General features: G+C 35.4%; 4 protein-coding genes and 1 long non-coding RNA gene across 6 annotated transcripts; 3 read left to right on the top strand and 2 right to left on the bottom strand.

The window, feature by feature from the left end:
* Positions 1–4838: 4838 nt before the first annotated feature.
* Positions 4839–5978, top strand: LOC136808467 (uncharacterized). Its single transcript, XR_010846892.1, has 3 exons — positions 4839–4949; positions 5482–5682; positions 5839–5978. It is a non-coding gene; the product is annotated as an uncharacterized lncRNA (long non-coding RNA).
* An 11178-nt stretch (positions 5979–17156) lies between these two features.
* On the top strand, positions 17157–38436 carry LOC136808459 (ubiquilin-1-like). 2 transcript variants are annotated; one of them, XM_067064992.1, is made up of 16 exons: positions 17157–17289; positions 27347–27449; positions 28099–28148; positions 28339–28374; positions 28653–28785; positions 29488–29633; positions 29791–29841; positions 30665–30742; positions 31842–31953; positions 32206–32335; positions 33471–33678; positions 34588–34638; positions 35091–35123; positions 35417–35559; positions 36149–36537; positions 37191–38436. In XM_067064992.1, the coding sequence occupies exons 1-16, from the start codon at positions 17191–17193 to the stop codon at positions 37250–37252; spliced, it is 1824 nt and encodes a 607-aa protein (XP_066921093.1). In that variant the 5' UTR covers positions 17157–17190; the 3' UTR covers positions 37253–38436. The 2 variants fall into 2 exon arrangements, with proteins under 2 accessions (XP_066921093.1, XP_066921094.1); XM_067064993.1 differs by lacking the exon at positions 34588–34638 and having other exon boundaries at positions 37191–37345.
* Positions 38437–40852: 2416 nt separating this feature from the next.
* Positions 40853–42697, top strand: LOC136808460 (rhodopsin, GQ-coupled-like). Its single transcript, XM_067064994.1, has 2 exons — positions 40853–40927; positions 41767–42697. The coding sequence occupies exon 2, from the start codon at positions 41791–41793 to the stop codon at positions 42619–42621; it is 831 nt and encodes a 276-aa protein (XP_066921095.1). The 5' UTR covers positions 40853–40927; positions 41767–41790; the 3' UTR covers positions 42622–42697.
* A 1533-nt stretch (positions 42698–44230) lies between these two features.
* On the bottom strand, positions 44231–46595 carry LOC136808462 (double-stranded RNA-specific adenosine deaminase-like). Its single transcript, XM_067064996.1, has 3 exons — positions 46010–46595; positions 45944–45954; positions 44231–45538 (listed from the first exon to the last, which is right to left on the bottom strand). The coding sequence occupies exons 1-3, from the start codon at positions 46499–46501 to the stop codon at positions 44323–44325; spliced, it is 1719 nt and encodes a 572-aa protein (XP_066921097.1). The 5' UTR covers positions 46502–46595; the 3' UTR covers positions 44231–44322.
* Positions 46596–46614: 19 nt separating this feature from the next.
* On the bottom strand, positions 46615–49688 carry LOC136808461 (uncharacterized). Its single transcript, XM_067064995.1, has 3 exons — positions 49327–49688; positions 47318–47502; positions 46615–46704 (listed from the first exon to the last, which is right to left on the bottom strand). Exons 1-3 carry the CDS (start codon positions 49649–49651, stop codon positions 46699–46701), a joined length of 516 nt encoding a protein of 171 aa, XP_066921096.1. The 5' UTR covers positions 49652–49688; the 3' UTR covers positions 46615–46698.
* Positions 49689–58374: the final 8686 nt, after the last annotated feature.

Below are 58374 nucleotides of genomic sequence, written 5' to 3'. Positions count from 1 at the left end.
GTTTCACACTGGCTTTCCGATGTTTTAGGCCTTTTAGAGGTAAGGATTCATATGCTAAGTTTTGGGCATAAACAAAAGCAATCCTTTCTTTCGTGTAAAAATAACCTAGTTCTTTAGAAAAAAAATCTAATGAAGCAAATCCAAAATTTGGCTAAAAGTTTTTCTTTTAAAAACTCTTGGAGTCTTACATTTTGAGGATTACAATTTCGCTGTGTAAATATCAGAATAAATTTCACGAAAAACCCCATTTTTTAGGCACTTTTTGGCCCAAATTTGCCAAAAAACTTTTTATCGAAAATTGGGCTCCATCAGATTTTAAACAATACCATTTTACATCATTGTGCAAAAAATCAGAAAAAAATACCAAGTCAAATTTCCCTGAAAAAACGGCTTCAGTCACTTTTCTAAAACATTTTTTCCGAAAAAAACTGCTTGTGCCACTTTTTAAAGTGTATAACAACTGTTATCGGCGATCCAAAAAATATCTGCAATCTGATTGGTTAAAAAAAGAGGACAATATATCTTATATTTTACATGTACAAAGTATAAATTAACGAAAATATGTTGTTGGATTGTAGCAGTACAGCAATCTAACGTTACTTTGCTACAAAAGTGCCCTGCGCTTTTTTCCAACACAAAAAGTGCATTTTTTTGGGTCACCGATAAACCAGTTATCAGACATTTTCTCGTACAATATGGAAATATTTCACTCGTTCCGGATTTTCCGTATATTGTACAGAAAAATCTCGGAACTCGTAAAATATTTCTCATATTGTACTCGCAACTTTCCGATAACTATTATTACACATTCCTTAATATTCAAAATATTTTTCTCCTTTTTGTTTTTAATATCGCTCACTGCCACGGATGGCTCTGGGGATGAATCAACCGATCACTTCAGTATTTCAAATCATCAAGAACACTTCAGTAATTCATAATTCTTTATTGTAGAATTAATTATATGACCATATGACTGATTTTATTTAGGTTGCGCCCTATTATCCTTCCGCTTGATTTGTAATACCCCGCTCCCGCTAAAAATAAAAAACACCCTATTTTCCGCCGTCCGCCACAAACAAGACGCAGTTTACAATGGGTAAACAACAAAAATGTTGAGCCATTTAGGAGAAATTAAGATTCTACGTTTCAATTTTAGAAGAAATATTTTTGATCAAACTACTTTCTCCTAACATTGAATATTTGTATTATGGATTATTTTGGTTTTGTTGTTTGACATTATATTTATGAGATATCTGCAAAAATTTGAAAGTGATATGGAATGATTTGTATTTTGAAGCAATACCTCATATTTCTATAGCAATACATTACTTCGTTCGTGCTATTTTAAACAATTTCAAAATGAAACTCGGCCTATTCTCCCTAATTTCCCTCAATGTCATATCATTACTATTACATATTCGGCATTATGGGAAAAAATTCATGTTATAGAAGTTTCTTAAGAATAATTAAGAATTTAATAGCAAAAATGACGCTATGAACTTTAGCATAACCTCCTTCATAAAAAGTGCTGTTACTACTGTTTTAATGGGTAATTAACCTTTTTGTTTCGAAGTTTTTTCAAACTGTCCGCAGGAGTGAACTGTTTTAAATTTTTCGGAAAAATTTTCTAAATTAATGAATAAAAAGTTATGGCTGTTTTTCTGTGAAAAGTCGGGATGAAAAATTGGTCAAAAAGCACTAATTTCAAGATTTTGAGACGAATAAGCTTTTCGAAAATTTTTTTGAAAATTTGTTTTTAGTTCGGTAAAAAGATACACCATCTACCGCAAAAAAATTTTCAAAATATTTTTTCTTCGCCGAAAATAAGCTCTTCAAAGTTGAAATACTCCTCTTCGCAGAAGTCTTCATTTTCTTCTTTATCAAATTTTTTCATTGCGATTCTTAAATTTTCAGACTCAAGAATCATTGGCCTAACAGAAAATATAGTATAACATGTCAAAGTTTTGTTAGCTACATAAAGTAGAAATTTATATTTTGTACATGGCAAATATCCAATATTCACTATGGTCAGAACCTTAATATGACAACGCTCGGCCCCCATACAGATGGTAATGACATGCCAAAATCAGTGAAACGACTTTTGTTCAAAAATACTTGATATGTAAAATTCATACGCCGTGATACGCCGTCCCTCTCAGGGTAAGACATTTTTCAAAAATCGAAGAAATCTTTTGAAAACGTCTCTCTAAGAGACACCTTTTGACTAAAAATTGTCTCTCTAAGGGTCAGTTTTTATGTCCCGTCCACACATACCCCTCATCCGCCATTTTTAGTACCCTGGTCTAGGTTAAATTTGCCATAAATAGCAATTCATCATATCGATTCTTAAAGTTTGAAATATCTAAAAATTTCTGGAAAAAGAACTAAAAAAAATCTGAAGAATAATGATGAAAATGAAGTATAATACATTACAGGAAGAAATTTTGGCGGGAATTTAATTTGGCCGAATGGCCGAAAAAGTTTTGTTCAGAGGGAATTTCTAATTTGGCGGTTAAATTAAATTTGGCGGACGAATGACATTTTTGTCCAAAAAACGCCATTAAAAAAAGGAAAAACCTGTTTTAAAGCATGGAATAGCACACATTTGGGGGAATAAATAGAGCAACTTAAATTTGGCGGATGACAGAAAAAATTTAAATTTGCGGGAACTTAATTTGTCGGATTTTGACCAAATCCGCCAAACCCGCCAAAATTTCTTCCCGCCAAAATTTATTCCTTTAAGCTTGGTACTCACTTGTGCAAAAAATCGCGTTTAAGTGCGTCTAAGTGCTTCTAAGTGCGTTTAAGTACGTCGAACACATTTTTGCTTTCTAGTGAGTACATTCGCGTAACGCACTTAAGCGCACTTAGGCTCACATATACGCCTTGAATTTGCTAGGCGCACTTAAAACGCGAATATCATTAAGTTTTGATATTTCGACGCGATCATCAAAGACACCGCGTGTAAACACTATTCAATTCTTTTGAAATTTGAAGAGAGAGGGGGATTTTTTTATCGCGTTTAAGTGCGCCTAACCTTTTTCCATGTTTTTCATTCAAATCACTTTGTAGCGAGTACATAAATGGCGTTTGAGTGCGCCTAACTGATAAACGCACTTAAATGCACTTTGGCGCCATTTTTTGTACCAAGCTTTAATGTAAAAAAAACTTTTTAATCCTCACAAAGAAAGATTTTACAAGAATTCATAAAAAAATCTTATTTCAATCCCCCTTAGAGATGTAAAATACGAATACCGAAATTAGCCGAAACAAACTCCCTTAAGGGAAAAGGACCTGATACTGTATTTCCATCGTTTTCAAGAAGCTATTTTTCCACCTCTTTGCACTCCTCTGCTTGGAGGTACTGGCATCATTTTTCGTTAGCAACCAGCGTGGATAAAATCAACATTTTGAAGTTTTGAATTTATCTGCTCCACGTGCAAAATCAAAAAAACAACAATGTGAAAAGGAAAAGTAATGACCAAAATTTCTAATTGATAATCTTAATTTTTTTTCAAATTAACCGAAATCCGGATCCCTAAAGAACAAGCCACATGCTAAATGGACCTACCTAACAATGAGAATCAGATAAAAATAGAAAAATTGCCAAAGAGTAAGAAAATGCAATGAGGAGCTTGAAAAGATAGAGCAGAGATGAACATTATAAGTCATATCCAATTTTAAGGAAAGAGTCCAATGAAAATTCAGAAAAACTCGGCCATGTTTTGGGCATTGTTAATACGCATTTTTGAGCAAAAAATCAGAAAAAAACTGATGATAAAATCTCGAGAAATGGCCAAAAACATTTTTCCGGCATATTTCCGGCAAATTTAGCCAATCTCGAGAAAAGCTGGTAACAGACGAACGGACGGACGGACGAACGAACGGACAACGGTTAATTTATAGGACCTCCAGGTAGGTCCAACAAAAAGTTTAGAATACTGTATCCGAAAGCTTCCACAATTTGACCATGGCCATGAGTTACATTTCAAAGTTTTTTTTTATAAGCAAAAACAATATAAGAACATACGGCTTCGATAGCCAAAATATTACGAACATTAGGAACATTTTAAAGCTTTGAGGACTTTAATAAAACACCCAATTTCATAAAAGGATGGTCAAAATGCTAACAAAATGTGAAAACAAGATCACGTTAAGAACCTTTTCATGCTTAAATCTCGAAAGGTTAAGAGCAAGGCTTCGATAATTTTGGATGTTCTTATAAAAAAACATATATGTTGAGATACAAAGTCAGATGCAATTTTGCCTGTCATTCTTTCTAGTCTTTGGAAAGAACAGATATCTACACTGGGAAACCACAAACTACTTAGTAAAATTTTAAGATGCTAAAGATGAAATTGAAATGCCGAAGGGGAGGGGGACTTTGTTTGCGAGGTGACGGAAGCTCAAGTTCGAGAATTGACCCTGTATAAGATTGACTCTTAAGTCAGACTTCCCAGGTCTATCTAAGGCCCGGGGGGGGGGGTTACTGACCTTGATGGCCGAGGGAGATGAATTGAATTTAGTATTATTTCAGAACAAATTTTTTTGAAAAATATCTTTTTTTTTTCGTTTTCATTACATTTTAACATGACAACACTCGGCCACCATACAGATGGTTATGACATGTCTCCTTAGCATCCAGCATCCAGCGTGTACAAAATCAACAAAATGAAGTTGTGAATTTATCTGCTACACGTGCGAAATCAAGAAACAAAAAAAAAAAGGAAACCAAGGTAACGACCAAATTTCAAATCGATAATTATAATTTTTCTTAAATTCTACTGACTCGACCGTTTCGTTACGAATAAATAACAATACCCCTTTTGTATTTTAATATAATAAACGCTGTGTTAATACGCTGTGAGGATAAATATTATGGCTGTGGAATAGTTTTGATCATTCTGAAATTGTCTTCGAGAAGAACAGTTGGATCACGAAACAGCAAGGTCAGTTTATGTAACTTTTTTTTTGTGAGTTTGAAGTAACAAAAAAGGGAGTGGTGATACCCAATGAAGTATAAGCCCAAAAGGCTAGAAGCGAATCTCTAACCTTTCTCAGGCAAGAAAAAACCTTAAAATATGCGCCATATTTTTTACGACTGATTGAATCTAGCAATTCCTTTGTTTTCGAGTGATATTTTTTTTGAAATTTAGCCGTAAGTTTTAGTTTCAATCTATCATTTGTGTAAAAACAAGGCGGGCCACTCAAGGCCGCGCAAATTTGGTAGGATTTTGTTGGCTTCAAATCCTACCAAGGAGATTCGATTCTAGCCCTTCGGGCTTATACTTCATTGGTGATACCTAAGACACTCGACCGTGAAAAACTCGAGACCCCTGGTAAATACATTAACAAGATCCCTTTAAACGAATTGGTGCTTTTAGTTAATTCTCATTACCAAAATGATGAGTTGATGAGAATCTTATTATTATAACGTTATACTTTCAATAAAGGGTTGACAGATATCTCTCACATTTTTAGCATGAAGTCAGCAACAATCATAATTTTCGCCACCATTTTGGCTATGTGTTTGGTCGCCGAGGGCAACCTAATGAAGGATGAAAGTGAACGCCTTCTGAGAATGAACTTTGAGGATGAATTTGACGGAGGAATTTACGCGGAGCCGATTTACGAGGATGTTGAAAATGACGAAGATTCGGACGAAAAACCAAAGAAAATTTGGTGAGTTTTTCATAAAACGTACAACAAAAGCAACCATTTTTGTCTGTAAAACAATAGCCTGCCGAGGATGCATGTGCCCAAATTTAACTAGTTCCTATAAAAAGGGTTTATAATATTCCTTAATATTCAAAATATTTTTCTCCTTTTTGTTTTTAGTATCGCTCACTGCAACGGATGGATCTTCGGATGAATCAACCAATCACTTTAGTCTTTCAAATCACATCATCAAGAACACTTTAGTAATTCATAATATATTTTCTTTTTGTAGAATATATTCACCATTATGGGAATAAGTTCATGTTATAAATGTTTCTTCTGTTCCATATAAATGTACAAGTTCCACCCTGGTCTAGGTTAAATTGTCCATAACAGACCCATAATCGGAAAATTAACTAATGAGCCAATCCCGAGAAAAGCTGATCTAACAGACGAAACGGAAGAACAAACATCACTTAATTCAGAAGACCTCCGTAGTAGGTCCAAAAAGCACTATATTTTAATAATAGGGAACATCTCTAGAAAGTCATAAGCTCGAGAAATTTCATTTCCACAGCTAGGGAGCTAAATCTGGAAAATTTACAAAACCTAGGGAATCAAAAATATTTCCAACGCTTATAAATTGTGACAACCACTGAACCAAAATTTAAACAAGTGATACTTTTATGAACCTACTTGGTTATGAATTTAACACATATAATTGATATCTACGTGAGCATGACCGTTAAACAATCATTCAGAACACGAATAGTGACGATCTATTAAAATTAGTCGTTTGTTTCTTATAAAAAAAAAAACGTTTAGAAACCAAAATTTCATGATCTTGAAATATTCTTTCATATTCAAGACTTCGTGAGCAAAAAAACATCTATCTCATCAAAGAACTGGGTAATTTGACTAAGAACATTGATGTATGCTTATTAATAGTGATTCTTATAGATAAACATGCGTTTTTTGAGCCAACAAAATTTTTTACAAAAATCTGCTCGAACCATCTTTTACCTACTTTCATGTAAAAAATCTGAAAAATTAATGATCCAATTTTTCACAAAGTCCAAAAAACCCGTTTTTTAGCCGTTTTTTGGCCCAAATTTGCCCAAAAAAATGTTTTTTCGAAAATCGGGCTCCGTCACATTTTGGCCACCACCATTTTTGCACCTTTGTACCAAAAATCAAAAGATTCCTATGATTCAATCCTAAGTAAAGTTGGTAACGAACGGACACAGGTTAATTTATTTAATTGTTTCGAGCTAGCCGAAAAACAAACTAAATGAGCATTGTGAACAATCAAAACAACGGACCCTCAAATTGGATAAACTTTACGGTTATACTTAATATATCATGATTTAGGTTGTTACTAAAATTCGAATCCTCAAAGAGAAGTATTCTGGAAAGTCTTCTTGAGGGGGGGGGAGTTCAGGGGTCTTAAATACCGTCATGCCGACAAAAATTTGGGTCAAATACCGTAATACCGTCGATAAAGGAAGTCTAATTACCTAATTACCGATACCGGTAGAAAATGAAATACCGTAATCCCGTCGTTTTTTTCTGGTATACCGATTTACCGGGGGAAAAAAGCCCCAATACCGTTGTACCGTAAAAGTGAAACCCCCCTTCTTGAGTTTAATGGTAGCAAGCATATGTCAAGTTGAAGAAGGCTGGCAAACATTACATGTCTTTTATCAGAAAAATCAGAGCAAGTTAAGAATATCTAAAGGTTTCAAATATTTTGATGTTATCTCTTAAAAAATCGTGTAATGATTTTATTATCGTTCTGTTACCTGCTATTTTCCCTGCAAAAGCATAGTCACGTTACACGATTTTTTAAGAAAACATCAAAATATTTAAAACCTTTAAAATGTTCTTATTTTAACCATTTTGGGAGTGTTTTTGTGCAATTTGCTAAGAAATTTAAAAACGTTTTAGAGTCCATAAAGCCTTAACATGTTCTTAACTTGCTCTTTAATATTTCGGCTATCGATGTCTTATGTTGTTTATACAGTTTCTTCTTATAAAAAACGTGCAGGTTATAGCAACACAAGAGTATCTATGACACCATTCAAAAGAAAGAGGGAGAGGTAAGATGGGGGATTACCGACTTGCAATGATGGAAATTTTGAATAAACATTTTTACCACCGAACTCTAAATAATTGAAGGCTGTAATAAATGGACTTTTCCAACCCAAACAATATTGACTCGATGCCTCTCTTTGCTTCAAAATAATTTCAATTAATACCAGCAGAAGAAACCAAGAAAGAATTAGATATGTCTCAAATCCGAACCGGAGCTACAAAAATTACTGGCTTCTCAAAATCATGAGTAAATAGCCAATTCAGTATCCAATTTAAAGTTCAGTGAGTTTTTACAAACCACAAGAGAAATGGTTGTCAAAACTGTTTTGTTAACATGTTTAAATGACTGTCATATAAAATCGTGGTCCGATTCGCTTATCATACCTCCTCTGGGGGCGGCGGTCGAAAACCCGATAGTTTCGACGCTAACTCATGTAAATGCGGGAACGTGTGTACATGCGATTAGCAAGATAACTTCCGATCACTTCGACCACACCTTTTCCCTTTCTATTTGTTGTCTTCAGTCCTCCATAACTGGATGTAATATATTGCATTTGGATGGATTGCTTCATAACATCTGAATATATTGCTTCATATAATCGGAATGTATTGCTTCATATAATCGGAATGTATTGCTTCATATAATCGGAATGTATTCCTTTACAGTCAATCAAAATATTCTGTAAAAGGTATATTGTATGACGATGAAACAAGTAAAATACCTTAACAAATATGCATCGGCACAACAGGAGATCAAAAACAATAGAAATATTGCAAAGATAAAAATTCTGAGATGATTCCTTTTGTCCTTGTGACCCATGGAAAAGTATAAGCTTATATCTTTTGCACCCGGGCGGGGTATCAGGGTTGGCGAATGAGGGGTATGTGTGGACGGGACCTCCGAAAACCGAACCTTAGAGAGACTGATTTTAGCTGAAAAGGTGACCCTTAGAGAGACTTTTTTGAAAAATTTTCTTGGATTTTTGAAAAAAGTCTTACTCTTAGAGAGACTTTTTTACAATTTTTTCTCTCAAAATCAAAAAGATTTCCTAAAAATCGTGAATTTTTCGACTCTTAGAAAGACTAATATAAAACTTTCTGATTTTTCCGACCCTTAGAGAGACTTACTGAAAGGTGAAACCTACCCGTCCACATACCCAGCACCCAAGTACCCCCCGGGCTTTTGCACAACTGAACCAAATTTAAGCCTGTCTTTCTTCTTTAGGGACCACCTGAAAAGATACATACGCTCTGAGGAGGGACGGGGGAGGGGTTATCTGATATTTCGATGGCGGATTTGTCGACCACCCACGCTAAAGCTCTAAAGGAGCGGACCAATTTCCCATCGGAGAGGAATGATTGCCGGCCTTTGACGTGCCGCATCCCCAGTCGGGATCAACTACCGTTGCAAGTAAAACCAGAAATATTTCGGTTGGACCCGCCAATCCCCCAAAACGAGGGCGGTTACCAGGCCTCCCTCGACGCGGTCTGGCAAGAATCTGAACCTTCAAGATGTTGAAAGTTTTCCCGACCTTCAGAGCTTTAACATGCTGGATTAAAATCTCTGCATCTGGGTGCCAGATAAGGTGAGGGGTACTATCAAACTAATACTTACTACTTAATACTTAATATTTACTATATATACCTCAAAATCGCTCGAAAATACCTTTAAAGTAATCAGCATGCCAAATATGACCAAATCTGAAAATTTGTTGTTAAAAAAATTTCAAGTTTTTGTCTTATAGCGTTTTGAAGACATGAAAATATTTTCTCTCTTTTTTCCTCTTCACTTCATTTTCCCGCGCTTTTTCTATAAAGTTTACAGACTACACACATTTTGTCGAGACACACTTTTTCGTAGGAGGAAAATATTTCGCTTGCTCATTCATATTAGTTTTATTTTATAAGAATTAGTTGAGATGGTAAAGCCCTACAAACCAATCTCAAGAAGTAGTATGACACTTTACTCGATATAATGCAGATAAATACAAAATGATACAATTAAATTACCTATATTTAATTCAAAAAACGTTTAAATGACGTTTTAACCATTTGGATCTTTATAAAGGAGACGGGGGTTTATAAGAATAACTGTTTTAGATATTTGCACATGTGTTCTTATAATTAAATCAAAGTCATAAGAGAGAGAGAGCAGTAAAAGGAAGGAAAACTAGGGATAATAACCTTTTGCTTTGTACTTATATGAGGCGAAGAAAATATTTACTTAATATTTAAATTTTCTTTTAGAAGACACATTCAAATTCAAATAGAATTTCGAACAGGCGAAGGAGAGCCAGGGCCTTGAAGTTCTGGTCTGTAAAGTATCCAAACAGATTAGGTAGTCAGTATTAAGTATTAGGTAGTAAGTATTAAGTAGTAGGTATTAGGCGTTTTAGACCTGCCCTTTTCTTTTTTGACGTAATGAATGGCGTGATCAAGATTTTGGCTTCATGCGTGATAGGACAGAGATTTGAGGCTTGATTAGACAATGTTCTCATCCGTTACAGTGATAGAAAAGGCGAGAAAACACTGATAACGCGCGGAGTTTACAGGCGTTATGGCGGTACACGGAAGAAAAATCGGCGGGTGAGTTTCGGGAGAAAGACTGTCAAACTCTACCGGGTTTAAACTCTTTTCAGCAAAAATCCCATTTTCGAATTTTCTCCAGCTTTGGGCTTATTTCTTAGATAGTGATTTGTCTTAGACTATAGCATAGTCTACCAAACTCATGTGACACATTAGAAATAGATTCATATTTAGGTTTATTTAAAAGTCTGATCTAGCCTATGGGACCCGGCGGGGGGGGGGGACTCGATCTGAAAACGACCATTCGGCCCAAAATTTGGCTTCTAAAATCGGACCCTTACAGTGCAGTGAATTTCCATGAAAAATCATACCCTTACAGTGCACTTTTTCAAAATTTCTCGCCCGTAAGGGCGAAAATTTTTGCAATTTTCCAAGAAAATGTGGGATTTTTCCTCCAAAATTGACCAATTTTGTGCCAATTTTACCAAAAAAATGGCCTTTTATCACAATTTCCTACCCTTACAGTGCAGTTCAGTGCAGTTTTGTAATTTCCTACCCTTACAGTGCACTAGCTAAACTATGAAAAACCTACCCTTAAGGGCCGAACGTCTGGTAGGTCGTTTACCTTGAGTGCCCCCCCCCCGGGCTATGGGAGTAAGTAGGAAATAAATGTGACTCCTCAAGCGATTTGGAGTACACAAAAGACCGATCGGCTCAAAGCGGGTAAAATCCCGGTCTTAAAGCGGCCAAAGTAAAATCTTTAGCGGCCCATTATTCGTGAAGATCGGCCTCAAAGCGGGCGAGAGAATTTTTAAAAGGTCCGCTTGAGGCCGCTCTTTTAGCGGCCCTTCTTGAGCAAGAGACTTCCAAGCGGCGTCTAGAGCGGTCGAAAGTCCGGTCCAAAAAAGTCCGGTTCTAAAAAACTACTCAATCCTCAAAAGTACGATCTTTTTCAGAAGGTAAAATTGAAGAGACGTCAATAACGTTTAGCATTTCAAAATCTTTCGATATGAGCCATATATGATTAAGATATGTTGAAAAGGTGTATCGATAGTAAAATTATTGATAGCTTGATTTATTTTATCGATAACTACAGATTCTTTATCAATAGGCTATTTTGTATCGATAAGGAAGTTCTATGAAATATATCATTGGAAAATCTTTCTCGATAAAGTTTTATTGTTAAAAAATTCTATCGATAAATTCTATCGCTAAAAATGATAAGGTTGTACCGAAGCAATTGGTCGCGAGACGTTTGTAAAAGCTACAAAGAAAGCGATTTGATAAAACTAAGCATAAGAGATGCTCTTAAAAATTACGGGGAAAGCGAGTTGATAAAACTAAGCATAAAAGACGCTCGTGAAATTACAAAGAAAGCGAGTTGATAAAACTAAGCATAAGAGACGTTCGTGAAAATTACGAAGAAATCGAGTTGATAAAACTAATCATAAGAGACGATCGTGTAAATTACGAAGAAAGTAAGTTGATAACACTAAGCATAACAGACGCATTTAAACGCTACAAAGAAATCAAATTCAGAAAAACTAAGCATGAGAGATGCTTGTGAAAGCAATGTTAAAAAACGAGTTAGTATTAGTTGACTATTCTTGTTAAAACATACAAAGAAAAACAAGTTGATAAAAATATGCATAAGAAACTCGAATGAAATTTATGAAAAATGGATTGGCTCAACAAAAGTTGTGGCTAAGAGACAGGGGTGTTCTGTTTCTTAAAAAGTCTGTTGACGTGTACTCATGCAACCTACTATGTCTTTAGACATTTTTATTTGTAAAATTTCGGACCCTTAAAAACAGTATGATGACTTCTAAGTTGAATCGATAAAGTTTTATCACTAATTTTCTATTGCTACTTTTGTTATCGTTATTGATTAGTTTCTATCGCTAAATTGCACTGCAATGTTTTCTTTCATGGATCATTTATCGATAAATTTTTATAGATAAAGCTCCTATCGCTTATTTGGGATCATTAAATTCTTATCGATAAAAGTCTATCGATAGGCCTATGTTATGTATCAATAAGTGTATCGATAGAATCGATAATTTAATCGTATCGATAAAGTGTCGAGAGCGGTTGTTAAAAATGTCTACCATATCAAAATAAAATCCAAACGATTTAAAACTACAAGAAGAAAATCTTACTTTCCAATTTCACAACACACGACAACTTGTTTTCCAAGAAACGAACTCAATGTTTACATTTTCGAAAACGAGGCTAAGTAAAAGTAAGTAAGTAAAGAAATCAATAGCGGCCATCGGGACGAAGCGTACCGGGCATTGGACCCCTCAGGCCCTTTAGCGGCCTCGAATCCTCTTCGTTATGGTCGCTTTACATGATCGGCCATGCATCGGCCTCTTTCGATTTTTGAACGGCCTTAGCGGTAAAAAGACCGGTCCAATAGAGGCCAAAGAGAAACGGTAATTAGACCGATCAGACTTTTGTGTACTCCAGATCGCTTGGGGAGTCACAAATTAGGTCAGAGACTGTATGGAAGGTTATGGAAGATTTTCACAAAGGCTTAGAAAGTTTCCTCTAAAAAGATTAAAAGTTAATCTTGTTTAAAATATTTCTTGTAAATTTAAAGGTTTTGTTTTTAAATCAGAGTTAATTTGCATACTTTTTCACATTGGATTGACACGGACATGGAGAAAGATTGGTCAGAAAGAGGAAAAGAAAAACATTTTTGTTTATCAGCACAATTTAACAATAGGAAGACACCATCCTGATATGAATCATGTGTCTGATATGAAACGGAAACACTTATTGAAACATAAAACCTTTAACCAAATGTTAAGTTAACCAAATCAGAACTTTTACAATTTGTTAAACAGGATTCTTTAAATTGGAAAATACTTACGAGCTTAGTAGGTCATGTTCAATTAATCATTCTATTCCACTTCATCCATACATGCACAACAGTTCAAATCTAAAATGGCCAGAATATGAAAAAATTCACAGAAGCAGAATTTAGACATTATAAGAATAATGAGAAAACTAAATCAAATTTAATACTAATAATAATACTAGATTGCAAACAGTACGTCATAGAGATTCTCAATTTCCTTGCAGAGTCTTCAAGCTGTTTTTGATATATTAAGTGGCACAGTTCTTAATTAATTTACTTTATTAGTATACAAGCAGTGATTTTATACAAGTTCTGAAGTAAAAACAACATGCCTTAAGAGATGAGGTCAGTCCTTCCATTAAAAATTTTGAAACAGTAACAAAAATAGTTTCCGTTACCTGATTTCAGATCCTGATGTATAGATAATGATGAACACTTTATCATCTTGTTTCAATAGCTCCTCTTTCACCTCCCTGGATGCTAATGTGACGTTGACCTAAGAACAAACAGAATGTCCGTTAAAATAAAAAAGACACACCTATTTACTAGCAAATAAACATCAGTCATATTAGAGTTTCTAACTAACCCTTTAAGTGCATATTCTATTTTATTTTAATCAAATTTTAAACCTGTTATAACAACCTGACGCAAGAATATTCAGCTGACCATGAATGTTTATTTCCTTCTCTAATGTTTTAGAGAATCAGGCTGTAACAGTGATTTTCCGACTGTTCATTTCGGTCTGCAAATTTTTTTTAGGTACCCAAATAAGTACTAGCCAAATTTGGGTGTCAATGTTTTAAACTGTCCCTAATACATTTAGGTTTTTCATATTTTATTTTATTTTGCAAAGAAATGGGTAAAAATGCCTCAGACCAGGGGGGGGGTCAGTACTAAAATGTAAGACATACATGAGTACTAAAAGGATTTTCGCTAATTTTTGACATACCCCCACCTATTTTTCGAAAATGTTATTTTAGTACACATGTACTAAAATTATTTTGAGCAATTTAACATAGATAGCACCCATTTTTTGCCCTTTTACGGGTTTAAATTTACCAAAATGGGGTCATTGTTACAAACCTAGTCGAATTTAGCGCATCAATCTGCATAATAATATAATTTTATTACTAAACTGTGCTAAACTGTACATAAAAATATTTTTTAAAAATATTTAAAAAATTGGAAAAATTCTGAAAGATTTTTTCGAAAATTCCTGAAAAAAAAATAAATTTTTTTCCAAAATTGTTAAAAAAATGCTCCATTTTGGCTGATTTTAGAACAAAATAGTAAGATTTTTCAAATATTTCTTTAAGGGACCACCCTTTTTGGTATTTTAGTACACATGGTACTAAAATTATTTTTGAGCTTTTTTGCAGTACCACCACGTCACTAAATGTCATGATGTCTGAGATTTTAGTACCGACCCCCCCCCCTGCTCAGACAACCCTTTAAATCTAAATGTTAAGAGCAAATCTGCAAAAACTGGGGTACACCACCAAAATGTATAAAAATTTCAGTTTAATTTTCTCAAGTTCTACAAATATGAGAAAATGATATCTAACAATAATAAGTCAATTTTTGACAATTTAAGCATTTTTATTTGTGGAAACTCGTACAACTTGAGAAAATTGAATTCATTCAAAGTGCGAAACATTTTCCTGGTGCAATATATACAAAATATATATAGAAATACTGGGGTATTTCTCTTTGGGCGGTTTTCTTCAAAACTCCTACAATTAACTGCTAATAAAACTTCATTTTCACATAGTGTGCAGAGGGGTCCAGCCCCAAACATTTTTCAGGGGGGCTAAGGAAAATAGCCCCCAGCTAAATTCTAGAAACATATCCCCCACCTTCACAATTTTTTCCTACCTTAATTTTGAATTTTTGAAATTCTTGGGGAGAAATTTTGTCTGTAATAGCATTATCAATGATTTTGTTAGCTTTTTTGTTCTGACCTGGAAAGGTGCCAATCTCATTTTCCTTGAATCATAATAAGCAGTTGTTTGTTACTGGGGTATAAGCTCTTTTTTCCAGCTAACTATTCTCTTTCAGTTAGCCACACTAGCGTGACTTATCATAAACAATGAAATCTTTTTACAAAATATTTCCTAAATTTTGAGCTTTGAACTTTAGTGTATATATACCTAACAATCATAGTGATATCACTGGAATTTCTAAAAATCAAATTTTGATTGGTTTGGATGGTATTTAAAACAGTATACAATCTTGAGAGAAACATGTATTTCACTTTTTCACAGTATGACATGAAAGTTTGAGTATGAAATGGCTCTTTTATTTTGTTTCAAGCTGATCAAAATGATGATTGTGCTTCTTATACAAAAAATAATTTTTTCTTACATAAATTTGTTAACGTTTTAAACACAAGCAAAACATATAGAATTTTTTTCATAACACCAGACATCTGTCAGTTAGGAACATTTGGCGAGTTCCTGTACGCAGCCGCAATCAAAAAAATCATAACGTCACTCAATAAAAAATGGCGTTCGTGTCTTTTCGCACTTTTTTTAGCCTAGACGATGTAGCAAACATAGTAAGTATAAGCACACTGTGCTTTTAATTGGCTGACAATTTCTTTTGCGTCGGAAAAACTTTTTCAAACTTTCAGCGATGATTGATCAAACTGTTACAATGAAAATTATCCAGCGCATTTTTTATCTTCTTATCTTCTTCATCTTCAATGAAGAACTCAAAGTTTACTGAAAGTAAGCACATAAGATATTCTTATAATTAATGATATTCATTTAAACACGCTTCGTTATGCGCTGCGGTGGAGTGCATGACGTAACTCGCGCGGCAACTAACTCGCCTTCTGTTGGAAGATCATATTGGGCGTTTTGGCGTTACCACCCTCGACGCAGCGAGCGCTCGCTTTGTCTTTCCGCAACTCTTTCCACCATTTTAGATGGCCTTAACAATAGATCCAAAAGGGCGCCATAATCTTGGAAGATAATTTGTTTTGATCTCCGGCTTTGGGAAGTAGCAATGTTTTTGGTTGTTTTCGATGGAAAATGGTAAGAAACTTAAGTTTACAAGTGTCATTTAGTTTTTGCTGGCTTATAGAATGGCAGGATCCTGGATGGTTTCCCTAACTGTCCGTGCTCGATAGGATCGATCGTCAGAACGGCTCGATGACGGATCGATATGTGATCGATGGATTACTTAACGATCCGGATAGGAGATCGATGGAAGATTCAGCCATTAAAAAGTTTTGAGTATTGATTCTTCGTTGATCCATTATCGAGCTAGTATTTCAATCCAGTATATCGATTCGTCATCGATCGTTAATCGATTTGTCATCGATCGTTAATCGATTTGTTATCGATCGTAAATCGAGTATGAGTCGATAGGGTCGATAAGATCGATAAAAGATCGATGATAGATCGATAACTAATCAAAAGCTTAAAAAAATCTTGAGTATCGATCCTCTATCGATCTCCTATCCGGATTGTTAAGTAATCCATCGATTACATATCGATCCGTCATCAAGCCGTTCTGATGATCAATCCTATCGAGCGCGAACGTCTAGATAACAGTTATTTGAGGTGTCGGAATTAGGCAGGGCTGTTGGTTTTAAGATGGACCACTTACTGTACTAGTTTGGAAAAAAACAATATAGTGAGAAGAAATATAGATATGTGTTTTCCGATGTGTGCGCGGTGCCTCATTGCCAACAAAACAGCGTTTTCATTTTTAAAAAACCCTTGCCTTTTGTAAAAATATTTAAAGTTTATAAATTTGCCTTGCAGGTTCTACTAAGAACAAGAAAAGAGAAAATGTAAGAACATACCTACTCTCACGACCACGTGCTTTTGATGATCCATTTCCATTTCCCGCGTTAAAAAAATAAAGTTTTCCCGATTTCCCTGTGTTTCAGAATCGGGAAAATCAATGGAAGATTCGGGAACTTTTGGCGAGTTGGCGAGTTGCTAGATATAAACGAAAGTGAAAGTAACTCGAATTTCGAAATAGTCTAGCTACCGAGCGAGTGAATTTCTTTTTTATGAAGTCAGCATTCACTCAAAATGGCGGACGAAGAAACTCCAAATCTGATGAAAATTACTGTAAAAACTGCAACAAAAAAGGATGTCGTTGAAGTCTCCGAGGATGCAACTGTAAAAGACGTAAGACCTTGTAGCTTTCATCAATTGAGTGTTAAATTCCAAAGCCAGGTCTTTGATTATCTATCATATCATTGTTAAACTAAAAATTTTCTTTCACTTTTTTTTATTAGACCCCCCCCCCCTCTCACTCCCACACACTCACAGCTATACTGCTCTTGGAGCTTTGATAGGTGGATTATGGGTCACTCACAAATCAACTTTAGGTTAGAAAAACATTAATTGACGTTTAAAAACCTTACCCCTTCCACCCACACCCCAAAATGTCAAACAAAAAACCCCTGATCAACTGATGAAAATAAACTGCCTTCGTTGCTTTTGCATCATCAGTCAATGAATTTTGCTACAGCCAGACTGTGTCAATCGAATGAATCGAACGCCGAATCAATTGAACACAATCGAACACAATCGAATAATTGCAATTCGATTGTCGAACGCAATCGAATTGCAATCGAATATTACCTAGGATTTGCTGTTCGATTGCTTCGATTACGTTCGATTGTATTCGATTATGTTCGATTACGTTCGATTGTATTCGATTATGTTTGATTACGTTCAATTGATATTTAGATTTTATTTGCTTTCGTCGTACGATACTTAAGCGCTCGGCCGCCCACACTAAAAAGCTCTAACGGAGTGATCCAATTTAATTTGATCGCAATCAAACTCGAGATCAAACTCATCGAACGTTATTGTAATTGAACGAAATCGAATATTAATCGAATGTAATTGACAATCAATCGAATCAATGAAACATAGTCAACTATTAATCGAACAAATCTAACCTTACTCGAACGCAATCGAACACAATCGAATATTACCCAGGAATTGGCCGTTCGATTGAGATTCGATTACGTTCGACAATCGAATCGCAATTATTCGATCTCGTTCGATTACGTTTGATTGGTTCGATTGTGATTTTTGTTCGAAGTTGTTCGATTGACACCGTCTGGCTACAGCTTGCATGGCTTAAATTTGAAAAATACGGTCAACTGCTCCAACTCGGGACTACCGTGAGATTGGGTAACTTGCATCAGTGGAGGCTAACATGCATAGCCCCCAAATGAAAGACCTGGCTGGTCATTAAAATACAAAGTTAAATCAAAGAGTAGAGCTGCGAGCGGAGTGGAGCTGCGTAGTTGTATTTTGATGACCAGCCATGTCTTTTATTTGAGGGCTATGCATGTTTGCCACCACTGATGCAAATTACCCAATCTCACGGTATCTGACGCAACATCACAGCTGTTCCTCTCAGGCAAAATCATCGATTCCGTAGAGGTCACGAAATAAATTGCACAGTATATACAGACAAGACGTCGAAAAAAAAATTCATTATGGTTGCGGAGCGAACACTGACAAAAACAAAAAGTCAGGAGTTTTCAATCACCTTACAGCAGAAAAAGACAGAGAAATGCACAGTAAAATAAGAAGTAAACAAACCTTGAACCATTTGTCTGTCAAAATAAAAAATATATTCTAGCTGTAGTAATGTTTACATTCAGAAATAAATCCATTTTCCACCAGACCTACAACAGCCACCAGCAAGGTTTCATTCCAAATGACTTTTTTTTACAATAACATTTGTCTTCTCACAAATCCAAAAATTCCACTAAACCGTCAAATCAAACTTTATAAAGATTAACCATGTAAATGTCACTTGTTTTTGGAATATTTGGATAATATTAAAACCTTTTTGTATATATTTGGTTCTTCTAAACCATTTCCCTTTACCGCAGCAGGCTTTAAAGTTCATGTTGACCCCCGTTTTTTTACGCGGTAATCTAGAAAGGCCTTTAGTGTGGTATAAACAAACGATTTCATTGGTTGAAAAAAGTCAAAACATCAAGCTATATCACGTGATCAGAATCATAATTGGAGTGACAGGAGCTGTGGTCAAAACAATGCAGGGTTTAGTTTGAGATGAATAAAATTTCATTTCTATAACAATGATCAGTATAAAACCTTCATTCTAAGTGATTTCTAGGCGTGCATTTTACAGTAGAATATAAAAAATCACGTGCGATAAATCACACACCTCAAAAACTGATTCACAAAAGTTTTCAAACAAACAAACTAACCCTAACCCTAACAATGATGTACGAAAAAAAATGCGGCCAGGTGACGACAAAATAAATTTTCACCCGGCCGGTGGACCTGAAACAAAACAATTTTCGGGTTCGCCTCAGCGTCCGGTCATTTTGAATGAAAACAAAAGTTTAAAAGGGCGCCCTATCACAGTGCTGCAAATAACGGCCGGTGACCGGTAATTACCGGTCATTTCATAGTTTCTACCGGCCATTCTGAAGCTCAGTTTTTCATTTTGTCCGGTTAAAATTTGAAGATTAGAGACTTAGATTAATACTTAATAGCGCTTCATTAAAATAGGTGTTTAGCCAATCTAATAATCCAATAAGTCAATCTAATAACAGACTACAAAGATGGTTCCGCCAGACCCCCTGCTCGTTACACTAGAAAAATTACCGGCCAACTGAAATTTCCCTATTTGCAGCACTGTATCAGTGAAAGTTATCGTGACATGTTATAACAGAAAGTATGATTGATAAACTTGGTGGAGTTATCAAAACAAATTTGTTGTCAAAGAGATTTAAGGTGGTAGTTAACTGAGAAATGGAAAATCATCGAAAAAATTGTCGAATTTTGGTTTTTGGAAGTTTCAAGATCCTTAGGTCTTTCTGGACATCTCCTGAAAATTTCAGAGCGATATCTTTATCATTCAGGCCGCAGTGAGCATTTTTATCCTGCTGGGTGCTTGAAAAATCGCCCTAGCAACGGAAAAAATCCCGTTGCTAAGGACTTATTTCTTAAATCTTGGCTGGAACATAGCAATGTGATACGCCAAAAGAAAGCTCTTTTTACGCCCTTTTCGAGCGTCAAAATGTTTTTTCCCGTAGCATTACGTCATCCTTAAAATTAAAGATGGTAGCCTCAGTAGCGCAAAATATCAAAACAAACCGAAAAACAGAGCTGTAAGCATGAATCTACAGAATATTTGGCAAGTTTTAGATCAAAACTTAATCTCTTTGATGGAAATGTTTCATTTAAATGAAGAATAGACTCTAAGGAAGCTAGAAAGTTGTTTTACATTGGTTATGTTGTAGTATTTCTGCGAAAAACTTTCAATTTGTCGCCATTTTGTTTTGGGCATCAACAACGCGCTTTTAGTGACTGACATAATGTTTGTAGTGAAATTAAATGTAAATGAGATATTTCCAAGCACGACATGATGTAACAAAGATGGAAATGTGCTTTTTAATGAACTGGAAGTAACTTCTCGAGACACGCATTGTCATCTGACACTTGCCACTCAAACCGCTTTCGGTCAAGTCCGCTACAGTCCGCTCATTGTCAATTCAAGTCTATATGGATAAAAATATGCATCAGAAAAGTTTTTATACCTACAGAGAGTCACCCTGGACTATTAATGAACATTTGGTCACACTTTTCTGGCAGTTTCCACCCAAATTTGATGTTTTCGCAAGATCACCGCAAACTTTGCTATTTAATTATTATGTTTACGTGACTTAAGCGCAACATGGTTTTGTTAGTCTTTGGATAATTTATCAATTTTTATGAAATTCTTTTCTTTGATTTATGAAACCTGTATGGTTTGATGACTATTCAGTGAAGAAATCTTTTAAAATGAGCTTTCAAGCTTAAAATAATACGCATTTTTGTCTTTTTCCTTGATTTTCTCAAAACGCGTTTCCGGGGGTTTGCTAACGCCTATGCAGGTTTTTCTCGGGATTGACAAGTGCTAGCTCCATGAAATTTTCAGGGGTTGTTTCTTGTACCATTTGGCAGAGGATGAGTGAAGAAAAAATTCAAAAAAATTTGTCATTGGTTCTAAATCTCAAAAATTACGATTTTTAGGTTCCAGACCCCCTGGAAAAGAATTTAAATTTTTTTTTTCACTCATCCTCTGCCTTTGATCAATACCAACCACCATAACAAAAATCTTTTGCTAAAACGTTTTAGAAGTCTTTAAAAACCTGTATGGAGAAAATTATAGTACGTGACCCCCTGATCAGTATCACCCCCGTCTGTGCTATTTTTAGATTTTTTTTTCATATTTTGCATTGTTAATAGTTTTACTACCATTGTGGAAAGTTTCATTGACATATCTTAAATATTTCAAAAGTTATTACATAAAAAAATGACTTTTTCCATTTCTCAGTTAACTACCTTATATTAAATATTTGTAAAATATTTAGTATATTTATGAAAGTAGCGAAAGATATATCTTTTTTTGAAAAAAGACATTGCATTGTTTTATTTTTGTTTTTGAAGAAAAGCAGCTTGGAAAAGGTTGAAATGAGTCAAAAAAGGTGGTAGGACCCATTTTCAAGGGGCCTCTTGAAATGGAGGAACAAAAAGTTATAAGTAAAGAATAAGTTTTTCTGAAAGGAGAAACCCCAAATGAAAAGAAAGTCTATTTTGCCAGAAATAAAAACTTTTTTTTGGGACATTCCCATGCTAAAGAAGCAAAAAAGTGAAAAAAACTACATGAAAATGAAAGAACTAAAATTAGCGAATGTGATTTTTGAATCTCACCCTTTTTCTGATAAACATACAAAGTTTCAGCCTTCAACTACGTTTCCCTCCATTTCCAGGAACATTTTTTTTGTTCATCAATAGTTGCAACTTTTTTTTCTCCCGTCGGAAAACAATTTTGAAAATGTTGCAAAAACGTTTGGCACTTTACCAATTTGCCATGTAGTCGTATCCACAGTGTTATATACCGCTGGAAAGATAAGATCACAGGCTTTCTTTTAGTAAAAACCAGAACGCTTTAGCATACATAGAAAAAAAGTTGGAAGGGTTCAAAGTTCACAGAAAAATGAAACATTTGGTTTGACATCAACAAAAGTTGCGTGACTTCTAGAGTCGCTAAATTAGAGAACGCCTGCCGACTATCGCCCGATAACTTGCCGCGCAAGTGACGTCAAACGCTCCATCGTTTTGCCAATTTAATTTATTTTTCTTCCTTCTAGACACTCACGTGTGTTCTACTACAAATTTTTTTCATATTTCGATTTTAAAAGCCTACTCGGTGCAAAAGAGAAATCGTGTATTTTTTAATACACTGTTACTCAAATCAAATGACTTTGAGGTTCGGTGAAATGATGGCCGAATTGCCATCCCATGTTTTGTCAGATAGTCCCAAATTAGAGCAGTTAGCGGTATAGCTGCACAAAAAAAAACAACCACTTGCAAAAATTTAAGGGCAGTGTGATAGTGCTGACCGTCAAGCAAAGAGAAGACATAAATGTTGGAGTTTATTGTTGTTGTTGATTAATGTTGGAGTTATACCTCTAGTCTTTGTGTATATATCTCCTTGTATCCTTTCAGTTAGGAACAGTCTCGAAAAAACTCGAATTCCTTGTTCAGCAGATAGATGGGTCTATTTGAATGTTCAAGAAGGTGAACATAGAATACGCGGTCGTGTTTACTATTTAAGAAAAAGTTTCTTTCCGCAATTTTAGTTTTAGTGAGTGTAACCATTGAACCGCAAATATTAAATTCGAATTAATATTAGAATCTCATAATGGCGCACTTTTTATAAACATAAACACATGCGCGCGGAAATGATGTAATTAATTGTTTCTGCATTTACGATTTATTTTATCTTTTCGGAGTGCAATTTTTGAATTGATGGAATTTTCAAAGGATAATTTTTTGATAAACGTTATAAAGTAAATATAATGATTAGAAAGCAACAAAGAAACTGCAAGTTTAACAAATTAAACGTTCCTTCAACAATGTCTCTATTTGCTTTTTCACGGCTCGTCTCAACTTTTGGCCATTGCTTGTATTAGCATAACCTTGTTCAAACATGATAGTGCTAATATATATAGATTATATTTTTAGTTAAAAAGGCCAAGGGTATGTAAACATTAAGTTTCGAAAATTGAAATTGGAGCACAAGAAAAATGGCTGCCGGGAGAAGCAGAAGTGGTCGTGTTTGCTTGAAAATGACTTGGATTTTTGTATTTTGTTGGCTGTTATGTATTATCAGACCTCCGGCATATGTATTAACAGTCTATGTACAATGTTTTCTTCATTAATTTCGCTATTACAGAATGTTTTTTTGCTTTATTCTTTCAATAAATAAGGTTTAAAATCTAATCTGTAAAAAAAGCGAGTTTATTCTCAGCGTTTAAATTTACAGCTTTTTGTTATGAAGTTTAGCCATCGTGAATCTGCCATTATAATTATTCGAATTATTACAAATTATCCCCTAATTAATTTTCTAAAATCAGTGAGGTGTAAAATGAAAGTGACAGTTGAAAAATTTGAAATGTTCAAATGTTCAAATGGACCTGGCTAATCATTTTCTCTTTTGGATGTTGCAGGAAAAAAGAAAAAGGTTAGACACTTATCACATGGCTCGCACCCCCCCCCGCGCCTGAGCTGGGGGAGCTACACCTAAAATTTGCCATAAAAGAGGTGGGAGCTGCTTGTTTTTCCTGACAGGCGGGGGAGCTCTATCTTGGGGGGAGCTCTATCTTGCATTAGTTTATGTTGGTTTTTAATTTCTCTAAACCTTTATGTTTTCATGCAAAGTGTGAACCCTTTAAGTGTCAATGTCGTATATATCAGACATGGGCTATGTAGGAGGGCGAAGCCAAATTTGGTCCTGAGAAACTTGATTCTGTCCTCCAGCGAATTAGTTTGAAGTTTTACCACTCGGCACCTTTCTATCATTCAGTCAGGTTCGCGCCTAAATCGGGCGGCGCGGAATACACCTAAAAGAAAGAGGAGACTCTAAGCTATCCAACGGACTATAAACAAGCTTCTAAGTCCTTCTAGATCTGGAGATATAAGCCTTTTAAGTTTGAACTAGCAATTTTCTTTAAAAAACTTAGCAAAAAAATGACCGTGGCACTTAAAGGGTTAAAATGCAAAAATGAAGACATTCTATTGCATTCTCTAAAAGTGCGCACACATGTAAATAGAGCTTTGTGAATGCCATAAAATTTTTCCCCTATACTGGGACCTAAAATTTTATCAGCCTGGGTGGGACCTTGTTCTCAGGGGGGACCTAAATTTGGCGGGGGGGACCTAGAACCCCAGTCGGAGCCATGTCATTTTGGTTGGAAGATTATTTGGGAAGATTATTTAACGCATTTTGGGGTTACCACCCACGGCGATCTTTAGAGTAATGTTTAAAAATCGGCGAAACCAAGAGTTTATTTTTGTAATAAGTGCAGTACTGTTTTTTAAAATGGCTCTATTTTTCGCGTCAATAAAGCCCGTATGTGTTCTATTTGAAAACAATTTTTTTTTTGATAAAAACTATTGAAAAGCGGGAAATTTTTGAAAAGTTTGATTTTAGATCCCTCAAAATCCAACTACATCCCGCTTTACATCCCTCAAAATTGAAATCGATTTAATTCCCAATTGGGAAGGGATAGAGATCTCAAATTTTCACTGGATATTTGTTTTTATCTTCCTTATCGGATAAGAGAAAGATCCTTGTCATTAAATATCGTAAAATTTTCTTTACAACCAAAAATATACATTTTTTTAATCCAATAAATCCGATTACAGATCGCTGTGACCCTCGAAGCGACGGGCGCCTTTGTCTTTCTGCAACTTATATGAAATTAAATACCAGAAAAGCCAAAGCCTATATATTTATCCTTTGTCTATTTTTATTTTACACTTGAGTTAGGAGCAGGAAAGACAGGAGAGCCATCTTATAAACAAAACTAGCTAAGAGAAATACCCCCTAATTTGGGGTAATTACAAGACACCCTCACAAAAAATATGAGACAGGTATAAGATATTACTGAAAAATCCAGATATATTTCCAAAAGGTCATGATATTTGAGGTTTCGCATCCTCATAATGACTTGATGACTTCAAGTCTAAGTGCTATCTTTTAAAGGACTTTTGAAAAAAATAGTGACAGTGTCCCATTTTTACCCCAGCTTTTTGCCCATTTCGTGAAATAATAAGACACTTCAATCAATAATATCTGTTTAGAGCAATCTAGACCAACTGAAGTATATTTAGATCCAAACCTTTGCAGGTTTTGAAAGAGTTTAGTTAGGATTCCTTGAAACTAGAAAATCAATTTTGTAGTTTTCTTATAAAAAAAAACTCTTCAAACTCAAACTTCAGTGTCATGTAATTACCCCAACATTAAAACTTAACCATAGCGTCAGCCCCCCCTGCTGGTTGGGGGGGGGTTACACCCTAAATCTTTCCCAAAAAAGGAGGGGGCTGGAAGTACACCACTTTTTGGGGGGAACCTATCTATGTACTTGGGGTAGCTAAAATCTCATCACTTAACGTGGGGGCTAAAATAATTCAGCTTAATAGTTGGCTTCAATTACTCAAATTGAAGCTCATGAATCTGAAAAAATTTTCCCACACAGCTCAATATTTTTATAGAAAGTGTGCAAAATATATTATCTTTAACTTACAACTGAACGCAATTTACATTGGAAAACCCTTTTTTACTGGATCAATTTTGTAAAAGTGTCTAGGGCCAAAAGTCCTGGGGGCTAACAAAAAATTTATAAATCTTTGGGGGGACTTAAAACTCAGGGGGGACGTAATTTTTGCCTGGGACCTAAACCCAGGCTGACGCTATGTTAACTAAGGGGTAAATACTTTTTAGAAATTAGGTGCCTTGTTTGATAATGAGACTATTTTAATTTCAAACCATAGTATTTTGATATCTGGAATTCAGTCAAAGTATAATCAAAGTAATTGCAGCTCTTCCTGAAACTAAATCTTGAAAAGTTCCTTTTAAAACTACAAAAATCGATTTTTATGGTGACTTGTGAAACTTTTGTTGAAACATCATAAAAAAATCTAGTTAGACTATTTTCTAATCGCTAGAAGGACTATTTTCAAAATCCTGTCCATCGGATTTATAAAAATAACACCTATATTTACCTCATATTTTAACTGTCGCACAATTACCCCAGATGACTATACCTATAGCATAGTGTGCACCCCCCCCCAGAATAGTGGGGGGGCTTTTGCTGATTTGGGTTGAAATTTTTCAGGTGGGATTTGGGGTTTTCCAGGTTTTAGGTGGGAGAAACAAGTTAAGGTGGGAGTTAATTTCTTTAGGTGGGACTTTGGGTGTTTTGGAAAAAGTTAAAGTAAAATTTTATTTAATTAATTTTAGATAGATAGATAGAGCTGCTTTTATTTTGCATAAGCTGAGAGCCTTAATATATCTGCTTTTTAAATGTATATAATAGACATATTAATATATCATATGTAATATATTGCATCTTCATATTACGGTAAAGAAATTTTGTTTTTGTTCCTCAAATTAGTATATTTTTTTTGTTTTTAGCTGGGATCTGGGAGTCTGGGCTGAAGGTGGGAATTTTAGGATAAGGTGGGACCTGAATTTTCAGGTGGGACCTGGAACCCCCTTGCACACTATGTCTGCCCATTTCTGACAAAAGGAAGTAACTGACATTTTTATGAATTTTAATTTTTTTGCAAAAATGACGCCAATCTCAAAATGTTCATTGTTGCAGAGAAAAACAAGACCCTTGTTTTGTCAGTAAACCTCAACCAAAAGAAATTGAATAAAGAAGCAACTGACAGGTTTCTGCAGAATGTTTTCTGACAAAAAGAAGTAAATGACTGTTTTGCTTCTTTTTGTCAGAAAAAGGTATCACTTACTGCCTTTTGTCAGAAATATTCTTCAGAAAAATAGTCAGTTACTTCTTTCTTCAATTTCTTTTGGTTGAGGTTTACTGGCAAAACAAGGGTCTTGTTTTTCTCTGCAACAATGAACATTTTGAGAAAAGCAGTGATGCTATGAACTAATCTTCAATGAGTAGAACAATAATCAGTCATTTATTTTTTGATATGTACCATCTGCATCCGATGCCAGCATAAAACGCGCTTTGTCAATTTTCTCAATTTCAACTTCACGTCAATTACTTCCTTTTGTCAGAAATGGGCAGATGTATAGCTCCCTTGAATGCCTGAAGGATCAACTTTTTATAGAGCTTTCGACAAACTCTCGCTCAAAGTATTTCCATTAATTTTGTTCCAGTTACGTGAAGCAGTTCATGTGAAGTTTGAGGCACCAGTGGAACAACTTGTCTTGATTTTTGGAGGAAGGATTTTAAAAGACCCTGATCAGCTGAAGAAAGAAGGTATATTATAATATGTTGCTATTTTTTCATCCCTTATTGGAATTCAAGGGAATTAACACCATCTGCAGGGACAAAAAGCTGAAGTTGTGTGACAGTTTGGCCATAAATTCGAGTGCAAGGGAGTTGTCTTGAGTCTTTAATTTATGTTGATATAGATTTTTAAACAACCACTGAATTGAATTGTCTTGTTGGTATTGCTTCTGAAGTCATTATTATAATCACATCACAGTGGTTAAAATGAGGTTTTTTTCTTCTGGCTGGTTGTTGTGAATCAGTCACTGACAGGTTGACCAATGTTTGGCATCAACTTAGGAAATCACACGTGAATTCCGATTGGAATGTTTAGGGCTAGCCATCAGCCATGTTCGGTTCTAGAAACCAGTTTGGGGATGTTTTTCCGAAAACGTAGTAGAATCGGATTTAAAATGAAAAGTCTTGACCATCAGGAAAAAAATCGTGAAAGGGATTTGAAGGGTCACCAGGGCTGACCAATAACCAGCCGCTATTTCAATCCTACAGGGATTGAACGAAGCCCAGTGTAATTTAATAGCTAAATTTAAGTTAAATGCAGAATATTTAAAATTAGAGGTATTACTCCAGTGATGAATTAATTTTGAATGACAATGTGTATCTTTTTTTTTTATTTAAGGTATCAAAGATGGTCTGACAATACATCTTGTAATCAAATCCCAGAACAAGGTTTGATTTATAAATCATATCATCTATCAGTATCTAAGTCCTCACCAATCTTTATGAAAAAGTTGAATTTATAAGCAAAATTAAAATTTATTCAGAAAATAGTCTAAAACAGGAAATATTTAGACATTTGATGAATCTTATTTTATTAAGAAGTTGAAAAACTAACTGCAAGGTTAACCCTTTCTTTCAGGCTCAGGCCCAGGCAGCGCAAGCAGCAAGATCACCTGTAAGTTGACATCAGGCATATAGGCTACAAAAGAATTAGAGATTTGAGTCCTTTTCGTGCAGGTTTTATAGCATCCACACAAGGTTTCTTCCTTTGAAAAAAAAGCGTTCTTGTAAACTTTTGATCTGTATTTTATATTTTATATATGATATCAGTGACACTCATTCGATCTTAATTTAACTTCAGAGCCGAATGCCCCCTAAACCAAAGCCTACATAAATTCTTATTTTAAGTATCTATAATCTAATAATATATTCTTATTTCTATCTTTATTACAGCCTCCAGTATCCTCGTCTTCATCAACATCAAGCACATCTGGGACAACCTCACAAAGTACTCCAGCAGCTGGTGGGGGAATGGGCTCGATGCTTGGAAATATGGGTGGCCTTGGAGGACTTGGTGGTCAAAACAGTAAGCACAATATTTATAAATTTATTTCAACCCTTCAATTTGGCCAAATTGTATTTCTAATTTCAATTTTGAGACCAAAATTTTATCTGCACATTCAAATCGTTTTTTTTTTTAACCAAGTGCTCAAGCTTTATTTATATGAGTTGTTTCTACTCAACTGCTCAGCAATTAAAGCTTTTAACATACACAAAGAAGTGCATGTATGCTTTAGTGATCTAATTGCTACGAAAGTTTTGAATTTTTAGGGCACAAAGAATTTGAACAAAATAATGAAAGAATTATAATCATGGACTGTTAAAGAAAGCTTTTCTTGCATCAAAAAAGTGATTTGAACGTCCCTTTAGTCCCTCTATACAGTAATGCTATTAAAGGGATAATCAGATGGTTTGAGGTATTTTGCCTATAGATAGCTTCTAGGATTTTAGGAAAAACTTCTAGATTTTTCGGTGTACTTATTTTCCTAACTCAAGTTATGCCACTTTGAAATTTTGAACCTTTGCTTGAAAACAATAGAAAAAAGTGAAAAGTCCCTGAAAAGTCCCATTTTTCGAGATTTCAAAGTGGCATGACTTGAGTTAAGAAAATAAATACACCGAAAAATTTAGAGGTTTTTCCTAAAATCCCACAAGCTATCTATAGGCAAAATATCTCAAACCATCTGATTATCCCTTTAAAATCACTCACTCACAATCTACTTTTCAGTGGATTCAATCCGTCAACAGATGATGCAGAATCCTGACATGTTACAACAAGCACTAGACAATCCGCTTGTTCAAAGTATCACATCCAATCCAGATTTAATGAGATCAGTGATGATGAGTCACCCAGAAATGCAACAACTTGTTGAGGTACGAACATCTGTTCCTTGCTTACATTTTAGCAAAATTCCCTTACCCTCATGCAACCGTTTTATGTTCTTGATATGGCCCTTTTAAAAGATAGGTTGGGAGCTGGATACTTCAAAAGATTTTACTGATCTCAACTTTAGCTTTTATTTCTTTTTAGCGAAACCCAGAAATTTCACACTTGTTAAACAATCCGGATTTAATGAGACAGGTACGTTTTCAAGGGTATTAATTGTCATCCAAGGATTGTTGGTTTAATTCCTGGCCGCCGTCAAATCAGGGATTGAGAAGCCAGGTCGGTCGACAGCCACAATTTGGATAAGTTTTTTATTGTAACATTATTGGTTGGGTGGAACGGGAGGGGGAGAAAGTTTTTTCCTTTGTTTAAAAATTGATTTGCAAGCAAATAGTAGAAATACGTTAAATGGTATCAAGAATGGTAAAAGATGTTTCTGGAACTGCATCATTATATCCTGTGTAATTGATGTTATAGACTCTTTAATCCAAACTTCTGATGAAAAGGAATTTTTATAAGATACTTTAATAATTGGTCATTTGAAGTAATAAAAATGACGCGTTCTTTAGAAAAAGTAACAAAATTGTTTTATTACTGGTTAGCGACCAACCAAATCGAACGAGAGCTTGTAAAGACCCCATCTCGTCCCCCAAACTTCTATGATTTGAAAAAAAAAATTATTCAATCACTGTCAAAGATAGTAATAAACTATAATGAAATGCTTTTTTTCTATTCGAATCTTCCTGTAATTCGAATAAATCATAAGAGAAAAAAAACTCTGAGCGTGCTGCAAGAACCAAAGCCTACTGCCACTGGAGATAAATCCCATGCAGACGACTTGAACGAGAACGGGCTATTGCACAAAGCAGAGTAGCTTTGCGTTACGATCTTCTGAGAGATTAAGCCTTTGTTCAAAGATTTTTCCACACGCAGATAATGTTCGTTCGAGTTCGAATTAGCGAGAGTTTTATTGAACTGTATAACGAATCTTTCCCTCCCTTTCGTTTCATTCCATCAGACAATGCAGATGATGAGAAATCCAGCAATGATGCAAGAAATGATGAGAAACCAGGATCGAGCCATGAGCAATCTTGAAGTAAGGTTCTCCATTCAATCATTCTAAATAAATCAAAAAATAGCTTTTTTCATGAGCTTTTTAATTTATTTTTTGATAATGAGTGGTATCTTAAGAGCAATTACAATAGTAATCGCACGATGGGTTATTTTTTCTTATTTGGCACGCCCTCAAAGAGAGCAATTAATCGTTAATCACACTCTTCAATACCGCGCCAATGTTTACAAAATTGATTTTAATGTTTTTTCTTACATTTTTTTGCATCGAACGTTTTAATTGCATTCAAAATTTATTTTGTGAGAAAGAAAATCAATAAACAACAATAAAAGAAAGACACATAGAGAAGAGAAAAATATAAAAATCTCAGTCATAATTTCTGTAATTTACTTTCCTAACTGGGAAAAAGTAGTGAAAACCATTGTGCGATTAGCTCGTAATCACATAATCACTCGTGCAATTATATTCGAATTGCACTCGTTATCATGTGATTACATATACTAATTTTTGAGACTCTATACTAACATTGTCGACCCATGAGATGAGCTTTTTGATTTATTTTTTGGTAATGGGTGGTATCTTAAGAGTGATTATGATAGTAATTTTTGAGACTCTATACTAACATTGTCGAGCCAATGAGCAATCTTGAAGTAAGGTTCTCCACTCAATCATTCAAAGATAATATTGTTAAAAGTTCTCCCTTCTCAGATGGATTCCTTTCTCAGCGAAGTATTATTTGAAGAGGTTTATTGTCTCATATACTGCATAATTTACCAAAATGATTTTTTTTTACTTTTACTTTTTTATCAAAATTTTAAATTTATTTTTTGATAATGATTAGTATCTTTAGTGCTTTCGCACTTATTTGGAGTGCGATGGAAATATCATTTTTGAGACTCTTTACCAACAATGTCATGCCAAACACAAGTCAAGTCTTTCAAAACATTCCTCATCTTCAAGTGTGTGAAAGAAAGTCGATTTTGCTAGTGTTTACCAGGGGTAGAATAACGTCGAATGCCTAACGTCATTTTCATTGATTCAATTTATTGAGACTTCAGTGCTGGTAGGGGTTTTCAAATTTATAAACTAAAATTTTTTACCATTGTTGTCTTTCGTTTTAAAGAGTATTCCTGGAGGTTTCAACGCCCTTCGACGTTTGTACACAGATGTCCAAGAACCTATGATGAATGCGGCTGAAGAACAAATGCGATCACAGTTCGGACAAAATCGGACAGGTATAGATGAGATACTGATGTGTACGAAGTGAATCTTTATGATTTAATTAGATGGTTTGAGATCTTTTCCCCATTTTTAAAAATGGGTTCTTACATCAGAATTCCATTGTATTCTTGCTAAAAGTCAAAAACTTGACTTGAATATCTGAATCCCACTTATCAGTACATTTTAGTAAAAAGAACTTCAAAATATTAGTCCCCTGAGCATTTTACTGTTTCCTATATTTCCAATATTTCAATTTTTCGTTTTAGCTGATTCAACTCCGACACCGGAAAATCCACAACGTGGCACGGAAAATCTCGATCCGTTACCAAACCCATGGGGAGGGAGCGCTGCCCGAACCAGTGCCACCACTAACACCACACCGGCTAACCCATTCAGGTACTCGAGGAATGATTCAAGTCTTTCCATTAAGGGCTACTTAGACTACACAATATATTGACGAACAATATTTGACAATATCGTTTTCGGACCGTAATGTACGAAGTAAATAGCAGGTACTTTATTATAAAAATAAAGTTTCTTTCTGTAAACAATCCCCCTATATTGTTGGAATATTGCAAATTGAGCTGACAATATATTGCGGACAACTTTTCAATATATTGCCGGCACTCAACAATATATCATCATATATTGCCTGACTAGTCATTTTGAATCCGTTCGGCAGGAATCGAATAAAGCTTTTTGTTTTTTCATGCTTGAGAAACATACCTTTTGGAATGAAATTGTCACAGTCGTGTGATAATATACCGGGTGACCCACGAAAAAGTTCAGACGTTTCCCGACATCTTGAGGCCGAACAAATGTCCCAAAGTGCTCGGAGTTTTGATATTTAGAAAGTAGATATCCTAACTTAAAATTTGAGCTATCACTTTTTAAATTTGACCAACTTGTTCTCTACTTATGAGCTTTTAAAGTCAAAATTCACTTTTCGGAAAGTGTAAAAAACACTTAAAAAAGAGGTATTAAATTTATGCAATCAATTAGAAAATCACTTACAAATTGACTTATTTAACGAGTTTTATGCCATTAATAATTAATAAAAACACCTTTAAAAGTAATTTTTGTTTAAAACAAGACTAGTTTTTATAAAAATTGGCGCTTTTGTAGATTTTTCAGATTTTTTTCAAAAACTTTACATCAAAAACGTCTAAAAATACCAAATTTGATACCCCTTTTTTACGTGTTTTTTACACTTTCCGAAAAGTGAACTTTGACTTTAAAAGCTCATAAGTAGAGAACAAGTTGGTCAAATTTAAAAAGTGATAGCTCAAATTTTAAGTTAGGATATCTACTTTCTAAATATCTAAACTCCAAGCACTTTGGGACATTTGTTCGGCCTCAAGACGTCGAGAAACGTCTGAACTTTTTCGTGGGTCACCCGGTAGTAAAGTCGTATATTTTAGATACTGTAGTTTGTCATGTTCACATGCTCTGTTTGAGACTAACGATGTTTTTTCTACACACCCTCAACCATTGAACTATGCTCCAACATATGATTTTCTCTTGTTTTTAGTTTATTCAGTAGTAACGCTAACCGCAGTTCGGCCAACACCTCAACATCAAACACGTCAACAACATCCACACCTGGACAGGGGTCTGGTATCGAGAGTATGTTCCAGCAGCTCCAATCAAATCCTCAGTTGACTTCTAATATGACTCAGTCTCCTTTCTTTCAACAAGCCATGCGTCAAATGATGAGCAACCCACAACTCATGCAATCAGTATGAAATTGACTTAAATTCCCATTTTCTACGATCAAAACAGGAAAAACATAAGTCTTTAAAGTTTGGTACTCGCATACAGTAATTGACGCTTTCAAATCGATTTTCAAGGGGAATTATATTTTCATCGAATAAGGGAGCACATTGAAAAGTGAAGCGTTGTTATTGAGAGTTTCTTGTTGGCGGTTGCTTTCAATATCATCGAATAAGTAATAGTTATCGGACAGTTGCGAGTACAATATGAGAAATATTTTACGAGTTCCGAGATTTTTCCGTACAATATTTACGGAAAATCCGGAACGATTGAAATATTTCCATATTGTACGAGAAAATGTCTGATAACTGGTTTATTGGTGACCCAAAAAGATGCACTTTTTGTGTTGGAAAAAAGCGCAGGGCACTTTTGTAGCAAAGTGACGTTAGATTGCTGCTACCGCTACAATGCAACAACATCTTTTCATCAATTTATATTTTGTACATGTAAAATACAAGATATATTGCACTATTTTTAACCAATCAGATTGCAGATATTTTTTGGATCGCCGATAAGCTCGCAACTGTCCGATAACTATTACATTGAATAAGAGAGCGTCAACTGTATTTAAAAAAGTGGCGTTTAACGCTAGTTTAACTAAACGCATACAACTAAGTTTAAACGCGCACTACTAAGTGTTAAACAACAATTTTTTAAATATGTGAGTACCAAGCTTAACGCAAAGATACGTTAACACCGACCTTAACAATATAATTTCAAATTTCTCTCTTGAATTTTTTCAATCCGTTCGTCTTTTTTACCTTTTTAATAAGTTCGATTTCAATAAGTTTTCTCGTCACTCTAACTAAGAAATCAAGTCGATATGATCTATCTTGGAGTTTACAATTACAGAATGTCAATCTTATGTTTTATAGATGTTACAAAATAACCCTATGTATGCCAACAATCCACAAATGGCCGAATTGGTAAGTACTGTCCTCATTTCTAGATACAAGAAAAGCTATTTCATTTATAAAATTAACAATGTATCTTAGTCTTCTTTTTTTATCATCGTTATCAATAAAGAATAAAGCAAATCCAAGAACTGTCATTGAGCCAAGATATTCTGAGCAAAAGACGAAAAGTTTTTAAATCTTTTGTTCTGAATATCTTAGCTCGATAGATTTTTTCGAATCTGCTTTTATAATTCTTTATTAGACTAAATTGTCAGTTAGTTATGGATTTACAAGCTTTTCCATATGAAAATATTGATAATATTTGACAGCCAGGGAATCACCACTAAGAACCCTAAGAAATCTATACTCTCTTTCTTTCGTATTCGATGAAAATCCAATTCCACTTGAAAATCGAATTATGATGCGTCAACTAACTGTATGTTTTTCTAACTGAAAATATCTCTTCATTTCTCTATTGTTAGATGTCTCAACAGATGCCAAATCTGATGGAAAGGGTATGTGTAACCTGTCGTTTTCAACGTTCAATCTGTACTTTTCATGTGTTGAATGTTGCTGTTTAATTTTTTCTGAAAATGCTTTTGTTCAAAATAATATTTACTTTTACTGTCCTTGTAAAATGTGTTACAATAAGAGTGCTCGATAAGTGCAGTCAACAGTTGGATTTTAGAAAAATGAATATACTTCCACTGTCAATAAGTCATAGAGTTTCACCAGCAATTATGGAAATTCGTCCCTACTCGTGTATGACTCATAACCTCCTAAACCCTTCATCTTTCCTTCAATCCAGATGCAAAGTCCTGAGTATCAAGCAGCCATGTCGAACCCCAACATGATGCAAGCTATGACAAATCCACGTGTTATGGAAGCTTTACAACAAATCCAACAAGGATATGCCACCATCCAACGAGAAGCTCCTGATTTCTTTACTAGGTTTGTGATTGAGAGTTTGTTTTAATGTTATCTGGACAGCACGATTATTTTCTCGGTTAGATTATACTATTTAAACTTAGGTTCATTCCTTTTGTGTTTGGAAGGATCAATCTCATTTTCTCCCAGATTCGCTAAGCTGTTGTGTCCCCTGCAAGGATTTACTGTCCAGCAGCTTAAGAATAGACGATATCGGATTTAGATATATGCAATGCATTCTGGTTTCTAGGGACTCTCAAAGGAATTATAATCTATTATAATTGATCTATTATAATTCCTTTGAGAGTCCCTAGAAACCAGAATACCTTGCATTTATCTAAATCCGATATCGTCTATTGACTGACTCGACTTGACGGAATAGATTTAGCGACACTTTACATTTTTCTGAGAACTTTGCCCATCACAGACAGTTTTTAGTGTGGAGCACAAGGCAAAGAGTTTTACAGCTCTTAAGTCAACGGTCCCTTCGCATAATCATAAGTAATATTCTCAGTAGCTAATGGGAAATTCAATTAAATTACCAAAGAAGGGATCCATTTAAAACAAGCCTATGATACACTGATAAATGTTTCTTTACTTAACTGTTTTTTAGTCTTGGAGCAATCGGAGGAGCACCCAGCTTTCCTATCCCTCCATCATCTAGCACCACTACGGCTTCTTCAACCGCTACACCATCTGCCAACCCTACCGAAAGCACCACATCGCCTCCTACATCTACAGCTCCCAGTACTGGTAGCACCCCTGCTGCACCTACAGGTGACCCCCTCAATCAACTCTTCGGCCAGCTCATGACTGGTATGGGCCAGCAACCTGCAGCAGGTAACCAGCAACAGCAAGCCCAGCTACTTAGTCAACTTTTGGGTGGTATGCAAGGTGGACAAGCTGGTGGAGTCCAACCACAAGCACCAGAACAAAGATTTCAAATTCAATTGGAACAATTGGCTAATATGGGATTCCATGACAGAAATGCTAATATTCAAGGTAACGAATTCTAAATTTCGCGGGTTTCGCGGATTTGGGTGTCATCCGCGAAATTAAGTTCCAATCGAAATTTGGAAAGACGTTTTCTGTGAAATATTTTTATACAAAACTCAAGAAATGTACAATAAACAAATAAATAATGCGTATTTCAACAACCAACATGCACAATTTGGCAGTAAAAGGCACAGAATCGAGAAAATATTGTCTTCTAATAGTGTCATCTGCGAAATTAAATCCCCGCCAAAATTTATCCCATTAAGTAGTAATCTAATAGCTCACCGCGCTGAATCTAAAAAAGATTTCATTTTTGACATAATCATTACTCTCGTTGTGTTTGTACGAGTTTCAATCCCATCAACCTTTGCGTTAATCTCTTTCGCACGTTAATTACATCATTTGACAAAGGGAAAAATCAAAATATAATAGCCGCATTCTTTTTCACCGTCCAACACATCATTTGACAAAAGATATAAAACAACTTTCACGTATCTTTAATTGAGCCGTATTGAATTGTGGGATTGCAACTCGCACATGTGTCAAAAAAGTGAAAAGTAATAATTATAACGTATGCGTTGCGGAGCGCTATTGACTCAAAATGACTACTTTTTTTAAAGTTATTGTTTTTATCAGGTTCTTGATTTACTTTTTTTCAGCACTTATTTCAACTGGTGGAGATGTTAATGCAGCTATCGAAAGACTCATCGGTAGTTCCTGATGACCCAAAACAACGCCAAACTATCACTTGCACACTTTCTCAACAACAACAACAAAAGTGAATGTTAAAGATGGTAGATGATAAAGTTCCCTTAGAAATTGTGAATAATGAATATGATTAGAATGAAAAGTTGGACGAGTGGAGGAACTTCTTCAGAAGGTTGTAAAGGTTTTCTATAATCAATGATAAAAATGCATATACACTGAAAGTTAAGATAGAAACCAACTTTTGTGGTATAAGGATTTTTCGAATGGACAAGATCCTATTCCCAGACCCTAACGCCAAAATCTAGACATCAAGTTTATTAAGATCAAATGACGTCAAATGTCTAAAGATGTTGCATTGTTGACTTGATCACACTGACCTTTATATACCATGGACATTTATAATCCCGGCTAAGTAAAATATTTGATCGGAATTTGTTTGAAAGTGATACTCTAATGGTTGCACGACTCGATGTCGGTGAAGAATTTCTTAAACAGGAATTATAAAGTTACCTACATTGAATAATACTTACCATTAGATTACCCCTTTTAATCTCCAATCGATGGTGGATATAGCTTGGTTCAAGAAATATAAAGTGCCAGTGCTTGCTCACCGATACAGACAATCGATGTCATTTGATCCTAGTAAATTCGACCAAGTCTCCTTGTGGTGTTAGTTGTGGGATGATTGATGTTACATATGGCTTTCCTCGATTACACGTGATCCAAAGCCACCAAGATTCTGATGGATTTAGTACCGACACGTCGTACATTACACTTGTGACACTGCAATAGATCTTATCGGAGTTTTTCATTTTTCTAAAAAAGCGATGCATTGTGGAATTGTTTCGGGAGTATTACAATAGAAATCTCTTTTAGGAATTCCTCGAGGGAATTCTATTGTAATACTCACGAAACCATCCTACAATGCATCGCTTTTTTAGAAAAATCAAAAAGATCAATTCTTACTAATTCTTTCTTCTCAATTTGCTTTTTGTTGAATTTATATGTTTCTTCTCTATAATTTTAATGTATTTCTTTCACTCAACTGGCCTTATATTTGTATATCGAGTTTATGGTTCTACATCGAAATACTGATTGACTATACGCCTTCATTAGCATTATATTTGTTTGGTTTTGTATAAAATTTTAAAGCTTGCATTTCCGTTAAAATATAGAAAGCGATGAGAATATCTAAGACATAGATCACATTCATCCCTGAATTAAAACATGTATGTACATTATGTCCAAAAAAAGCGGATACATTTTTTATAAAGTATGCAATAACCCTTTCAGTACCAGACATCCTCAGAGCGGGTTTCTCCGGGACCTAATTTCACCGGACTATATCTCCGGTATCTGCCATTGGAAAGAGCATAAAATTTTGAAGAAAACCCCTTAAAGGGACATTACAGTAGTAAAATGTAAACATTGCGCAAACCACGTGTCATTAAAGAGAACAATGAAAATCACGTGTCCAAAACAAACTTGTAAAACAATTGAACAATAAAAACTAGCCATATTTGGTTTGACTTTTTATTTTGACATGTGACATTTGTTTTGATTTTGTATCCGCTGCATACAGTTTGTTTACAAATTTCGCAAGTACTGTTATGTCCCTTTAACTGGTGCAAAACTTTTAAATTTTTTTAAATTTTTTTCAGAAATCCTTACCCATTTTTTTGGGACGCATTTTACTCTTAAGACTACAATAAACTTAGATTTAAAAACCTTTAGAAACTCAAGGGCTCTTTTATTATTTCCTCGTAAAATTATTATATTAGAAGTATTAGTTATTGTTATTTGATGCTTAAAGGTTTTATTATTATATGTGACGTCATATTCTTCTTTGCTCTACCTATTTTTTGATATTTTAACAATAAGTCTTAAATTTCTCACATTATAAAGAAATCATATAGAAAGGACCTAAGATTTTAGTTTTTTAATTTTTTCGAGTGTATTTGCGGAGTCCTCGTCTAGCATAAAACATATGCAGAGTTCGTTTGGGAAAGAATTCTGAAATATTGGTAGACTAGTAAACTAGTCGGTTATTACTTATAATAAAACTGTCAATCAAATAATGTAAACACTAATTAAATATTCAGCGCGCGCGAGAGAAAAGGAAAATAACCGACTAGAAGCTTCTTCCAACGCCTTTTTTTCTTCACCTAAATTCGTAAGGAGAGACATACAGATTTCTGTATGTCTGACCCGTGCGGGATTGCATTTATTTTTCTTTCTGTTTATTGCATTTTTGGAAATGCTCATATATTTATATGTTCCCATGTTTAATGCTACTATGAAACATCATTTAGTCAAAAAAGTTGGATGGATTCTCAAAAACCTAAAAAAGGTTGTAAAATTAAACAACGTTTTTTGAGGGAAGAAGCTTCTAGTCGTTGAAATTCAGAAAAGACACGCAACCTCACCTCTTCGATTCTTTTTATTTGGAGTTTGAATTTTTTGTATACGGGTCTGTTTTCAACGATTAGTTTACTAGTCTAAAATATTGGCAGATAAAAATTTTTTTATTTTATCTCCATTGGTTGTAAAGCCCTAAAGGGGTGTGTTTCTACTTTCGACAGAGGTGACTATTTGTTGACTCTGTCCCATACGTTTGATAGTCTAAAGGTTATGGGCAGCAAGAAAGGGAGCTATAAGACGGTACTATCGTCTTGAAGCGATGTAAAAGTTTAATCATTCCTTGTATAGACGATCGGATGGTGCACGCTCTAGACAGTAAAAATTCGCCTTGTTTGGATCATGATCAATGAAGTATAATTCCGAAGGGCTAGAATCGAATCTTTAAGAAAGCGTGAATCCTTAAAATATGCGCCGTATTTTTTATGACGGGTTGAATTTAGCGATTTCTTTGTTTTCGAGTGGTATTTTTTTTTAATATAGCAGAAATTTTTACTTTTACTTTACTTTCAATCCGGAATTTGTATAAAAACCACACGGCCGCTCAAGGCCGCACAATTTCTGTAGGATTTAGTGGCTTCAAATCCTACCAAGGAGATTTGATTCCAACCCTTTCGGGTTTATACTTCATTGATCATGATAGCGCTCACAATTGTACCAGTATAAGATCAGAAAGTGCTGCAAGGAACTCTGAGTACGAGAGTGATGCAAACAATAAATTCAAAATCAATTTTGCTCAAATCGCTCCAATATTTGCTCATTTTGTTCGAAAAAGTTTGTTACCAACTAAAATCTATTCCGAAAAAAATTGCCAGACCGCTCATTTTTAAACATCGCTCTCTTGAAGGAGACTTTAGTTGACTTTGCTATTTAACCCTTAGACCACGAGGGACGCGTATATGCGTCATGTGAAAAAGGGACCTTTTATGGCTCGCACATTCCTGGCACCCATTTTGCGACAACCTTGTAAAAAGCATGCGTTCAAAGCGTGATACATTCATCACATCAATTTATTCAGTTTTTTATCATGAGTAGATTCACGTGCACACGCTTGAAAATTGCTAAAGCTAGCTGGTTTGATATTGAAATTCGATCAGCCACTTGTACTGTAGTATTTTTTGTTGTGACAAACTTGTTATTTGCAACGTTCCTAAATGACCCTCTATTGAATTCGTTTTAGCAGTTCAACGTCTAACGTAGGAGATTTTTCTTTTGCAGAAGTATTTTGATAGTGTCTTTTCAAAGGGCTTTGTAACCTACAATAAATTAAGTAAGTCGTATTCACAATTTTTTTTCCAACAGTGTCCAAGGGAGTGTTGAGCACTCGATCTGGAAACCAACATGGAACTCTGAAAGCGAATTTTGGCACTTTTCACGTGGAAGTCAATGGTCCCTTAATGGTTATAAAGAATTCTTTCTTGGGTGATTCGCGAAAGTTTATGCTCGGGGGAATTCTTAATAAGTAAGAAATCTGTGAAATTTCTAACCTAACACAAAATGTAAGATTTAAGGCATTTTTTAGCATTTTAAAGCCTCATAAGTCGGAAGACAAAAGTTTTAATCCAACCTACGAAGTGATTGCCCTCGCTATATTTTGTCTTCATTCGCGAATGAAGTACCATTAGGTCACTTGGTACTACCAGCATTCCTTGCCTTCCTTCTTTGTAACTATAAATCAAATTCATATTTTTTAAATATATACTGTAGGATATACTGTTAAATTTCACAATGGTTTTGGAAAAATTTTAAAGATATTTGATTGTTTTCACCTAACAAAATTCGTTATATCTTATATTCAATAAATTCAAATAGAACATAAATGTTCACACTCGCTTGAACTTTTGGAGAGTGAAGGAAGGTTATCTTTGCTCCATGGAGTTCGACTGCCCCGGAGGCACAAGAGAACTGAACTCAAAAGAGCAAAGACCACCTTTCTTCTAACCCAAGTTGTTGTGACTGACAAAGGTTCATCTCGTTTTTCGGATAAAAGTTCACTCAGTCTTTTATAGAAGCACTTAGTCTCTCTTCCCATGCCGCCCATAGCGGTAAAAACAATAGGAGTGATTGAGCCGTGCTCAATTTGTAAATTCATATTTTTTTGTGTTTTAGGAGTCGAATTTTCTAAAGAGCACAATGTCGAATTGTAGCTTCAATGTGTACTTTAAGTATACTGCTTGTCCACTCCTAGTTGTGACGTCATTTGCCTCACTTATTCAAAACCTCTTATTTTGTGGAATTGTTTGGTTCGACAAGGCACTACACAGACGCTCAATGATCTTGATTGTGAACTTATCAGTCTCCGGCATCATTTACTCGTTGACTGTACCATTCTTCGAGTTTGTACACGTCTACTTTTATCCAGTATGGCCGTTTGGGAAACTGGGTACTAATTTACAAAACACCGCGTGGATTTTCTCGCTTATACTCACTTTTATGACCGTGACGTGCATAACAACTGAACGTTACTTAGTAACCGTAAGAACTGGCTTCTATCGTGCCTATGTGACGTCATCATCGCTCGGCTGGATAGTTTTTATTATTTGGATATATTCACTTGCTTGGACTATTATTATTTCGCTCAATTTCTCACCTGCGTTCGAATATCGTTATGTCTGGAACGTACCGCGAACACCTTATTATATCTTCCTCGGAATACATCTAATTCTTCCTCTCGCTATTATTGCAGTCTTGTACCAACGCATTTTAAACTACACAAGAAAGTCAAGGAGAGATGTGAGCCTTATTGGGAATCAAACTATTTCGACAGAAGTCAGGCTAACTAAAACGGTGGGGCTAGTCATTGGTTGCCTTTATGGGATTTGGATCCCAGTGGTATTGATAGAGGCAGTCTACAGTTTTGACTTTTGTGACTGCGTTATAAAACAAATCGATACTGTTGGAGTTATTTTGACCGCTATTGATGGTTTTCTGGTTCCCATTTTATACTTTTTATCGCATTCATGATGTTAAGAAAAGTTTGAAACATATGAAAATGAAAATGCTGGGTGGTGGATGTTGTTGTTTAAAGAATGTTCCGAATAAAAACAAAGTGGACAAGGTGAAATACACTTCGAAAACAGTAAAGCATTTAAAATAAATAACTGTGAGACAAAAGACACAAAAATGTAATGCAATAAGGAGTTGAAAATTTTTTGTTCGCCATAGCTCTTCATAAAATTCATGACGTAATATTTTCTATGGAAATACTCAAAATAGCCCGGGCGTTTGCCGGTAGTTTTATTATTTAAGTTCAAAATTACTAAACAGTCAGTCTTTTTGTAAGTAAGGGCGGAAAGAAACTTATTTGCAATTATTATAACAAAAGATTCTTCAGTAAATAAGCTTCCTTTAGTAATCTTGTATGTACATTTTAAAATCCAAAGAAAAGTATCATTCTTGTCTACTTTAATCGTAGAAATTTTAGCGAGACTAATTTTAGCGTATATTAGCGAGTCAGAAAAATGTTGATTTTTTTTAGATTTATTTTAGCGAATCACAATTTCAAAAAATTTCGCGTGGATAAATTTTAGCGAATACTCGTATTACATTATTGACTGAATTCGTTTTCTAGCATTTATTTGCACTGAAACCCTTCCAATTGATAAAAATGTACCAAGGCAATATAACCGGGTTGGTGTAATTTAAGATGCACGATCTAACGATTTACGATGCACGATTCGCGATCCGTGCATAAAATATGTTAATTCATGCGTAATTATGCTAATCATGATAAAATATTTAGGCAATTTACAAACTTTCATTCGCTGAAACTCAATTATTTTTAAAAACATCATTTATGTAAAATTATACAAATTATATTTAAAGAAGCTTTCAGTGCGTTTTCCTGATTATGTCATAATCCCTTTCTCTTTTCAATTTAAACTCAGTCATAGATGAAAAGAAAGTGAAAGCCACGTGTATTCACCTTCTGTACTCTCCTCTCTCTCTTTTTCATAACTTGAATCAATATAGGGGAATTGTTTACCGAAAGAAAATTCTTTCTCATAATAGAGCACCCGTTTTTTGCTTCGTACATTACGGTCCGCAAAACATATTGTTCGCTAATATATTCTTTTCTTTGCTTTTAAGAAAGAAATTCCTATATTCGATTATGATTGTTAAAAATGAGAAAAATATTTCTTGTGCATTGTTTACTTTCACTCTCTGTCTATTGTAAGATTATGTTCACAAGGTAGTTTTCATTATCAACATTATGTAAGTTTTTTCGTAATTTTACGGTCGTAATTATTCGTACTTTCATTGCTTACTTATTTCGTTTTTGTTGCATAAATTTACTAGAATTTACCGTGGTAAACAAAAGCGAGAAAAGATTATGCCATTGTTTTAGAATTATACTATATAATTTAAGTTTTATGATAATTATTAGGAATAATCAGCATACTTTATGCATGGATCGCGCATCGTGAATCGTAAATCGTTAGATCGTGCATCTTAAATTACACCAACCCAATATAACCAGACATTTCGCACGGATAAATTTTAGCGATCTGTCGATTCGGCGTGTTTTAGCGAGATTTATTTTAGCGAAAATAGGGAAAACTCGCTAGAACGCTAAAATTAGTCTCGCTAAAATTTCTACGATTAAAGTAATCATTTTTCGGATGAAAAGATTTCCATGAAGAAAGCTCTTATGTATATTCAAAATCAGAACATGTCCTGCTCCCTTGGTTTCTTAACCCACGGTCCATAATTCATTGTTCGTAACGTTTCCATCATGAGTTGTTTTGTGTTTTGAAATTCTAACGCACTGTCTTTCAACTCGCGATAACTTTGATCTTCACTCAAATGTTTGTGTTGATTCGTCTTCCCGATCAATGAACGAAACCGATTTAACATTTCATATTTACAAAGCCGAGAAGGCGTTGGAATTCCGCCGGTACGGCTCATTTGAGCACCGGTCCGGCCGTCTGTGACTTCAGGTGTCGTATCATAGAAACTCCAATTTATACTAATGTTATTCGTTTTCTCCGTCTCCCGCCCAGCTTCATATTGGGTGACACGCCCAATCCAAGGGTGGTTTAAACGGAACGGCTCAGCTAGTTTTCCTTCGAAATCTCCAGTGCTGTTCTTATCTAACCTGCAACAAATAGCTCTACATAAATGCCCGTGATCATAAAGATAACCTAGTGTAAGCGAGCCCAAATAGACAGGATCCATAAAATGACTCAATAACGCTCCCTGCACACCGACCACATTCCAACGGCATATTTTATCACTACAAGACATCGTACGTAAACGCTGTCCCCGAAGTATTCCATCAAAAGTCTGTACTGCTTCTTCTTTCTCAATCGGGATTGTCCCTTCCCCATTTTCAATCTTCGATCGGGTTATTCCGTGTACTTTAGACGAAAAAACGGGCGAATGTTTTTTAGGGAAATCCGATATTTTCTCATCTTGTCTCGGTGTAAACAAGGCACCATCTCCACAAGGCGCAGTACTGATATACAAATGAAACGAAACACCTTCTTTGACACTGAATTTTCCGTTTGAGCCACCGTTTTGAAATATCGATTGCTTACCTGCAATATGATTCTCTAGCTCCTTATATAAGTACGAAATGAACGCACGGCGACAAACGATTTCCGCGTGCGAGTCGTTAACTACTTTTCCTTCCATACTTAGCCGCTGTCCCGTTATACATCGATTACCTGCACCAAGGGCAACGACTACTCCTTCGTCACTCTCCGCGCGCTTCATAATCATACAAGCAATGACTTTGCGACCAGCAAATTTCTCTTGAACCATATTAGATTTTTCGATGAAGGTACGGTGGCTCAAAGCAGCCATCTTATCGAAATGTGTCGCGTTCGGAGAGAGAACGTTTTGAACAGATTGCTGCGATTGCGTCCTGAACGCAGTCCTTTAAAATGACCTAAAAATAGATAAGTCGATGCAAATTTTAGTGTCAATTTCTTTCCCAAATAAATTTATTTCGATATGTCAATGTTTTACTGTTACATACGTTTCTTAAAAAGGCATAGCACAGTAAATCACGAAAATCGACAAACGGCGAGAGGGCAGTTTTGCCAAAATTAGTTCACAGCAATATTGAAGAAGGCTTTGTCGAAATGAAATTCAACGTTTTTCATGATTTTCTAAAATAACCCCTAATTTTTTGGCAAAATGAACCAATTTATCTTGCCGTTCATCCCCTTTTCGATGACGACACCGAGTTTCATGAGTTCATACTACCGAAGGGAACATCTGTGTCAAATTTGGTACATAAAGCTCATCCAGATCAAAAGTTAAGAAAGGTGGCTTAAACCCCTCTCCCTGCTGGTAATATAAAACTAATAATATTAACAATGTTAATAAGTGGAGATAAATGTACCTTCAATGCGACATCTGCGGCCTCTCGTCGTGCATCTTTCATATTTGAGGCTGTCACTGCATCATACATCCTACCGCTAACGTTTGCTGCAACCGTAAATTTGTTCTTCTGATTGAACCGATTCTCCGCAACCAAATCAAATGAAACAGTTCGCCCGTTCTTTTGGCATAACTCGTTCAGCGCTGATACTGGATTCTTGTTCAAAGCGTTAAAGATATCTGCAGAAACCATGAAATCAGTTTTCGGTGGAGTTATAAGGGGCGTGTTGAGCTGTTTTTTCTGTTTCTTCGTTAGAGGAGTGTTGTATGGAGATCCAAAGCTTGCATTTGCTGTTATTACTGGCGAAGACATCATGTTTGAAGCAGATTGTGATTGATGTTTGTTCAGTTGTTTTCGTTGTTTTTTGGTTAAAGGTGGCGTGGATATGGATCGAGAACCTCCAAAGCTGTTGTCAAGAGTGACAGTCAAATTTGGTGTTGATTGTGCGTTCATTTTGTTGAGTTGCTTCCGTTGTTTTTTGGTTAAAGGTGTATTTTGAGCAATAGGAGGAGATTGCGCTGGATTGAACGTCTTCTGGAGAAGTGGATTCGATGCAAGTGTTGGCTGCGTTGGCAGTGATGACGGTGTACCTGTCGGAGAGTTCGGATTGATTTTCCATGCTTCGAGGCCAAAACCAGGTTGTTTCAACACTAAACCTAAAAAGATAGGTCGAGACTTATGGATGAAGTCTTATACTGAATGAATATGATCGAATTCCTAAGTTGCACTGCCTCAGCTCGATTTTTAATTAATTCACTTGACGGAATCTAATTTTGAATTGAATGGTTGAATAATGACCCTGAGATGCAAATACACGTTTTTCAACACGGGGCAAATTTTTGAGATCCTTGTTATGCTTCGCAAAAAAACTTTAGGAATAGGAGGAATTGGGATGAGCTGGAGTTTTTACAAGATACTTAACTAATTGGTCATTTGAAGTGATAGGGATGACGCGTTCTTTAGAAAAAGTAATAAGATTCTTTTATTACATCTTAACGACCAACCAAATCAAATAAGAGCTTGTAAAAACTCCAGCATATTCTTTTGTGATTTGGAGGCCAAATATTTCAAAATTTAGGTTATAGCATGACGTTTAGCCTAGAGTTTTCCCAAAATCTTGAGCATATCTAGGCTGAAGAGAGTGTTGTGCTTATTAAAGCAAGTGCAATTTTCTGATTTTTTTAAACAAAGGACATTAAATCTCGTTCAGCAAAGTAGTGCCTAGTCCCTGCCTAATTCAATTCATCTCATCAATATGGTTACACTAACCTCCAGCACAGAGTTGATCCAGTGTTGTTTGCAGTTGCTGTTTTGACACACGATAAAAATTCTTCTCAATTTCCTTGGTTGATAAGGATCGTGGGAAACTGCTTCAACAAATCTAGAACTTCTTGACTTTTGTTGTTGCTGCTGTGGATTGATGAAGACAGGAGAGCTTTGTACAAGTGATTGGACTAAAATCGAAAATATATATTTTAAAACGTGCTGAGCCCATAATAAAACAGTGTACTAGGTACAGTTAGGCATTATAGCTTTTTCCGCAGAATTCTAAGAGCTCTTCATCTTCAAATTCAAAATTTATGATGAAAGATATTGAGTGAAAACTCAAGTAACACTTCACTCTACTTTTGCTTAAAAAAGGACATCATACAACGTATCTACCCTACCATCAGCTTACACAGCATTTTTTTCAACAAAAGAAAAAACAAATTTCTCCTTCCTCCCCTTGCGTAACCACAAATTTCAAGAAATTCTTTTGTTATTTCTGCGTGCTCCTTTCTTTCTAGAGTCTGTCTCAATATAATTTGCAGCGGAGACAAAAATGGCTGTAACTTTTGATCGAATTCGAATTAGATAACGGTTTTGTGTTTGTTAAAAAGATAATCCGGAGTGGGATATTATTAAAAAAAAAAAAAAACAGCAACATGCTGAATGGACCTACCTGATGATGAAACTTAGATAGCAATAAGGAGAAAAAAAATCATTAAGAAAATATAGCGCTTAGCGAAAATGCATTAAATGTCATCATTGATTGTTGATGGGGGGAGGGGTTTAGTAAAAAGTAATGTATGGAAAAAGCCCAATTCAAATCTGCAAAAACGGGGATTTCCGGCATATTTCCGGCATTTTCGGCCGGAAAAATCTTTTTCTCAAAAATCGGACTCGGCAATGATTTGGGCAATGTTAATACGCATCTTTGAGCAAAAAATCAGCAAAAACTAGTGATAAAATCTTGAGAAAATCCCAAAAAAACAGTTTTTTCGGCATATTTCCGGCATTTTCGGCCTGAAAAAATGTTTTATCACAAATCGGACTCGGCCATGTTTTGGGCATTGTTATCAGGCATCTTTGAGCAAAAAATCAGAAAAAACTAATGATAAAATCTCAAGAAAATGCCAAATAAAACAGTTTTTCCGGCAATTTCCGGTATTTTTTTCTCAAAAATCAGACTCGGCCATGTTTGGGATTCTTTGAGCAAAAATCGGCCGGAAAAAAATTTTTCTCAAAAATCGGACTCGGCCATGTTTTGGGCATTGTTAATACGCATCTTTGAGCAAAAAATCAGAAAAAAACTGATGATAAAATCTCGAGAAAATGCCAAAAAAACCTGTTTTTCCGGCATATTTCCGGCATTTTCAGCCGGAAAATTTTTTTTCCAAAATCGGGCTCCATCACATTTTAGGTATTATCATTTTGCATCAGTGTGCCAAAAATCAAAAAAAACTAATGAGCCAATCCTGAGAAAACCTGGCAACAGACGAACGAACGGACGGACGGACGGACATGGGTTAATTTAAAGGACCTCCACCGGGGTACCCGGAGGTAGGTCCAAAAAAGGAAGATGAAAAATATAGAAGAAGAAAATCAACTTCTTCAATAATTGTGCTATATAATTATTATTTCCACACGAGTGATTCAGAAACAGAATTTGATAAGAATACAGTCATTTTGTATTTGGTTAACAGAAAAAACTGCTTCCTTTGTTAGAGATAAATTGAAGCTTTGAGGAAGAAATGTAATTTTAAGCCCAAATGTTCACTCAAAAGTGCAAAACTCTCAAATTGATATTTCTCATGTTTGTAAAAAAGTCTTAAGTCTAAAAAAGTAAGAATACGTTAAGAATATTTCACCCTCAATTTTGGCACTTTCTTAAGAACACTTGACCCTCATCCAAAGTACACTATTCTTACAAAAAAATGCGTGCATTGACAGGCTTTATATCAGAGAAGAATATCTCTAAGGAGATTGTTAGCAAATATAAAAACAATTGAACTTACTGCCTACAGTCTGATTGACAAGTTGTCTTTCATAGGGTTGAAATCTTGCTTGATTTTTCTTTTTCTTCTTATTCTTGCCTTGTCCTTGCTGTTGTTGTTGAAAATTATATGAACTGTTCATAAGTAATGGATTTGATGATTGAGTATGAAGACCTTGGTTACCAAATGATTGATTTGATTGTAATAGAGTAATATTGTTAGGACTTTTGGTAATCATATGTTGTGTCGTTGCTGTATTTAGAGGTTGATTGGCTGCAGATAGCAATTTTTGATAATTGGCTGTTAAATGTGGGGGTGGCGGCGGCGGTGGGCCTTTAGAGGCCATGTCTTGTTTTTCTCTAAAGAATAAGTGATTTGTTATTTGAATAGATTGAATAAATAGAATTTGCCATGCCCTACCCTCACACCTAAACTTCAATCCAGAATTTGATTTTTTGGGTGAGAATACCTGATGTTTGATAACATTATTACTGATATTTGATGAGATTTTTCAAATCTTGCTCAGGAAGGACAGACAACCCAAATTTATGCTATAATATAAATTAGATTTACCTCACATATTGGGTAGAATTTAGAAAAAACAATAAATTCCCCAATTTAATAAAGTTTAGCAGGTTGAATAGGGAATGAATAGAATTTTTCATAAGTTACCTGTACTCAAGTTTAAAACTAAGAGGAAAAGTAAAGTAAGTAAACAGTTGAATAAAACAATAATGACCACTAATGACCACTAATGACCGGTTAGTGAGGGCTGTCCTGAGAAATATTGCCCGAGGTCAAGTAATCGAGGTTGTCGCATTGACCCCCGGGGGGTACTACCCTTGTCGACCGACGGGGGTGCTCCGCTGACGTTCGAAAAATGGACCCTACGTGGGACTCGAAATTTGCGAAAAAAGTGACCCTGAATGGGACTGAAATTCCAAAATTTTCTCAAATTTTCTACTTTTTCCCCAAATTTTCCAAAAATAGGCACCCTACGGGGGACTGATTTTTCTATTTTGGTGTTTTTGCGACCCTACCTGGGACTCGTGGAGGTAAAAAAAGGTAACCTGACCAGCGGAGCATCCCCGTAGCCCATCTTGCCCTAGTACCCCCCCCCCCCGGGCATTGACCGAGGGCAATATTTTCAGTACAGCCTAAAAAAACCGGTCATTATTGTATTTGTTAACAGTTTCCTTCAGCTTCAATTGATTTTTAGTGCTTTACCCAGGAAAAATAGCAAAATAAAGCAAAAAAACAAGCGAAAAGAGATCAAAAATTGTTTTAATTTCTGACGTCAAAAATAAAAAACGAGAGAAATGAGATCAACGCATTGTTCATTTTCCTTTGAAAAAGTGACATCACAATGAATTTTCCTAACGACGGGCAACTCTAGGCAGTGTAGGCCCGTCATCATGCAAAAAGAACCAATTGATTGCATTCAAAAATAGAACCCCAAAAAGTGAGGTTTTCAATCACAGCCACTTTTTAGCCCACAGCGTTGATATTCTTGTGGCTGCTGTGTAGTACAAAATTCTATAAAATAAGGAAATTGATGAGCTTTCCAAAAATGTGGCTCCCTTTGAAGTTGAGTGATTCAGTCTTGAAATATAAGATGGCAAAGTGAGGGCAGGTTTTGTGGCTGTATGTCATGTGGCTCACTCAACGGGTTGGCTTATATGTGCTGTCCTGCTTTAAGACTTCAATATTTTTTAACCGTTTTTCTTGGAATTGGTAATTTGAGGTCTGATAAAGATACTTATGGGTTTAATTTGTGGCTGCAGGTTTTCAATGGGCTCAATCAGCTTTAAAATGTGGCTTCAATCACTAATTTAATTCAAATTCCAGGTTGGGTTTTTTTCGAAATATGAATATTTGCAAAGGATGCAAAACAAACACAATCTGACAAAATACAGTGTTATTTTAAGAAAAAGTGTACATTTTGTGGCTGCAAATACCATTTTTTGTACATAAAAACTTCTAAGCTGTTACATATAAGTATTAGTTGGCATTTTTAGGGCTGGCTCATGTGCTGTCCTGCTTTAAGACTTCAATATTTTTTAACCATTTTTCTTGAATTTGGTAGTTTAATGTCTTATAAAGATACTTATGGGTTTAATTTGTGGCTGCAGGGTTTTCAATGGGCTTAAAATGTGGCTTCAATCAAAGCATATATGAAAAAATCGTCAACTTTGAGCCGCAATTCTAGCCCAGTGACCCAATGATTTTGGTTCCATTTTTGATATTTTATGGATAAACCCTTTTGCTACGAGTTTCATCTGAAAAAAATGATTTTTACTCATTGAACAAATTTGTGGCTGCTGTTTTATCAACATAGTGTTTTTCTTGATTTGTGCCGCAGTTTTGGCCCATTTTACAAAAAAAAATTTTTCAACCTACTTATATCACCTTTAGAACCAATATTGTGAAGTTTCATTTGAAAAGAGTTATTTTTAAAAAGGATATTCAAATTTCTTTTTTTTTGCTGTTTTTGAGAACCTCACGCAATTTTTGAATGCCATCAATTGCATTGCGCAAAAAGCCGTGTAGCCTGCTTTGAAAAAGTAACCGGTTAACAACAAAAAATAATCATTTTTTGGAGAAAAAATAATAGCAAGTGGAGCGTCATTTGACTTTTCCCAAAGGGAGGGGTTGGCATAATGATGCACTACAAAAAAGACAAAACAATTAACTCTTAGCTAACAATAGTGTTTATATTCCGAGTTAAACAGGGGTAGTCAAGCAGTTGTCAAGTAGTTATAGTACAAGACACAATGCTGGTTAGTACCGTGGTGTAACTGCTTGAGTGAAATTTTATTCTTGTACAGACTGCCAGTAACAATACATTGAAATGGCAACTATTGCCTTTAAAGTTCCTGGACTTCCCATTGAAAAGGCTACGCTTCCAACCTGCTTCAACAGAGATTATCAGCAAGCAATCATTTGTTGCTCAACCAATACCTGCCCGCGATCAGACACGAATCTATACCTCCCAAAGTACCGGAACCTGCACAGAGTGTTCCCGCAACACCCCATTCTCCAGCAATCAATGCACCCCAGATTCTTCCCATCTCTGACATCCCCATTCAAGACGAGCCACCCCATCCCGGAGATCAATCAACCAACAAGAGTCCTCCCCCAGTTGTGTCCTCACCACGACCACCACACAGCCAACATCGTTCACCTTGTCATTATGAACCAGAAACTGGACTTTGGAAATGATACTAACTGATACTTTTGAACTTATACTTATAAACTGTACATATGGACCAGCATGAACTGATATTACTTAACTTTCTATTGGCTTGATTTTGACTTTGTTAAACTGGAGGGATGAAGAATCATAAAAAGATATTTTTAATATATTCTTTTGATTTATAGATCATTAACATTCAATAGACAGTCTAAGCTTAAACTCCTATATCAGGATTAGAAACTAGGCTAGTCTTACTTCTTTTATCTTTCCCTTTAGAACAATTTACAATACTGACAAGTTGACACAACACAGTGACAAGTAATTCCTGAGAGAAGTTTATATCTAAATCTGCAACAAAAACGAAAGTGGTCTCTTCTACTGATTGCTTTCTATTTCTATTTCTATTTGATAATTCATAGAAGGTTTTACAAAACCTATTCTCTTGAATATAAAAAAAAAGAAATTTAATACAAAAATAAAGAAATACTAAAAAAATCTAGGATTGAAATATGAAGTATAATATACAATGAATGATGGGTTTAAATAATGTTAATGTTAATGTTTTTAAAATAATTTATTTTCTAATAATGAAATAGAAGGATGAAAAGTGGTTGAGAAGAATTTAATTGTAGAGATTATGATTTATGTCAGGGCGTTTATGGGACTTAAGTATTGATTATGCTTCCCGGCGCCCCTTCGCAGATGTTTATCAAATTTCCACCAATGAGGTTGCCGCATTTCAAACGGCCCTTCTTTTTGGCACCCGTGGCCTCTCAGTGCCTTGCATGACAAGCGGCTGTAAAATCCCACCCTTCATATATTTGTTTCAATTCGTGATCCTATTATAAGCAAGCTTAGGTTTTTTCTCATCTTCAATTTACTGAAGAAAGCGAGAATTTGATGCGAGAGTTAGATTTTCAACAAAGTGCCGTAAGAAATCATTGAATAAAAGAAGAACTTAAAATCTTAAATATTTTTATTTTGAAGAATTGGTGCAAAAAAGTGAAACAATTGAAATGGGGGATTTTGAAAATTTTCTATGTTTGGTTTATTGCACAAACCCCTGTAACTATGGGCGAGCACACCGTTGCTAAGATGTTGGCTTGAAATCGAAAATGAAACCACTGAAAACGAAAGTAAATCGGCCCGTTAGTCGAAATCCCAAAATCTTGATATACGAGTTTAAGTGTATACCGACAGTCAGGCACATCCTGGCAAATGAACGGGGTATTTTTCACTTGTGATTGGTGGCAAATGCAAGGGGTCGAAAACAAAAGTGATGTAATAGTGCTGAATACCCCACGCAATTGAACCGGGTTGAAATATTTTGCTTCATTTTGAAGAACTGCATAGATGAAATTTTTTTTCCATGGGTCAATTTTTTCTTCAAAGATTGAAGAAACTTTTAACAAAAAAATAAAGTTCCCAGCTTTCTACCTTTTTTCCCGTTTTCAGTTTGAAGTTCATTTTTATTCATTTTCACACTTTTAGCCTGAGACGTCCTATCTCATTTGCAGTGGGTGACGAAAACCCCATGCAAATGCTCACCCCGTTCATTTGCCAGGATGTGCCTGACTGACTGATATCAAACTCAGTGGTATCAACTCATTGGGCCATTCCACTTCCAGTTTTTATTCGTTACCCCCCAATGGACGACATGGAATTTCCGTAGCAAATTGATTTCAAGAAAGTCCGGAATTTCCGTAACTAATTTACAAAATACCTACCAAAACAGTGGAATTCCGTTACTGTAACCTAAAAAATTCATGGAATTCCAATACTTTAATGCAAAATTAAGTAAAATTCATGGAATTCCGATACTTTCTTATTAAAGTTTGCCTGGAATTCCGTGCCAAAATTTATTTCAAAAATTGATGTCATCCATTAGGGGGTAATTTTTTTTTTCTGGAATGGCCCATTGGAGGATCTTTATTCAGAGAGTAACAAAATATACGGCTGTACAGGCACCAGTATAACCTTTTTTTTACTATAATGTTAACGACAGAGAGTCTGGAGAATGAGGGAAAGGTGTGTTCTCATTATTTTATTCTGTCATTTTGGAGGAGAAAAAAACCTATTTTCACCACACAATAGATCTCTTCAATTTGAGCTGAGCAGTACTTTTAAAAATAATTTTACAATTTTTGTAGATCACAAAAAGTGAAGAAAAATGGGGAATTTCCACTAAAAAAAAGGTATTTTCATACTGTACCACAAATTGTGGCACAGAAACATCACAACACCTGGACATAGTATCATGCAGGGCCAGGGGAAACAAAAAAAAAGAGTCTAAACCTAAAATTATACGATCCACAGGCACAGAACAAAACAAACCCAGAGCAAATTTCCTGCAAACTGATTCAAACTGAAATTGTTCCATGTTCTACCAGACTGCCAGATTCAATGTTCATATTTTCAGTTGAGCTTTATCTTAGTAGATGAAGTAGGCTACTTCATCGAGGTCCGTCAGTGAAGGAAGATCTTTCCATTTTGAGAACGCCTCTAGATTTTGAGGCGGACCTCAATAGAGTTCTAGTGCCCAGCTGTTAAGCTGAACCTGAGGTCCTAAATTGAACCAATAACATTGAAGAATCGAAGCGGCGAAAATTTTACTTGCTTCACATTTCTGTAATTTAGAAAGAATGACATGGTCACACGGTAGTGATCATCGAATCCTCGAATAAAATATGTGCATTTAATTATCCCGTTTGACCAAGGAGCAAACTTTTTTTAAACAAAGCTTCACTACAAGTAGGAAAGAACTCTTGTCTATTGCTCGTTCCGACATCAACTTTTTATTTCTGCCTATCTTCTCTGAGGCTCTTTTCTGACCCCCTGGTGACCTTTCTGACTTATTTACTATGTTTTCTGACTATTTTAAAGTGTTTTAACTGACCTTGAAATATCGACCCGACCGGGATTCGAACCCACCAAATGAAAGAGTTTTTGATCAGAAACCTAGCGCCCTATCCGTTGAGCCACACTCGCACAGCAGTACACAAAACTTGGAAATACTTATTGAATGAATAAAAAGACGGGGGTAATGTTATTATAATATGGGTAAAATTGCCCCTTTTTTAACCTGACTGAAATTCGAGCCGTTACTAGCAACCCTGCGGGGCTCAGGGCACCGAGTATGCACCCGGCACAGTGACAAGCCGTTACTAGCAACCCTGACCTAAACAATCCCAAACAGCAAAACCCCCGGAAAATTTAAAATGTCGGAATGAGCATTAGACAAGAGTTTTTTCCAAGTACTACAAGCAGTCAGCAAGTGTTTTTCAGGTTTTGTGCAGGATTTATTGTGAGGTAAATGAAAAAGAAAATTTTTTCAATTCAGATAGGTTTTTCGTAAATAATATAATGTAGACATATGTAAAAGAAAAATAGTTGATAGTTTTTTTTGTTATTGTTTTTTAATTATGCGTTTACTGGCAACTGGCAGACTGCTGGCTCACCAAACGTGAGATAAAATCTAAGCTCAAACCCTGGATTACACCCGGAATAATTAAATCAATGTCTAAGAGAGACTTCTACCAGTGAAAATCTCTCAAATCAAAATCCCAAACCATTGCTGACCACTTTGGCACCTTATGCGACCTATCGAAACCAAATTGTAATTCTCTGTAAGCAAAGCAAAACCAATTATTACACAAGATACTTTCAAAGATATTCAAAAAACATGAAAAAAGTTTGGTCCGGGGTACGTGATATCATTTCAACGAAGGACCAAAAAAATTCTAAAATCTCTATTTCAATTGATGGTCTGGTCCACTCTAGCCCTGACAAAGTGCTATCACTTCAACAATTTCTTTACGTCCATTGATAATATCAGAAAAAAAATTCCATCTTTCAAAACTTTCCAATTCCTTAAACACAGAAACCAAAACGCCATATTTCTAGGCCTACATTCTGAGGAGGTGCTAAGATAATTGGGCCTTCCTCTAAGTCATCTCAAACAAAATAAAAAAAAAAAATAAAAACTCTCTCTCTTTTAATAAATCAATCCTACACACTGGAATTTTCCCATGTACTAAAATTTCTAAGTAATTCCAGTCTTCAAAAAAAGGAGTCTCCACGAGAAGTATCAAATTATCGCCCTATTCTCTCTTGTCCAATATCGAAAAATATATGAGAAAATTATTATTCTCGAGTTATTGAATTTTTCAACCAATTTAACCAAATTTATGCACGACAATTTGGCTTTCGAAAAGGTCACTCAACTCCCACACCCTGATGAACATTCTAGAGTGAGTTCGAAATCATCTTGACTCTGGTGGGTTTGCATGTGGTGTATTTTGTCGATCTACAAAAAGCTTTCGATACCGTTGATCACGAATTTTCTCTCAAAATTAGATCACTATGGAATCAGAGGATCTACTAAAGTCTGTTTAGTTCATACCTGTCCGATAGATCCCAGTTTGTTTCAATTTCAGGAATAAAATCAAACCTTAAACCTATTAAACATGGTGTCCCCCAGGGTTCTGTTCTTGGACCCCTGCTTTTTCTTATTATATCAATGATCTCCATCATGCATTAGAACTTCTGAGACCTATCATTTTGCTGATGACACACACCTCCTTAATCTTTCCCAAACCGTTTGGTCTCTCTGTGGTAGAGTAAACTCTGACCTCAGAGTTCTCGTCAGCTGGCTCAATGCAAACAAAATATCTCTAATGCCAGCAAGACAGAATATATTATCTTCAGGTCGAACAGGCGTCCCCTTGACACTATTCCAAGGATTGAAATCTCAGGTCAACGCCTCACTCCAAGCAAAACCATAAAATACCTAGGTGTCCATCTGGACGAACATCTCTCTTGAAACACACCGTTGTTGCACTAAACTACGTCGAGCAATGGAGCTATCTCCAAACTTCGCACGACCTTCCTCTTCCAAATCTTATCATGTATACCATGCCATCTTCTCTTCTCACATTCGCTATGCTTGTCAAACATGGGTCTTTGTGATAATATGTGACACATAGAATCCAGGTCCTGCAAAATACAGCAATCAGGCTTATGACTTTTCAAGAACCCAGAGCATCGGTTACCGTACTACTCTGAACTCAAATCCTAAAATCTTTGATCTTGTTGAAACTCTTAACATCATGTTTATATCGCTATCTCACAGATATCTGCCTTCGATTGCTTTCCACTTTCCCATTTCCTTAATCCCTCATTACTTGAGACTAGAGCTAACCATATCAGCCTTCTCTTCATCAAAAACGTTAACACAACAACCTTTGGCCTTCACTCGCTTACACGGCTAGCTTCACGACAGTGGAATAACTTACAAGAGCATCACAATGACAAAAATCTCCAAATCCTTGAACCACTAGACTTAGTATCACATGTCCGAAAATTCTACCTTAATAAACGCCCCTCAACCACCCCCCTCAGTAACAGTAATGCACACAGAATGCTTCTTAATGTATATATTCACTAAAAAACTAAAAATGTAAATATTTAACATAAGTATATTAAAAAAACATACGACTAACATTAGATATTTGATTAGATTTTACAAAACTTTTATTTTTTTAATAGTTTTCATTTCTTTATTAGGTTGCACCATTTGTAATTAGGTTTCTAAACTGGGTCCCTCCTCGGGTAAATATTGTTTGAATTGATTGAATTGAATTGCTGATGTTGTGTTGTGTGCCTGGCCATTCTGATGCAATGGGCTATTCCATTTTTTAAACCATACAGGGGTATTACTTTTCCAGGGGGGACTGAGCCTTGATTTTCCAAGGGGCTTTTGGTCAGTGCGTCACAAACAGCCATAAAACAAAACTCAAACTCTTTTGTCTTTTTGATTTCCAAACATTCGTCTAAAGCGTTCACTTCCACAAAATTATGTAATTGCAATTTCG

This window comes from Clytia hemisphaerica, unplaced genomic scaffold (genome assembly GCF_902728285.1).
Source record: "Clytia hemisphaerica strain Z4C2 unplaced genomic scaffold, Clytia hemisphaerica genome assembly, whole genome shotgun sequence".
Classification (NCBI taxonomy): Eukaryota; Metazoa; Cnidaria; class Hydrozoa; order Leptothecata; family Clytiidae; genus Clytia; species Clytia hemisphaerica.
The sequence above is the reverse complement of the archived record's forward strand: the minus strand, read 5'-3'. Positions and strand labels throughout refer to the sequence as shown.

Coding starts and splice junctions, on each gene's coding strand:
- LOC136808459 (XM_067064992.1), top strand. CDS start 17,191: ATGGCGGACGAAGAAACTCCAAATCTGATGAAAATTACTGTAAAAACT. Junction 28,149..28,338: donor TAATCAAATCCCAGAACAAG/GTTTGATTTATA, acceptor CCTTTCTTTCAG/GCTCAGGCCCAGGCAGCGCA. Junction 31,954..32,205: donor GTTCGGACAAAATCGGACAG/GTATAGATGAGA, acceptor TTTTCGTTTTAG/CTGATTCAACTCCGACACCG.
- LOC136808461 (XM_067064995.1), bottom strand. CDS start 49,651: ATGGCCTCTAAAGGCCCACCGCCGCCGCCACCCCCACATTTAACAGCC. Junction 47,503..49,326: donor TGTCAATCAGACTGTAGGCA/GTAAGTTCAATT, acceptor TTTCGATTTTAG/TCCAATCACTTGTACAAAGC.
- LOC136808460 (XM_067064994.1), top strand. CDS start 41,791: ATGTCGAATTGTAGCTTCAATGTGTACTTTAAGTATACTGCTTGTCCA.
- LOC136808462 (XM_067064996.1), bottom strand. CDS start 46,501: ATGAACGCACAATCAACACCAAATTTGACTGTCACTCTTGACAACAGC.